Genomic DNA, 72,089 nt, shown 5'->3' on the forward strand with positions numbered 1-72,089 from the left:
CAAAATCATCAAAAACCCTAAAATCCTTTTGGTTCGAAATTTTGAAAAAAATTGATGAAAAGCTTGAATGCATGTAATATAAACAAAAAGGAGGGCCAAAAGAGTCTTACCAGATGTTTAGGAGAAAAACCATTTAAGCTTTGACTCAGAAAAAGATTAAAAAAAAAATTGACTAAGAGGAATCGGGAGAGGGATTGAAGAGGAAGACACAAGAATGAAGAACAAGGCTTAGATTCCTCTTATTTTGTTTTAAAAAATGATTTTGGATTGGTCAGGAGGAATCGAGCCAGGAATCAAAAATATTTTAAAAATAGGTTCAACTGATTGGAAGAAATCGAAGGAGGAATCGAGTCAACCTGAAAGTTTTAGCCTTAAAAACTGAATTTTCGATTGGTTGAAAAACAGGTTCAATCAATCGAATCCTGAAAAATCTGAAAATTTTGAAAACTTGGAAATTTTATATAGAAACATTTATAAAACTAGTTTTACGATATGAAATGCATGTCAATAATTCCAAATGTTTTCAAAAACTCTTTCCCTTCAATCAAATCAACTTTTATCAAGATTCAAAAATTTTCCTCACAAAATTTTTACCCAAAAACCCTAAAAGGTATTATACATTTCAAGAATCACACAATCATATGTACAAAGTTTAACAAAGATTTGCTTGTGGTGTGTGCAACTAGTAGTGTATGAGATATATAAAATGTGATTTGTAGATAGAAATTAAACACAATTTCTACATTAGCAACCACATAAGTTTGAAAGTGACTATCACCTAAAGAGTTACATCATATAACTTCCACATCTCCTTAAAAACACGCTTGCAATCATGTAAAAACAATATTTTTATTCTTTTTCTTTTGATATATATATATATATATATATTTTTTTTTTTTTTGCTTTTCTTTTTTTTTTTTTCTTTTTCTTTTGAATAATCTTTTGATTCTCTTTTGATTTTCACTTCTTTTCACAATTATCACCTCGTTTAATCTTGTTGTGCAAGTGTTACACCTTACCGAGCATGGCTTTTATAATTTGCACACAGATGTTCGTGATTGGTGAGTAACAGTGGTGAGATGGCTACTTATGCCTTTCTCCTAGGATTTTTTAGTCCTTACAATCAAAATAATGTGACTTCAAAATCAAGAGCATGTGTTTAAAAACCATATACAACTCACACAATATAAACACTACATAGCACAAACTAGCAAAGTGCAAAAAATAGCTCGTCAAAGCTAAACAAGGTATAGAGTCATGAAATGAAAATTTCATAGACCAACCTCAATTACACACTTAAAGATATGTAATACACAAACAATTTTTTTTTTTAGTTTATTTTTTTTTTATTAAAAAAAAAACCTTAAAAACATCATAAACAAACCTAGAATGAAATGCATGAATGTAATGCAAATGCAAATCCTAATGAAAAATATTTTGGTCACAAGAGACTGAAAGGATTAGTGCAAGGACTATGTCAGCAGACTCACTAAGACTAAGTCTTTTGCATCCACACTCTCTTAGATGAAAACTTGGAATTGGAGTTTCTAAATGAATTAGACCTAAATTTAGCTCTTGTATTGGCATAAAGGTTAAGAACCTTTACCAATTCATGAATAAATGTCATAAGATCTTGTGTTTTTGGCACAGGCACTTTTTTTTGGTTACTTGCTTTGAAGCTTGCAACTTAAAATAATTTGGGTGTGTATGCCTAGCTCCACCACAAAAATGACAAAACCATTGAGGTTTGTGTTGTGTCTTGCTTCTAAGATGGTTGGGTTTCTTGGGTTTTGACTCACTTAGATCTACCTTAATTCTCCTAGTAGCTTGAATTTCTTCTTTAGGAACCTTAATTTCAAGAGTAGAAATAGATGTAGTAGGAACAAAGTTAGGAGGATGAACAACAGAAGTAGAAACACTCTTTACAAACCCTAACCTTGTCTTACCAAAAAAAGATTTTGGAACATTTAACATATAATCCAGTTTAGATGTAGAAGTCTTATCAAGTTGTTCTCTAGCAACAAATAATTCAAATTCTAAACTTTTAACTTTCTCAATCAAAGACATGTTCTCAATCTTAATAGAGGTTATAAGTTCATTAGCATCAAACAATTTAACCAATAGATTTTTCTTTTTTTGTTCAAGAGTGTATATCTTCTTCAAACATATGCCAACATTCATGGCATCCTTTGCTGCAATCTTTCAAGGTTTATTGTAAATTTCTTGCAAGTTCAGCATTCTCAGAGAGTTCCTTATCAAAAGGGTTCTCAATAACAATTTTAGGCTCACTTACTTCAGCAATAGCAGTGAAGGCCATGAAATTTCGTTCTTGATCACTTTTAGACTCATGATCAGAAACTTCATCATCACTAAGGGTAACAGCCATAACCTTTCCCTTAGATCTCAAGTAAGTAGGACATTGTAACCTAAGGTGACCATAACCTTGACAACCAAAACACTGTTGACCTAAAGAATTGTTAAAGGGTTGAATAACCTTATCTTTTGATTTTTCAGAATTTTGATTTTTGGTTGTTTCATTCTTCTTCACATTCTTAGTGTCAACATTGCTTCGATTTCTTGCCCTTCTGTTATTATTCCTCAAAAAGTTTCTAAAGTTCTTGGCAAGATAAGCTACCTCTATAGAAGATATTTCATCATCAAATCCACTATCATCTACATCATCAACAGATTTTAAAGCCATGGATTTGGATTTGTTGGTTTTCTACATCATCCACATCCTTACTTTCTGTTATAGCAGTGACTTTGAGTCTAAAATCCTCAGTTAAGGATCTAAGAATCTTCCTAACCACTTTAGGTTGATCATATACTCCACCCAAATTAAAAGCAAAGTTCACTATGTCATTCAGTTTGGCATAGAACTCATCAAAAATCTCATCATCAGACATCCTGATATTTTCAAACCAAGACATCAATTGCTGCAGCTTATTAATTTTTACTGCCTTCGTGTCTTCATGCATCGTTTGCAAAATATTTCAGGCAATATGAGCAACCTCTACATTAGAGATCATTTTAAATTCTTCCATAGAAACAACATTGAATATAGCATTCATAACCTTGCTATTAAAGCTTGCTGCTTCCTTTTGTGCAGTGTTCCATTCACTAACAAAAGTGTTAGGTCTCTCCCAACCATTCTTAATAGAGAGCCATACTCTCTCATCTAGAGATTTCAATAAGGCTTTCATCCTAACCTTCCACTAAGCATGGTTATTCCCATCAAAATGGTGAGGAATCACAAGAGAGTGATTGTGTTCCATGATAACAGGGGTCAAGGATCAACTCAAGGTAAACTACCTAAACAAGAGCTAACTTGCTTTGATACCACTTGTTTGTTGGTTTAGACCCTTTAACGCAGATCATTTAACCTAATATATTAGCCAAGTAGTTACTTAGGTTAATTATTCAGATCTAAGTTAAACAATAATAAATCATATATTGCAAAGCAGCGGAAAATAAAGAACACCACGATATGATGATCCAAAAAAACCAATGAACCTAATAGTTTTAAGGTAAAAGCCTAGGGAGGATTTGACCTAGCTATTCTCAAGGTAAAACAAATCCACTATAGAGAATTGAAGTTTTTACAATTAGATTTAACCCTAAATCTATTGCTACTTCCAGTAGTAACTTATTGACACGACCACGTGCAAGTTCCGAATTCACGAACTCATTCTCTCTTGGATTTGCAGCACACAAGCACCCACACTTGTGACTTTGAGATTCCACACAAAGGTTTTAGATCATGACTTGCTGATCTATGCAGCAACTAGATTCCACTAGCACTTGATTTTAGATCTTGTTCTAGTAGATGCTTGTAGAGTTAGAAGTATAAAATCTCTTAGATCTCATAGGATTAATTCACTAGTCTTCCAAGAGTCTTCAAAACCTGGCTAGAGTTTTCCTTTTATACGTAGGAGTGTTAGACTAAAACTCTAAACGTTTTCCCAGGCTTAGGTCTATTTAAAATTATGTAGAAATTATTTTTCTGTGATTTTTGATCGATCGAGCTTCACCATTCGATCAATTGAGCTTCACAGAAAGATAAACATTTTTCTTGCAGTTTGTACATTCTTGAGTTTTGACTTGAACATCTTTGAGCAATGTCTAACACCTATTCTACACATGTTTTTGTTCTCAAGTTGCCAACACATAGAAGTTGAAATTATAAACATTTAATCCTAAATCTTTAGAACATAATAGAGACATCAGAAACAACATCAACTTTAGAGACATTAGAAACATCAGCAACTTTCGAAATCATGCAGCCAGATGGATGTGAAATTAATCTATTATAAGCTATGAATATATTCGTTTCACCACTTTTCCTATAACAAAATAAAAAAATAAAAAAAAAAAAATAAAAAAAAGAACTATATATGCTGGCCAAGCATGTTGGATTTCCATCATCCAATGCCAATAGCCTCACTTCAATTACTAGATAAATCTCGTTTACTAAACAAGCTTGAGATTAATTTCCTACGAAAACAATGAAGGTTGATGCTGAAATTGTCTACTAGGAAACTATCAAACCAGCTTCTCCAACATAATTGCCATGGATTATGCAATCGGATTTATAAATGATGGGGCTACAATTAAATTTTCACTTGCATTCCCAAACATTACACTTCTCCATTCTCAGGATAAATCCAGTTCCTCATAGCACTGTTGGACCAGTTTACCGTCATTCATTTGGCAATACCCACGTATCGTTTACCCTAATATAATCATTGTAGAGACATCGGAAACATCAGCTACTTTCGAAATTATGAAGCCAGATGGATGTGAAATTAATCTATTATAAGCTATGAATTCGTTGACTCTTTCTCTGCAGAACCTCCATATAACTATATATGCCGGCTATGCATGTTGGATTTCCATCATCCAATGCCAATAGCCTCACTTAATTACTAGATAAAACTCGTTTAGTTAACAAGTTTGAAATTAATTTCCTATGAATACAATGAAGGTTGATACTGAAATTATCTCACAGCAAACTATCAAACCAGCTTCTCCAACCCCTGTCCACCTCCGTCATTACACACTGTCTTTAATTGATCAGATTACACCTCAAATATTCATGCCATTTTGTGTTTTTATCCACAAGATCGCCGTGCAAATCTCAGCAACTTAGAACGCTGTGACCGGATTAAGAAATCCTCATCGGAGGTCTTAACACTATTCTACCCACTAGCAGGACGGGTTAAGGTAAATCTTTACATTGATTGCAATGATGAGGGCGTTCTCTATGTGGAATCCAAGGCCAATTGCCAAATTTTCGAATTCCTTGAGAATCCTATCCCAGCTAAGCTCGACAAATTCCTACCCATACAGGCTTTAGCTGTAACGTCCCATTTTTTTTTTTTTTTTTCCTAAATGGTGATGGTCATATTTTTATTTGCAATCACATGCACCTACCCCACTCATTTCTCCACCACACAAATATCACTCATATCTCTCCCTCTTTGGCCGGTCAACTAAGGTCTTCTACTCTTTTCTTTTTCATTTTCTCTCAACACAACACAAACGTTTCTCTCATCCTCTCTCACCGGTGCTCATCCTCCACCATCTACACCATCTTTTCACGTCAAGATCACCTGAAAACTCTTTAGGAATCTCTAAGACATCTTCATCCATTTTATTTAAAGTAAGACTCCTAATCTTTTGATGGGTTTATATGCTTTTGCTTGAGATTATGTTTATCTAAGTTTTAATAATAATACCCATGTAATTTATGAGCATTAGAAGTGATATTTATATGTTTTTATGTATGGGTTTTGGTCTTGGTGGATGTATTTGATGAGTGGATTTATGATTTTTGCAATGATGGTTAGCTAAGTGGTGAAGATTTGGGAGTTTTGGCTTTCTAATGTGAAATAGATGGTGAAAGTTCAAAAACGTGTACAAAAACACTTTTGAATGTTTAGACCCCCAAAAACCAACTTAACCAACACAAGCAATATGTCAAACAACTAGTGTGCGGAAACTTAACATATGCTATAATCTGGAATTGGTTAAACAACTATCTAAGCCATAACAAAATAAACCACAGCAGATAATGTAAAGGCAGAGATAGAGAGGAAGGAAGATGCAAACACAGAGATAACACCAGATATGTTATCGAAGAGGAAACCGAAGACCTCGGCGAAAAACCTCTCCGCCGCCCTCCAAGCGGTAATCAATCCACTAGAAAATACAGTTGGGATACAAGGACAGCAATAGACCCTCCAAGCCTAATCTACCCAATGCACCTAAGCCCTCCAAGCTTCTTGCTCCAACGAGGTTGCGCCGAACCTTTTTCTTTTCTAGCTTTCCGGATTCCGCTACTACACCGTAGCATCAACCAATGAAGATTGGCTCCTTCCTAACTGCTTCCCAGAAATCCAAACGACTGTCTCACAGAGATGATAATGGTGAGAACCAGGTTTGGTATAATGCCTCTCAAGGATTTGACAATGGAGAGGAAGAGAGTGAGGGATTTTGATGAGACTCTAAGGTAGAGATTGTGGGTAAAACAATCTGGTTTTTCTTTAGGGTTTCTCTCTCAAAATTCTCTCTGGAAGCTCTCTTTCAATCGTGGGTTAAAAGGGTATTTATACTGGAGTGAAGAGGAATGCGAAACGTCAGGTTTTTCCAAAACAGGGGTGGCTCGCGGCTTGACTAAGTCGCGAGTTCCAGTCGCGAGTTAACCGTATGGCCAGTTGTCCTGTTTTGTCCTGTAGTGCTCCAGCTAGCATGACTGTTCATCTTCCAGCATGCTTGGCACGTGTGCATCTTCTGGCGGGTTGAAGTCGCGAGTCCACCCGCGAGTCCCAGCCGCGACACTCTGTTTTCTTGCACACTCTTGAGCAATCTTCACACTATCTCACTCACTACCCTTACAACAATCCCACCTAAATACAGGGTTACTAAATGCTGAATTACAAGCAAATTTGGCACGGAATAAAGCCAATTAGATGGTTGAATAAATTCAACCTTACAGATGGCGAATATAATTTTTATTGATTGTTTGGTGCTAGTCAAAGATTTAAATTGTTTGTTTTGAAGGATATTGTGATTTTGGTGTCATGGGTCTCTTGATGATGTTGTGAAAATCTTGTGAAAACTACTCATAAATTATTGAGGTTTTGATGTTAGAGATAATACCTTGAATGATTCATGAGTATAATGGGAGTCTATGCCTCGTAAATGAATTGGTTGAGAAACTATGTAAGTGGAAAATATTATTTGTGAGGCTAAATCTAGGCTTGCCTAATTTAGTGCTTATTTGGCAATTCCTAATGTGTAGCTAGATACAATTTCAAGTTTTATGCTTATTGTGATAAGTTTGCTTGGTATTGTTTAGGTTCTAGCTAATCTTTTTTGGAGCTTAGAGAGTTAGGTTTTTTGCGGGTTGCATGGTAAGTAGCTTTTTAATGGAATTTTTGGAAAATAATTGTGTTGCATAAAGCATTGTTTTTTTTTTTTTTTTTTTGGGGGGGGGGGGGGTGTTAAACACACTTTGAGAAATTGTTTATGGAAACTATGTTTTCCTAGAAAGCTTTATGTTGTAACTTTAATATATGTGATTATTTGTGAAAATGGCATCATATTTGGCAATGCATATGGGAAAATGCATGATTTATTAGCATGGAAAAGATTAGCATCTTTGATTAAATTCTTGAGAATGAATTTTATTTCTTATTGCATTATTTGCAAAATTAAAGATGCTTTGATATTTGGGAAAATTGGTACAAAATCTTCTTGAAGAAATGAGTTTGAAGGCTTTGAGAACATTGTGAATATTTTGGATATTTCAAAAGATTTTGTGAAACTACTTTAAATTGAACTGTGTTTTGATTTCATGTAAACTGTGAGCTTTTTATGTTTTTACCCTTGGGCTGTGACATGTGATTACCCAGCTAGATACTATAGTCTGTGTGAACTTGGTATCTTAGCACTCGTCTTTGTAATGGTTATTAGTTCTGGCTTTGTGTCAACAGAATAGTTCCAGCTTTGTGTCAGCAATGAGTTTTGGCTTTGTGTCGACGATTGTCATGTGGCCTTGGGTTAGATTTTCTGGTTTGGAATGATGTTGTTATTGCTCACAGTGTACATAGTTTTATGTTGAGATATTTTGAGGAATATATAGTATGTAATTTCATGAGAACATCTTGAGAAGCTTTGTGCTGTGTCAATTTATTCATTCTTGTCATACTTTTTTTGGAAATAGTTTTGTAGAAACTATTTGGAAATTCCCAAATTAAAAACATGATTTGTAAATAGTTACCATCATGAAACTTGCATTTCCCCCACCCCTATTAATTATGCTACTTACTAGGTTCTGTCTCATTCCAACATTTTACAAACTTTTTCAGAGTAGGCAACTATCGTTTTGTGACAGCTTTTTGGTGGCTAGCAGTAGTTAGACTAATTGTTGATGGAGGTTGACTTTTGTGATGGAGAGAATTGTTAATGTATAACTTAGAGTAGGCTTGACCCAATTCTTTTGTATTAAATAGTGGTTATGCCTTTATTTCCACTAATGGGACAAGTTGATGATATGTAATTATTTTTTCAGACCTCCATTCTTTTGTGACCAATGGTCATTGTATTTATTGCATAGAGCTCTGACTTACTTCGGGATTGAATTGTCAAAGGGAACAAAATCTATAGGTACCTTTGAGATGTTTTTCTCATACTTTGGACCTTTTTGGGTTTGGGGCATGGCATTAGCCATACAAGTAACCACCTTCAACTATGGGAGGATGGTGATGAGATGCAGAAACATTAAGTAGCAGAACACGTCTACCTCTAGAAAACAAGAAACAAAACATGTTTGCTCCTGAAAATAACCTCGAATCGACAAGGGTTCCTTGAATCCACAAAGGTCCTTGAATCCACAACAAAAAAGGATCTGGAATCCACTAGAGAATAGAGAGACAAAAGTCTGAATTTTATTGATTGCATAATTGTTCAAAAACGTATACAGACTTCGGGGCCTATTTAAGGGCTCCATAAAACTTAACAAACAAGAAAATATATTCTAAAATAACTCCTAATTAATACCAAACCATAATAGGAACCAAATTTGACCTAAAAAGCATTAAATGCGCCTAAAAACAATGAAATAATAACCCTAAACCTAAAATAACGAAAATTACAAATTAAATACCAAAATTAATAAATTACAATAATTAAATTGTAGATTCTGTCCTACATCAAACTCCTCCACTTGAAACAAACTCGTCCTTGAGTTCATTTTTGAAATCTGAAATCTTCCATGCCAAGAGAACAAATACTTTGAATACTTCATCTTCCTCATCTTCTTGCCAAACTTGAAAGTCACCAATTGAGCAACTTGAACTTCTTGTCCCTTGATTTTTATGCAATTGACAATATTCACAAAATAAGAGTCAATAATCAAATCAAATCTTTCCACCTCAATAAAATCAATAAACTTTGTTTCGGTGTCTCCCACCAAAATAATAGGAGCTTGAACGTTGTAATCATCTAACTTGACTTCATTGAGATCGTTGACAACTTCCTCTATAATTTCTACTTTAATGGTTTCTACTATCTTGACCTCAAGATTTTTCTTTATAATAGAGTCTTTATTAATCTCCTCCACACAAGGCCTTCATCAATTTCCTCAGAAATCTCTATATTTTCTTCTTTGACTTCTATATATTCTTCAAGAACAATATTTTCTTCAACATGCAATTCTTCCTTTAATGGTGGAATATTTGGCTCTTCAAAATAATTCAAGTATGAACTTCTTGGCCAATAATAATCTTGTATTGTATATGACAAGATTTCTTCACAATCCAAAGGATAAAATTTGATAGCAAGCATCTTTTTCATCCTTGGCCATGAACGAATTTTGTCTTTACCTTGTTGGATTCTATTAGATTGTGTTCATTCCCACCAATTTAAGGCATACTTACTAAGTTTATACAAAGCAAGTCAAACTTCTTTCTCATAACAAATATTCTCATAGTCAAATAAATCCTCTAGATCAAGTAACCAATCAAGAAAATCTTCTTTTAAAAAATAACCATTAAAACTTGCAATTATTCTATAAGGCCTACATGAAATTTGCTTACCAATAGGTTGCCTGTGAGTTATGTCTCTGCTGCAATTATCCCTATTGTTTCTATTCTTCAACGACACCATCCTAGCATAGATATTTGTGAGTGCTTGTTGTACGTCACGTAATACTTGCTAAATTGGTCGTTGTTGTGGTGGTGGTTATCATCTTGCCGGTTAGCAATTAGACTAAGGTAAGTCAAGGCTCTAATACCAACTAATATCGTGGAAGCTTGAAGAAGCAAAACACGTGTACCTCTAGAAAACAAAAAACAAAACATGTTTGCTACTAAAAATAACCTCAAATCTACAAGAGTTCCTTGAATCTACAAGAAGAAAGGATCTGGAATCCACCAGAAAATAGAAAGACAAAAGTCTGAATTTTATTTATTGAGTAATTGTTCAAAAACGTATACAGACTTAGGGGCCTATTTAAAAGTTCCGTAAAAGTTGACAGACAAGAAAATATATTCTAAAATGACTCCTAATTAATATCAAATTATAACAAGAATCAAATTTGATCTAAAAAGTATTAAATGCACCTAAAAACAATGAAATAATAACACTAAACCTAAAAATAACAAAAATTACAAATTAAATACCAAAATTAATAAATTACAATAATTAAATTGTAGATTCTGTCCTACATCAGATGGTGATTGGTTTGATCTTTAATCACAAGTGGGTTTCTTCTTCTTTCTCAACAGTTGGGCTGCTATTGCTCGTGGAATTAGTGATATACAGATACCACAATTCGAATTTGCCACATTATTCCCACCTAAAACTTTACCTATATTTGATCCAACAAATGGAAAGCACAAAATTGTGATAAAGAGATTTGCCTTTGATGCAACTTCTATAGTCGCTCTTCGAGCCAAATACAGCACAGACAACAACAACATTGCAAACCCACGTCCCTCTTGTGTGGAGGCGTTATCAGCTTTCATACGGAGTCGCTACCTTGCTGCAACACAACCAGAACAAGACCCCAATAAGATTTACGCAGTGTTTCATGCAGCGAACCTACGTAAAAGGTTGGATCCTCCACTATCAGAGCAATATTTTGGAAACATGAGCTTGTCCACAGCCTCTGTAGTCTCATGGAACAATGAGATAGGGTTAGACGGTACTATCATTCGAGAAAGAACCATGTGAAAGAATTCCAAGAGAATGGTGGGCAGATGAAGTTTTTAAAAGAGAACATGGAGAAATTGAAAAAAGGAGAGGGAGTCACCTTGGCCTCACTAGTCTGTGTAGGTTTCCTATATATGAAGCGGATTTTGGGTGGGGAAAGCCTGTATGGCACTACAACAAAGCTGGTTTTTTACAAGGTTCTAAACCCTTAAAAAAGAAGTATTAAAAGCCCTCAAAAAAGATTATTTTCAGGGTCTAGATGACCCTCGATAACCTTTGAAACAAATTTCCACAAAACAGAAATTTGGATGACCTATGTGATCCTTGAAGCAGAAATTTTGACGCCTACATGACTCTTGAAACAAATCTTTTATCTTTACGAAGGATTGACAACCTTCGAAAAATTCAAAAATAAATAAAGCTACTGTAACTTTTTTTTTTAGGGTCTCCTGGCTCTCAAAATAAGGTTTTTCTCTTCTTTTTTTTTTTTAAAAAAAAAACCCACAGCCATGCACATGTACTTCAAAAAACCACATATTATGAAATTTATATTTGATCAAAACACAATTCAATTAGCTTTTCAAATCACTAAATTCTTCATTTTTTACTAGAGAATTTTGAAACTAATAAACATAAAAAAAAAAATATATATATTATGGTCCTAGAAGTAAGGTTGTTCCATTGAGTGGGTGTAATTTTGTTGAATTTTTGGTTTTAGTGTTAAAATATTGACTAGAGGATATTGATAACATGATTTTATATGCAGATTACTTATCAAATCAGCCTTAAAGTGATTTTAACATTAGAGTTTCATTCAAATAACTTCGAATGGCTCTACTCAAAAATCTTATTACAAAATTTTTTGCTTGATCTATTTCTTATTCCTTTCTTGCATGCTTTCGTGGCAGAATAATTGCTAATCTTGATAAGTTTGTGTATGTAATGTGTGATCTTATTAATAGTTAAATATATAAGGGGAAATATATATCTGAACTTCTTTTTATAATATTTGCTGAAAACAATTAATGGTAGAGCATTTTAGTTTAAGTTTCATTTTAGAAAACATTATTGGCGTTGCATTTTTTTTGTTTGACTATCCCTAATATATTTGTGCTTATATTTAAGTGAGATGTTTACTTGATAAATAAAAGTTGACCAATGATATTTATATATATATATATATATATATATATTGTCTGAGATAGAAATCTTACGCTAGCCAAATCTAAATGAATGTGTGTAAAGCTTTTTTCTAGTTACTTGAACACTGACTCTTGCTTCCCCCATTCAACAAAAACTTGTATTTGTGGGTTACCTTCACACCAAAGGAGTGTTTTGGCACCAATGATATTTTAGTATATACGTTAGGGTTTTTTTTTTTTTTTTTTTGTGCAAATAATAAATGCATGAGAGTGGAACCAAATGTTACACAAGCAAAGCCTTCTATTTCATGCTGCACTATACTGATTTGGGACTGACACATGGTAAATTCTAGAAACTTAATGTCTGTTTAGGAACAACTTATTTAGCTTTTTTCTGAAATGGAAAAAGTAAGAAAATTCGGGAAACAAAATGAGATTTTAAAAAGTAGTACATAAAAACTAAAAACTAAAAAAATTGAAATTTAAAAGTTTCACACTTGAGATAATTATAGATATTTTTCATACATGAAGGGTATCTAAAGAGTGTAATTCTATTTTGAATTTTTCAAAATAAATAATTATTGAGTTATGTAATGTTGCATAAATTAATCCTGGGTGTAACTTAAATCTCACCTCATAAATTTCACACTGATTGGATATTATTTATTCTCGAATCCATAAAATCATTTTTTGCATATAATTTTACAATTAAAAATATTTGAAATTAATTTTTTTTTTTTTTTTTATGATGAAATAGTTATTGATCTCTGATCATCTTAATATTTGTATGTACGAAGAGTATAACAAAACAATGTAATTCAAAAGTTGTTTTGTAGAAATATTCCTAAAAAAAAGAAAAGGAATGATGTAACATTAATGTCATAATAAATTAGATCAAATGTAACTTGAATTTATCATTCTTACATAAAGTAAGTCATTGATCAGAAGAATGCAAAATATCTTTACATGTAGGGCTTTCTGTTAAATTGTAAAGTACACCTTTAAAGTTAAAGATTATTTAGATTTTACACTCTCAAATTTGAAAAATTAGATTTTACACCTTGAAGATTGTATCTCTTAGCAAAAGTAACCCTTCAATTACACATTAGACACTAGCATGTCACTTGATGGCCATGTAGATGAGTCCACTAACAGAGGGATTGGCTTTGCTTATAGAGGCAAACTTCAAGGTGTAAAATCCAAATTATGCCAAACTTTAGGAGTGTATTTTGCAATTTATCCAAAGTATTTTGCCTACATAGTATGTTCATGGATGCTATTTTAATCATTTACTATTTGAATGATATATAAAAAATTTAGGGTCAATATTAGGACCAACTCAACACATTTGGAGCCCGATGGTGATACTTCAAATGGGTCATTTATATTTATATATCATTTAAATAATATTTATTTGTAATAGTTTTTTAATTAAACTTTGTTGTGAAATTGTTGTAAAAATACTATGAATATAGCATTTCTTATTAAAATGGAAAAGAATGAAGGAAAGAAGAAAATTATCTTATTTCACACAAGGGAAACTAATTTAAACACATGAAAGATTAAAAACATATTTTGCAAACTAACCAAACTTTTGACCTTATATTGGCTAAAACCATGACTATCTATCCTAGACAGACAGCCTATAACGCAGAATTTTTTACTAATGAAACATACTCCATGACCTCCTTGTCCCCTTCAAATTTAGCCATGTCTTCCTCCATCAAATTAATCCATGCCTCTATTCCATCTCCTGATTTGGTGTCAAAGAAAGTAACTAGATTTTGGTACAACATTTTTGTAGAACCTCCCCAAATAGGCTTCCCCCACCCGAAATCCGCTTCATATATAGGAAACCTGCACAAGCTGGTGAAGGCAAACGCAACCACCTCTCCTTTGTTTGCTTTTTCAGTGACCTCTGCCATAAAATTCAAGTGTCCGTCACTTTCCAGGAGTTTTTTGACATAATCTAGGTCGACTTTCTTTATCGAGTCTCTCATTGGGAGAATAATGCTGGAAAACCCATCATCCTCAGTTTCATTAGGGACTACAAACACTGTGGATTGGCTAATATTTCCAAAACAATTTTCTGGAAGTGGTGGATCCAACCTCGTACGCATGTTCACTGTTTGAAACACCGGGTAGAGCTTACTGGTGTCTTTTTCAGGTTGAGTAGCAGCAATGAAACGACTGTGTATGAAAGCCGATAAGGCTTCGACACGTGTAGGACGTGGGTATTCAATTTCTGTGTTGCTGCTAGTGTATTTGTCTCTAATAGCAGCTATAGCAGAAGTATCAAACACAAATCTCTTTATCACTAGCTTTTCTTTTATCATCCCCATATTTTGATTGAAGCCAGAGATAGTTACTGGTGGGAAGAGCTTAGCTGCTGCATCGAACTGAGGAGACACTATGATGCTACCACCACGAGCAACAGCAGCCCAGTTGTTGATAAACAAGAAGAATGATGAAGCATCTCCTATGACGTGATATAATTCTAGGCCAATCACGATCCCTCCACAATTGAAGGAGGTAACTTGTACAGCTGCAAGTACATCTTTTATATTGTCCAATTCATATGGTAGGAATTTGTTGTGCTCACCAGGGTTTGGATTCTCAAGAAACTCAGAAAGGTTGCATTTGGCCACTGCTTCGACGTAGTGTATGCCTTCATCGTTGCATTCGATATAAAAATTGTCCTTAATCCGTCCAGCTAGCGGGTAGAAATGTGTTAAGGCCTCGGATAAGGATTTCTTAATCCTTTCAATTTGTTCAAGACTGTTGAGATTAGAATTGGTGTCTTTGGGATAGAATAGAACCCAAGGCATGTAAAATTGAGGTGAAACTTGATCAAGAAAGGAGAGTTGGTAATTGCGGAGGTGATCAGGTGTAGGAGACGAAGGTTTGATGGTCTCCTTGGAGACAACTTCGACTTCAATGGTCATGGTTATGTATTCAGTAAGTGAATACAAGATTGATGGAAAACAACCATGCTTATAAGAGCAATATATATAGAGTTAAGAGAGTTTGTTCATAAAGTCAATGAGTTCAAGGAATGAATGATACAATGTTGCACAATGTAATTATTCATCTTATGAAATACAACATGTATCCATGTGAACACTTCCCATGTGCGAATCGCGGGTTGTATTAACTCATGTATAGCTGTGGTTGCGGACATTGCCAAATTCAACGTTGTTTAATTTTTTTTTTCTTACTTGTTAAAATGATTAATGATTATATATAATTACTTATGAAGCGCGAGTGCAATTGAAGAAATAAAGAATGAAAATAAAATGGTTAATGGCCTTCGCCTATGGGTCAACAGATTTTTTATATTCGCAGTAAGTAGTAGTGGCTGATATATTGTAGTTCAAAAATCTTTTGTATAAGAGTGATTATGAATCTATGACGTACGAGTAACTTAATTATATAAATTAAAAATATAAAAAGGAAAGAAATAAAGAAGGCAAAGTGGTACCTCTCACCCCAACTAATTCAACGAGGGATTAATTAGTTGTGACTTGTGAGTTGTGACATAACTGTGCTGGCTTTGTGATTTTTTATTCTTTAAAGGTGATAACATTTTAATTTATGATGTTGAATTCATAATCAAAAAATTGGTATGGAATTCCAGCCAATTGTTGGAAAATTGATTATATATATATATATATATATGTGTGTGTGTGTGTTATCTACCCCATAAAAATTATCATCTTCGAGGAATGATACATATAACACATCAAGTTGTCTATGTGGTATGTTGGATTGTGTGTGTTTAGATTATGAAGGTGTGGTATAAATGTGTTTTGTTTTTCACATTATAATATATTTAATTCATTCAGGTTATATATAATTGATTTCAAAATAATTCAATTAAGATTAGTCTTTCTCAACTCTCAAGTGTAAGACCGAGCTTTGTCAAATTCATAACTAATATGAATGCATCAGTTTAATGAATATTATGATTTTGTAGAAGTATCATGAATGCTGTGTAGAATTAACGTGTATTAATGGATAAGATTGAAATAATATAATTCATGCAATAAGCTGAGGATGTGGTTCCAGCAGCCCAGATGCTTACATCTTTTTGAGAAAAAAGTAGTCATTTTAGGAATTTATTTGAAAATTACTTAAAACCATGGGACTTCTAACTCACTCTCCACATAAGTTTCCAAAAATGAAAGTTTATAATCTGCACGCTACACAAGCTACGACAAAATTGTACTTATCAATGTTACATTATTTGATAAAATCGTTATAGATGCAATTTAATAAATTCATATGCAAACATATATAATTTGATTCGCTGTGAGGGTGCATGGAGAACAATGCATCACTGTACATTTTTTTTATTATAGTTTCATGCATCTCTATTATGTTTACACCACCGGTCATGTTAATAGCCAAATGAATTTGTGACTTTGGTGAAATAGTTACCTACGCGGCCTTGACCTTTTTTCTTAAGCTGCAAATTCTATTATGTTGAAGGCCAACGGTTAAGAGTTGGTGAACCGTGAAAGATTGCAAAAGAATGTTTTAAAATTTCGCTGTGTTATTTGTATCACACGAATACAGTAGGATAGTTTTAGATGAATATTCCTACGGAATCTAACTCCATTAAATATAAAATTTAGGCAAAAATAAAATTATACCTGTTAACTTTCCCCAATTCTTATTAAATCATTCTTGTCATAGCATATTATTATTATTAAAAATGAAACTTGCATTTCCCCCATCCCCATTAATTATGCTACTTACTGAACTCCGTCTCATTCCATTATTTTATAAAATTTTCAAAGTAGGCAATAATCTTTGAGACAACTCTTTGGTGACTAACAGTAGTTAGACTAACTACTAATGGAGGTTGAACTTTTGTAATGGAGATATTAGATAATGTAGATCTTAAAACAGGCTTGACTCATACTTTATAGTGGTTGTGACGTTATTCCCACTGATAGGACAAATTGATGATATGTAATTATTTATTCAGACCTTTTTTCTTTTATGGCTAATGGTCCTTATAATTAATGCTTAGAGCTCTGACTTACTTTGAGAATATATTCAATGGAATTATTATGATAATTCTTGATGTTGATACTTGATATGATTTATGTGGATTAAATTGTCAAAAAGGAAAAACCTATAGGTACTTTGAGACGTCTTTCTCATGCTTTGGACCCTTTGGGGTTCGGGGCGTAACATTAACTCTTTGTATTTACAGATTTCCTACCATAACATTTATCCTATCTCACATGTTCATACTGTCCCTATAGATAGGTGTGCATTCCTTTATGCTCTTGTTATTGATGATTCTATGTGTTTTCCCTCTATGCTTATTCAAATCACTGTTGATATCTATAGGAGTACGAGTAAAGCTAAAAAATTGTTCTTTCCTATGTACATATATAGGATTTTGAGGTTTCTAGGGTTGTCAAATTTTCCTCCCTTATTAGAGTTAGTTCACATCACTGCTCCTATAGGAGCCACCTTTCTTAGATAGCGATAGGCCCAGATGAACAATGCTGAACCAAGCACTAGGACTTTAAAGAGATCACGAGGTGAAGCTTCTACTACATCTCCTGCCTCTGGTGCTATGCCTACTGCTAAGGAGACTTTTGTGGATCTAATTGCTGCTATGGATCCTTCTGGTGGTGCTGATGATGTTGATCCTATTGTTACCCCTCCTTTCTTGCTTCGTGCCACGATGGAGTCTTTCATGACTACTCAAGCAACTCATGGAAAGCTTTTGGATGAGTTGTTAACTTAGGTTACTGCCTTAAAAGCTGATTTTGTCGACTATAGGAGTGCGTTTCCGCCTCTTCCACCCTCTAATAATTGATGTTGTTGTTGCCTTTGGTAATTCGTAACAAAAAGAGGGAGTAGGTTTTAGGGCTTTTTATACTTAAGAGGAGTAGATTTTTTGTACTTAGGAGGAGTTTCATGTATTTTCTTTGGTTTTGATGTTTATATTTCCTTTTATCTTTATATGTCATAATTTATATTTGTTCAGTGTTTTTGTTCTTGTTTCACAAACATTGATGTGGTTATTAATTATGATATTATTGATGATAAGGTTATTCATTATGATATTACTATCTCTCTTTATATGTTTTGTGAATTAAAGATCGGATTTTTACTTTGATTTTGGTACTATATCTTCCGCACATGTGTTTATGGTTTTGTTTTTAGTGTTTCAGGAATTTACAGATTAATTCTTTCAACAGCTATTGTCTATACTAGCAACTAATAGTTAGTAGTTGTGTTAGAATTGTATTAGGGCAATATCTTGTATTTGGGCTAGTATTTAACTTAAGCATTTCATTATGTATGTGTGTTTTGTCACGGATTGCCAAAGGAGAAGATTATTAGGTTCTAAAGATTTATGATTAAATATTTAGAATCATATTTTAAATGTGTTAGCAAACCGAGAACAAAACATGTCTAGTCTATGTATTAAGCAATGCTTAACAATATAGGTTTCAAGCTTCAAGTTTAGCTAACTGCAGAAAAAGGGAGTTAATTTCAGTTAAGCTCGACTGATCTAGAAATTAACTTGATCGATTGAGAATCGTAGATATCAGATTCTGCAGAAGTTTTAAACAAGGCCCAAGCCCGTAAAAACATTTAGGGCTTCATTCTAATTAATTAACATATAAAAGAGAAACCCTAGCTACGTTTTTCAGACTTTTGGAAGATTTGTGTGTTACTCTTTGTGAGATTTGAGAGGTTTTGTTCATTCTAACTACACAAGAATTTACTGGTGTAAGATCTACAATCAAGTGGTGGTAGAACCTAGCTGCTGCTACAAGATCATTACTGCTGGTGATCTGAAATCTTTGAGTGGGATCTCAAAGTCACAAGTAAGAGTGCTTGTGTTGCTGTAAATCCGAGAGGAGTCTGTGGAATTGGAGATTGCATGTGGTCGTGTCAGTAAGTTACTACATGAGGTAGCAATAGATTTAGGGTTAAATCTTTTGTAAAAATTTCAATTCTCTTATAGTAGATTTATTTTACCTTGAGGATAGATAAGTCAAATCATTCACAGGTTTTACCTTGAAACGGTTTGTTTCGTCCGTTTTCCTAAGTCATCATATCGTGGTGTTATTTACTTTTCTGCATTTGTGCATGATATGATATATGTTTGTTTAACCTAAATCTGAATAATAAACCTAATAAATAACTTAGTTAATTAATTAAGTTAAACAATCTAATTTAAGGGGTCTAAATGAACAAACAAAATTTATTTCAATGGGATGTTTATTGTCGCTTATTAAGAATATGGATTCCTTCGTGAGGAATAGTGTTCCTAAGACGCTACGTGCAATACCCAACATACGAAGGTATTGACATACAATATCTCACTCCAGTATACATTAAAGTAACATACATTAATTTCACCTTTTTTTTTTTTTTTTTTGGCTGAAACACATTAATTTCACATTTGAGTTCACATTCCTCTCAAAATTGATATTTATTACATATAGCAGTCGTGACATCATTAATTTGTTCATGTGATAGTTATTTAGAGAAAAAAAAATTCATAGTGGTTAATTTTTCATCATGATTGATATGGTGGAGACTTCTGTAATTAAATACCTAATTTCATCACCGACCACCAACTATAGTTCATGAGTTTACAAGGAATTGTGATTTTTATTTCCTATATGTGACTCTTATTTCTATACCTAAATCACATTCAATGCATCTCATGAACTAACATAATGTCTAATGATAATTTAATTATCATATAATAAAACATTTTTAGAGATTAAATAACGTGATACGAATTGGATTTTAAGTCACAATACCCAACAAGTTTACCTAGCTCGGTTTTGAGATATGGAAACGTTGAGGCCATTCTTTTATATTCGTGGCTACAAAATTCAATCTCATGATTTGCTCCGTATTGCCCACTTAGACCCCATGGTCCACAAAATGTCTACATCACGAGCTTAGTTCATAACTCTCATTCTTATGCATCATAAATATGGCTCAAGACCCCTATTTCTTTTGCTTCGCATATAGGGCTCAATGCCCTTACTTTTTTACTTCACAAAATAAGACTCAGGAGTCATGACCCCCTTCTTCTTCTTCTTCTTCTTCTTCTTCTTCTTCTTCTTCATTTTTTTTTTTTTTTCTTTTGAGAATCATGAGAAGAATAGTAGTTAATATAATATAGTTGAGCTCATTCCAATTGAGTTAGGTCTTTTGGGTTAAGTGTGTCTTTATATATTTTATTAACCACTCAAAAAGACACCCCAATATGTTTATCTCCCTAGCTTCTTCTGGGTATTCAAAGATATCTAAATAGCCTTATTTCTTAGAATTGTTTTTTTTAAAAATAATAAAAGAAAAGAAGACAAAGTTCTTGCCCATGTGGAATATGCAAAAACAAGTTACAATACTGTTGAACTTGAAATTACTTCAACTGCTCAATGTAGGTTAGTTCATTGTTTGATATGAGTTACTTTACTTTTACAATACTGTATTGCTTCACTATTACCTAGCTATTGTTTTATCGCTCTTCTCACTCTATTTTAAACCTATATTCATGCCCTACTTGGTAGATTGCATAAGGTAACATTAGGGTTGATTTAGCCACGAGAGAGAGAGAGATCACACAAAAAAAGTTTCAAACCCTAAATCTCTCTCGTTCACCGTCGTACTAGAATTCAAGAAGTAAATCCAAATACGTTATCTTTGGAGATTTGTTATCAAGGTTGAAGTCAAGATTTTTTTCCAGTGTTGCTATTGCAGGGTAAAGCTTTAAGAGGTATAGAGTTCATATTTTTGGGTTGGCAAACCATGATCAAATGTAATCTATTTATAGTGTTTTTGGTGAGTCTTAAGTTTGTTAATTAAATGTGTATTTTATAGTTCAAGATAAAGACCCAAGTCCAGCTTAAGAAAGACTAAAGTTCAGTGCAGGAAAAACAAAGTTTCCCTAATTTTTATTGCAAACTTGATCAAATTGAAATTTTTTATTGTATTTCAACAACTAGTTTGATCGATTGAGATTCACGAATCAGCAAAAATCTAAAACGCAAAAAAAGCTCATAACTTGTCATTTCAAGCCCAATTCGTGATCCATTTGTTGCGCTATTTAAAGGCCATCATAAGCCATCCTTATAGAGGCTTTTTTGAGAGACAAATTACTGTTTGTGCGGCTAGGGTTTGTATGACCATGTTTCTCTTAATCTCACAATACTAGCGACATTTAAGTAGATCTAAGCCTCCATCTATTCAACCTGTGAGAGTTCGAGAGCATATAGAGAAAATTAAAACAATGTTGCTGCTGCCATAATATTTGTAGATCTATATGAAGCCATGGAGCAAACAAGCAATCTAGTCTACAACAATTGTTGGTCTAAACCTTCAAGTGGACTTCTTGGAGCCACAAACAAGAAAGTTTATGTGCAATCAGTTAGCTAAAATTGGTGATTATAATCTTTGGGAGTCGATCTTAGAGTCACAAATAAGAGAGTTCATGTGCAACAATCCATAATAAAAGAATCTATGGATTTGGAGCTATATGCATACTACATGAGGTAGCAGTAGATTTAGGATAGGATATCCCCAATCACATTCTCCAAGATGATCTTGAGGACGCCACCAAAGATATAATTTGCACCAGCGCCACTATATCACTGCAAGCCAATATATGAAGGACTGACTTCATTTTCCCCTAGATGTTATTGCGAAAGAACATTACCATATCATTTGGCTCCACTTTTTAAAAATCCCTTGTCTTGCTCTAGGTGACCGTTCATTCCTGATTATTCACAATGTAAAACTAAAACACTGAGAGAAACACCTCCCCCGCCCAAAAAAAAATCAGATGTACAAAAAGAGGAGAGATTGGAAATTTGCAATAACACTTACGTGAATATCATGGAAATCATTTATAACACAAAAGTAAGAGCAATATTACAACCACAAACTATTTATAATAATTTTAGAAACTGATTTTTCATATAGACTCATTATTGCTATAACTTTTTTACTTTCCAATAACCCTTTACAACATCAACAATTTGTAAATTGTTTTTTAAAAAAGTGTGTAACTCTAGTTTTTTTTTTTTTTTTTTTTTTGAGAAACGTGTAACTCTAGTTATTTTCCAAAAATAACTACCTGGATGCATAATCTCCATTCCCTTCTATAGAAAGAAAATCCCAGATATAAATACAAAAAGGATATAGAATTGGCAAATTATGGATTACTGGGACAAAGTATTAAATGGGTTGAAGCATCACCACCATTTATTGCTAATAGTATACAGTTGAATGTAAATTCAAAATAAAGCAATACAAACTATTGTATCTCATAATAATAAAAAATACTTTAAGTATTACTGTTTACTCGCAAAAAAAAAAAAAAAAAAGTTTACCACACATTGGTGTTGTGTGTCTAATGTCTGCTGTTTATAATCCCAGTCTATAACTACAAATGTTAGGCCCATTTGTAGTTATATTCTGGGTATGTAATGTATTATAAATCGGGTTTAAAATACTTATATTACTATTTTCATATGTATTTTAATAAGTATTACTGTTTATTAAAAAAAAAAAAAAACTTCAAAGAGAGATTCTATCTTTTAATATTAAAAAAAATTAACAAAAGAAGACGAAAAAAAATTCAAAGAAAGAGAGATCCTACCCAGTCATGTGAAAGCCGCAATGAAGTAAGAGTTTTTTTTTTTTTTTTTTTTTTTTTTTTTTAAATTAACAAAAAAAAAAAAAAAAAAAACCTTCATTGATAGAGAGATCAAGTGGAAGTGGTGGTGAAGTCTAGAGATTCAAACCCGAAGTTTGGTCTTTTATGCTTCACAGCTACATTGGCCAAATTTTGTGATTGGTTGGGACAAAAAACCCGAATAAGTATCATAAGTTAACTTTGAAGATAAACGATAGAGTATAAGTATTAAAAGTTAATAACAGTTTTTCCTCGAAAGAAGTTAAGAACAATTAAAAATTAAAAATTTATGAGTAAAGCAATTAAAAAATTTTATTTGTAAATAAAGTAGTTTTATAGGAGTTAAAATGTGGGAGAGTGAAATTCAAACTTGTAACATGTATCTGCATTTCGGTTTAAACTTTAAATTAAACTAGTCACTAGTCCATGCGATGCACGGGAAAGCTATTGATAACTTCCCTAATATGAAAAAAAAATCAATATCATGGTGTAATTTATATACCAAACCAATAAAATCTATCACTTGCATGATAATAAAATCTATCACACATGCACTGAGAAATCGTGATAACCAAGAGCTTGAAATCATATTTAAAATATATATAACTGATATAAGTACTATCCAATACAATTAATTACACAAATATAGTTTTCATACTCATTCAATCAAATATCTTTCATAAATTATATTAATCATTCTTGATGTCCAAGATGTATCTAAATACTAACATTGCCAGTAAACAAAGATGCTAGACCTTAATGGAATTGAAAAGGCAACATAATGCCGATTTACACCATTGCTAAAATCATCACTTTCCATTATTGAGAGAGAGAGAGAGAGAGAGAGAGAGAGGTGGCTGTTGTGTTGCATCTCTTAAGAAGAATCTACCCTTTACATTTTTTTTTTTGATGTAATCAACCCATAACAAAATAGATGTACCATGTTCAAAGCATGTACATTTGGGAGATTAAAAGTAAAGGAAAATGAACCCATCTAAAGTTTTTTGCTCTTCCTCTTGATGTTGACTTTTCCAGCATCATCTAGAATTAAATTTATATACTCCTCAAAACCCTGTAAGGCATAAAAATTAACTTTTGAACAAATTTACATGTATTCACTTAAAATTGTGAAAGATGCTAAAAATTAGGTTGATATCAGCCTTTTAACCAAAATTCAACATTTTAATGATGCACATCATTAGCAATTTTGCCATTGTTAGTTGCAACATATATCTTTTTATTTGTGACAAATATGGTGCAATTTTGGCCATTAAATTTTAATCAAAAGCCATGATTAGAAATACTCATCATAAATGTGATTAAAAAACTGAAGCAGTAAATTACAACCCTCTGCATGGTTTTTTGTTTTTTTTTTTTTAAAAGACTATCCTTAACATTTTATCTTCAAAACATTAAAATAGGGAATGCTGCAAAAATTTGGAATGATTTACCTATATATAGCTTAACCATACTTACTACTCCATATAATTCAAATCAAGACGTTTGATTTTCTCCCCTCATCACTCAAACAGATTATCAACTAAAATTTTAAGAATTGCATTACATGCAAAACCCAGAAAAGCCCAACATTGAAAAGGACAAAATCAATAATTAAAAGTCTCTAAAAATCATTACCACCATCATGCAATATACAATACAGCCACTTTTAATAAGCACTATGAGAAGCAAATATACAACAAAATACCTAATCTACAAAAATCTATAAAACTAAATCAAATAGCTGTTACTTATCTAACTCTCTCACGGGAACCTCTATTTTTAATAAGATCATCAAGTGACATATCCAATTTAGTAGCCATAAAATCAATAGCCAAAGAAATAGTCTTTGAGAGAAAATTATTTTGTTTTCTTTAGGATAATCTCTTATGGGGTTTCTACGATTTTGATTAGCTTTATTGTTTTAGACTTGAATTTTCCTTCAATTCTTTATTTCTTATTGTTACCTAGCATTGGATGGATTACTCATTTATTGCTTAAAAGCAGCTTTTGATTTCAACTTCATATTTCTTACATAAACAGAAGTTACAGGACGTTCCCATGGAAGTTATTGATTGAAGTGTAATGTGTGTGTGTGTGTATACTGCCAATACACAAAGAAATGGAAGGCAACAACACAAATCACTTCACTACCATTTCATTAATATTGAAGTTTCAAGGAAATCATCACAGTAACAAATCAGCGTGAACTGGACAGACCAATTTCATTACTGATTCATGTGCCTGTTAAAGTCTATTTATTAACCATGGTGGACCATACATCCCATTCACCTCAAGATTTTTAATGAGATTCCACCCATCTACGGTAGGTTATTCTAGGAGTCTTCCAATATATATCAAAAAGACAGTTTTATTTATGATCACAATTAAGCTCTTTATGATACATGATGCACAAATTATTCTAGATAGTGACAATAATAAGTTCTTAATTTATTTTGTTCACAATAAAATAATACAAACATGTGTAACATGTTTACCTTGATGAAAAGATTGTATCTTTGACCCCAACTTGGATATTCTTGATGCAGCCTAGTATTGGGAATTCAGCAATTCCCAAGGTCTCAGCCCTATGTAAGCCAAGAAAACATGATGTGAAATTAGCTGTAATGTAGATATGGTCATATACACCTTAACCTCAACACTATATAAAATTGTAACAAAAGAAACAAATAAATGATTTTTAAAAAAAAATAAACAGAACAAAGCAATACAAAGTTAAGACTAATATAACCAAAGTGAAGACTATGAAATTTTGCATCAATGATGAGAAAGTTAAATATTTCAATTACATCGATAAGATAAGGAAAATCAAGAGAGCCCCATTCAAACTATATATATGCTAGTGTTAGTACAGCCTCACATGTGGAGCATTTTCACTCATATATAGAGAACAACTTTAACATTGATAGTGTAAAGAAGTAGAGTCACTGAAACATTTACCATTTGAAAGAAATAGATATCGGCAAACAAAGAATAGATGAAAAAAATATCTTCAGAAACTAAGTAGGATTAAAAAATGAAAATTATTACTAAATTGCTCCAGACATACAAAGTTCTTAAACAATTCAAGCCATATAGGTCCCAAGTTCAAGTGAAACAATTATTTTTGGCATTTTTGGGAAGTAACAATGGGGAAAGAAATACCCTTTCTTTATCTCAGATTTAGGCTTCTTATAAACTTCCTTTTCCTCTTTTTCTAACAAAGACAACACCACCTTAACAAAAACAGTTCCCATGAATAAAAATTCCTAAACAAATCTAAATATCCCCATAAGCAGAGCACTCAACAATAGGAGTGTAGGACTGCTATATTAATAGGAAGTATTTTCCTCAAAGTGAAAGCTTATCTGAAAAAATTCAGTGAACCCTTCACATTGAAGTTAAGATTCAAAATAACTTTCAGTAAGGATGGAAAGTTTTCTATTAGATTTTTTTTCCTTGTACTTCCTAAGTGATGGAAAGTTTGGTTTAGGCATTTTTACAAATGCTTTGGGGAGCAAATAACATAGTCACCAACCAAAATCTTCAACTTGTAGTACAACTTTAAACAAAATACAAATGTATAAATAGTTACTAAGTATTTAACATCTAACCACTGTAATTTATCACACACACAATGAAGTATACAAAAAATTTCCAATACCAAGAGCAATATAAACAAAGAGAAAGTAAGAAAAACACAGAAAATGACACTCACAATGTGGTTCATGTGGGCGTGAGAGATGCAAAAGAAGTCTTGCTGTATCGCCTGCTAGGGACAATGACCAATATTGAAAGCCAAATTAGGAGTATGCAAACTTATGCAGGTTTTGTGGCATGCAATTGATAGATCCTTCACCAGTAACTTAGTTTTGGCTAACCAAAGCACCACAAATTTCCACATCTTCTCTTCCTGCCCTTACAGATGAAAAGTAGCTATTCGTAATTATGAGGTTGTATCACAGGAACAACATACTCTCCAATGATAAGTAAATGGTGTTATTCAATTTTCTCTCTAGAAAGACTTTAGGTTTGAATTCCTATAATCCATTTATTGTAAACCCCAAAAAAAGGAAAGAACAGTTTAGGCATCTAAGATTGGTTCAAACATTGCGTGAATGTGTGCCTAACATGAACAAAGGTCTTCTTCAATAACTAATAAAATAAAAGTAATAAACCCTCCCTAGAAAACGATTTAAGAAGATGATGCTAAAATCATTAAATCAACAAATTTGGTCAACCAACAAAGTTAGCAGCTTCAACTAAACTTGAACAAATCAAACCTAAAAAATAAGAGAGCCATATTGATACAACACTGAGGCCAATATTCATTCATAATTCATTTACTAACCAAAAACAAAAACAAAAAAAACAAAAAAACAAATTAAGAAAATTAAGATTAATAAAGACAGATTTTCAGGGGTTAACCCACCATGACACCAACAAAGTCAGAATCGCCTTTGAAAAGGCTCGCACGACAGAATCTTCTTAACTTTCCCATCATTTTCTTGTGTTTCACTCCCATATAGTCTAAGCCAAGCTTCAATAATTCCTATTTAATTTTTTAAAAAAAAATTTAACACCAATAACCTAGAGGTTAGAGGTCAGTTCGTGTTTTGTGTTTTTCAGGGAAAAGATGGAGGATGAGAGAGAGTTGAAGAAGAAGCAGATATCTTCGATTTTGCACGGGTTCAACCTTAATTTACCAATTATCCAAATACCTAAATTAAAGAAAATCAAACCAAATCCAAGTACCTAAATCTAAGATAGCAAAAATTAAATCATAAAATACCTGCATTGGTAGTGGCTTTGGCGATATATGACGGTGGCGGCCGGAGGCTGGCACTTTTTGCCACTGAAGGAGTGAGAGAGTGACCATGGGCTATGGTTTAGGGATTCTGAGAATTGAGAGAAGCAGAGAGAACAGCAAAGAAGAAAGAGTATTCGGTCTCTCTGGAGCCTAAAATAAAAAGAAAAATAAAATAGTGAGAGAACGCAGAGCATCGGGTTGGGGATTCTGAGAATTGAGAGAAGCAGAGAGAACGGAAAAGGAGAAAGAGTATTCGGTCTCTCTGGAGCCTAAAATAAAAAGAAAAATATAATAGTGAGAGAACGCAGAGCATCGGGTAGGGTTTTAAAAAAATTTTATTATTATTTATTTATTTTTTTAATATTGTGCTGATGTGGAAATTTGTGGGAGTTTCAAAAGTTTCGGTTATATATATATATATATATAGAGAGAGAGATTCCACCTAGATATAAGAAGTTCAAATTACCTTTATACCCTCATTTATTTATTTCTTTGAATTAAATATCAAGGATGTTAAAGAGAATTGAAAAGTTGGTAACTAATTTTCTAAATCCTCTTAATAATAATAATAATAATAATAATAATAATAATAATAATAATAATAACAGCTCTCAAGAAATCAAATGATAATGGAAGAATAATACTAAATAAATAAATATATAATAAATGTTTTCCATCAATTTAGTAACAGCCACAAAAAAGCTTTTTAGCAACATTTTAGCGAGAGATTTTTTTTTCTTTTTTCTTTTTTTCTTTTTTAAGTGCTTATCAGTTATCACATATAAGGATCAAAGACAAGGCTAAACCTAAACGCCGCAAGACCACAACAACAACTTTAAAAAATAATAAAATTAATAGGGAGATCTCATAAAAGAAAATAATACACGCGCGTTATACACCCCTAAAGCCACAATAATCTTAGAGAGAGAGAGAGAGAGATGAAGAGACCATACCTCCAAATTTTGGAGTCACCAACAGACCCAAGGAGGAAAGGGTTAGCATTAAGAGAGACAAAGAGAACTCGACTAAGAGAATTATTTGGTAAAACTTTTTTTTGGGGGGGGGGGGGGGGGGGGGTGTGGGGGGGGTAACCCCTATAGCATTATGTTTTTTGCTATAGACCGGGTAAGTGATCTATTTGTTTGTAATTTGGGTTTGCCTAAATGTTTTACTTATCCGGATTTTTGAATTTTTTTCTAGCGTTTTAGTTTATCTAAAGGATTATCTTGGTGTTCCTAGAGTAACCGGGCAAAAGGAATGGTTAGATAGGTTTTTTTTTTTTTTTTTTTTGAGTTTCATGGGTCAATTTGTAAAGCTTTTTGGGGGAGGGGGGGCAAGAATAGATATTAAGGGTCAAAATCTTAAATTCTGTATAAATATATATACTAAAATATATTTTTTCAAAAACTGGGATGGGGCCATGCTCCCCTCCCCCGCCCTAGTTTTTTATCACTCTCTTTTTGAACTACTCACCTATTCTCTTTCTCTCTCTATCCCTAACGAAGACAAGTCCTCGATTTATAGACTAAGGGAGGTGTTGGTTTATTACAAATGTTACATGCCTATTGGTCATGACTACATGATAAAATCAAGTTTAATCAAATATTACATGCCTTATTTTTTATTGTTTCCTATGCAATTGGGGACAATTATTTGCTATATACTTTTTTTTTTTTTTTTGAGAAATATTAATTTCTATATACTTTTTTTTAGATAGAATTTTTACTTTAACATAATCTAATCTAAGGGAGGTGTTGGTTTATTACAAATGTTACATGCCTATTGGTCATGACTACATGATAAAATCAAGTTTAATCAAATATTACATGCCTTATTTTTTATTGTTTCCTATGCAATTGGGGACAATTATTTGCTATATACTTTTTTTTTTTTTTTTTGAGAAATATTAATTTCTATATACTTTTTTTTAGATATAATTTTTACTTTAACATAATCTAATCTAAGTGTATATATGGGTGAAATTTCTTCCTGAAAAATTGAATCTCGACCCTTGCCCCCAATACCCACAAGTATTTATACTTATGAAGTGACCATTGCACCGAAGATGCGCGGTGGTTTAATTGCTATATACTTGAATTGTTGAAACGATTAAATCTTAATTGATTAATAATTGGCACAACCATGTAAAATTGATTAATTCATTCATCATTAACAACCTGATCGAAATAACCCAACAACTATAATTAATGTAATCTTTTTCTACAACACATTACACACTTATTTTTTCTTTCTATTTCTTCCTTTAGCCTCATTAACAAATATATTACACACATACTTAAAATATCAAGGGATAAAAAGAGTATTTTATTTCACTTCCCCTACCCTAGAAGGGAAATCTAAAAACCACACAATAAACATAAAAAAAAAAAAAAAAAAATTGCAAATACAGATAGTAGGCCAGTTTTTGCCCTGATCATGATTATCAATCCAACTCAGTCGCACAGAAACTTTAACTGATGAAACATATGCCTGAAGCTCCTTGTCGGCTTCAAATTTATCCATGGCTTCCTCCCCCAAGTTAAACCAAATCTCTATTCCATTCCCTGATTTGGTATCAAAGAAGCCAACTAGATTTTTGTACAACCATTTGGCTGAGGTTACCCATGCAGGCTCCCCCCACCCAAAATCTGTGTCATATGTAGGGAATCTGCACAAACTGGTGAAGGTCAAGTAAACCATCTCTCCTTTAAAAAAGTTTTCCATGTTCTCTTTCATAAAACTCGTCTGCCCACCGTGCTCTGAGTATTTTGACATAATTCATGTCCACTTGTCTTATGGCATCTCTTACGGGAACAACAATGCCTTGAAACCCAACCTCAGTGTCCCAAGGGAGTACAGCCACTGCGGGCACACTCATGTTTCCAAAATAATCCTCTGAAAGGGGTGGATCCAACCTTGTACGCAGGTTTGCTATATGAAATGCTACGTATACCTTATTGGGGTCATGTTCTGGTTGGGTTGTTGCAAGGAAGCGACTCCATATGAAAGTTGGTAAGGCCTCCATGCGAGATGGACGTGGGTTTTCAATGTTCTTGTTGTTGGTGCGATCTGCTATAGCAGATGCGTCGAACACAAATCTCTTTAACACAATATTGTTATCTTTTATAATTTGATTAGGGCTAAGTGAAGTTTCTGGAGGGAAAAACGTGGCAGATTCGAATCGTGGAATTGCTATGTCAGTATAACCACGAGCAATAGCAGCCCAACTTCTGAGGAACATGAAGAATGAGCAAGCATCTGAAACCTTGTGATCGAAGACTGTACCGATCACCATTCCACCACAATTGAAGGAGGTGACTTGGACTGCAATGGCTATTCCATTGACACCGTCCAGTTCAAACGGAAGGAATTTGTTGAACTGATTTGGGATTGGATCCTCGAGGAATTCAGACAGTTTGCGACTAGCCTTGGCTTCCACATAGTGAACGCCTTCATCGTTGCAATCAACGTAAAGCTTTTCCTTAACCCGTCCCGCTAGCGGGTAGAATCGTGTTAAGACCTTTGATAATGATTCCTTCAGCCTTTCATGATGTTCTATGTTGCTGAGATTAGCACTGGCATCATGAGGGTAAAAGAGAACAAAGGGCGTAAAAATTTGAGGTGTAATTTGATCAATGAAAGAGAGTGTGTAATGGCGGAGGTGTTCAGGGGTTGGCGAAGAGGGTTTGATGGTGTCTGTGGATATAATTTGGATATCAAACTTCATTGTTTATGTAGTTACTAAGGCTATAGTGGACCTAAGTGGTTGTTGGCATACGATGATGGAAAAAGCCACCATGAGAACCACAGTTATATATAGAGTTGCTGTTGAGAAACAGTCAAAAGAACTCACAGCTTGTACTATATCTCATGTCTCACAGCTTGTACTATATCTCATATCTATATCAGAACAAGAATCAAGCAAGAAAAACATTAATTTTTTTTCGTTTTGTTAGTTATGGTTGCTGCATAGCTTTCAGGGTTGTGGATCTTTCTTGATGTTTGCTTATTTTATTGATTATGAAAGGTACAGGATTCGAATATTGGCAAAAAGAAAACGACACGTCTAAGTGGAGTGCCCTTCCATACTACTACTACAAAGCAAAGTCAACTTGGAATAGGTTTAGGCAATTATTGGTGAACATAAATATCCTTGGATTGGAATTGTTGTATGGGAGTTGCAAATGGAAATTTGATTGTAGCCCTGTCATATGAAATCGATTGTGTGATACCGAAAAGAGAAATAGATTAAATAAATATGCGCAAATTAGTAGATATAATAATAATATTATGGGGATAGTTGTATGTTGTCTTAATTTGAAGGGGTTTTAAGAAAATCAAATTAGGTTAATAACCTCTAGTCAGTTAATAGACTAAACATATTAAGGCAAGTTGGCATAGGGTGTTTTAGGCAGAGCATTATATTCCTTGTTCTGAAAAAAAAAAAAAAAAAAGAGTTTGAGCATTTCTCAAATCTCGAAAGCAAAAAATATGGAAGCTGAATTCTGGTGCAAAGATTAAGTCATCCTTAAAGTAAGAAATCATTTCTAATGTCATATTTCCCACCCCCTCCTTAATTCTAGGGTTTTGGAATTTGGGGAACTTTCAAGATTAGAAGGTTCCAATTGAGTGAGTGTAATTTTATTAAATTGGAAGGATCCAATTTAATTAGTCTTAGAATAATGACTATAGGATATTAATAACATGATTTTTTTTTTTTTTTTTATGGAGATTAGTTATCCACTCAATCGTAAAGTGATTTAAACATTAGAATTTCATTAAAATAATTTCGTATTAGAGTTCTACGTACTAAAAATAATTCGTGGGGAAACTTGATTTAATTCATGAAAAGGAGTTATAAAATATATATATATATATATATATATATATATATATATAGAATGAAATATCTTGTAAATTAGAAAAAAAAAAGAATAAAAAAAAAAAAGGAAAATCCACTTTAAAAGGGAGTCTCATATAGGCACTCTCGTAATTATTACGTGAAATTTTTAGAGTAATCCTTTCCATTTGGTTTAGAAGTAACAAAGTTTTTTTGCGCACATCTCAATTAACCCAAATATACGCATATCTCATTTTCAGAGTAATCCTTTACATTGGAGATAATAATAAGTAATAATTAATCCTATTAAAAAAATGTAATTAACTTTTTTCCTTGGCAACTTATATTTTTCTTAAAATAAAATATTTAATTTGCGAAGTAGTATTTTTTCTTTCCTTACAAATTTTCATTTAATTATTTTAGCTACATCTATTTAACAAAAGAACCAGAATTTCAATCCTTTTTGGAATGTTACCATTTCTTTTATTAAGTTGGTTTTATTTATAAAAAAAAAAAAAAAATCTACATATTCAAAGTTGGATCAAACATGTGTAAAGTTAGTGAAATGAAACAATATATTTAGAAAGTCATATTTGTTTGAGCTGTGTTATAACATCATATATGGACCGGAATGAAATTGCTTACATATTGGGAAACAACTGGATGTACAAAGTAAAATTATTAGACTTTAATGGGAGGTTTTGTACACTTGTTAGACATAGCTTTATGAATAATATCGTTCTCATGTGCCTAACTCATTTGGTTGGGTTGAGATGTGACAGATTTTATATTGTCTAAATTATGGTATAAGATGATCGCCATTCGATTTGGATCTTCATGCAAATCATTGTCTTGAAAGTTACTTCTTTGATTTTCTTCCTCAAGCAGTAGAAGAATTTCATAATCTCACAATAGATTGAACCTCTAGATACATTCTCTTTTTTCAATAAGAGAAATAACATGGTGTTACAAGAGCATTGAAATTGAAAACATCAGTTATTCATAATTGTGAAAAATAGAGTTCGTTATTTGTAAGGTGGAATTGAAATTATGTACTCGTAACTCTCACTTAACTTACAGCTGAGTCAGTCATAAAAATTTAGCCAAACTGAGCCGCATTTCATGCATTTATTTTATTATTAACCGTCAACACAAGTTACACAAGCCATAAGAATAAAACATTTTTACCTTGCACAGTTGCACTTACAGCTTCTGGAATCCACAAATTTTATTCAGCAAATTCTGGTGTTGCTTTCTGGATACGGATCCAAGAAAACAACGGAAGAAAATTTTATGAGAAAAATAAACAAGAAAAAGAGAGGTTGAACTCGAATGTTTCAATCTTTTGGAGGTTATGAACATGTATATCGGAGATAACAATTTGGCCATCGTTATCTTGCTTTAAACGTTTATTTATTTTATTTTTTCAATTTCCATTTTATTATTTAGACAAATATTTTTCCTTATTTATTATGGTTATGCTTCTGACAAGGGAAAGTGCTTTTACCCACACGACAAAAAATGTTTACCTCATACAGCCGGAAAAGAAAAAATAATATGAATTAATTTTAGAAAACAACATTATCTTTTTTCTTTTTCTTTTTTGAGAAATAGAAAACAACACTATCAAATATTATAACGTGTACCGAATCAAAAAGATAGCAAAGCTACAGGGTACAATTCGGCTCAAACCACATGTGCAACTTTGTTCCGGGGCTGGAACAGAGTCATCAACCCAACAACCAAACCAAAGGCTGCCTTCTCAAGCATTCTGCAAATGAATTTATCAAAAATCATATATGTGGTGCAGGGACCATTCATTTGGTTAACCCACAAATGGTATACAATAATTAGGAAATACCATGATCTACAATCAATTAATCATCCAACTCACACACACAAAAAGTCATACTTAATGTATAAAACTCATATTTTTGTAGAATTGAGTCATAGTAGGTAGTTTTATACCAAAATTTTATATTCAAAAAATTGATTTTTAGACTCAAATGGACAATCTACCGCTTTTGATAGAAAACACTTGCCATTGCACCAATACATGCCCAACCCTAACCCCACCCCCCCCCCCCCCCCCCAAAAAAAATAAAGATGGATAAATGTAGCTTTAATTACAAGTATAAAGTTCTTATGGAGTATGGGGGCCAATAGTTGGGGTTCAAGTCTCCAAGAAAAAACTTGATACACATATACACTAAAATTAGGTTAGAATAAAATTTCTATCTTATATAAAAATAAAAATAATATTATAGGGCTAGTGATAAAAGATTTGACAAGTAACAATAAAGAGACTGTTTTAAAACTGTTATGCTGTTAAGGAATTAAGATCGTGTAGAATTTTTAAGCTAACTCTATCTAAAGTTTCTAACATCTTATCCGCTCAATTTAAAATAAATAGTTGTATTTTTCCATGATATCAAAAAATTAATAGATGCTAAATCCAGTATAGGTAATCTTTTTTTTTAAATGTTGAAAACGAGGTAAAATTCAATGCTCACATGCGAGCACAAAAACTCTCCTATTTTTTTGGGTAAAAGTTAATAATTTCCATTTATTATAATTTAGAAATATACATACATATATATATATATATATATATATTTGACTCAAATAAAAATGATAAACTTTAGAGATAAGCTGTAATTGTAATTTCTTTTTTAAACTTGAAAGGGAAAAAAATCCTAAATTTTAGAAATTCTATTTTTAAATTCAAAATAAAATTTGTTATTTGACATTTATAATCTTATTTTTAAATGAAGTAACCATTCATTAATGAATGTATTTTTTAACCACATAAAAGTCTATTTGAAAGAGAGAATTCCTGTTATATATACTATAGATAAGAATTTATGAACTATGTGATGAAATTGACCCAAGAATTCTAAACGAATTTGAATGAAATGAAAGACAAAATTCTAATTTTATAGTACACAAAATTAATATTAAGTAAAATATATACTATACAAACTGTCTAGAACATTAAAAAATAGAATTATATTTATTGAGTCCAACAATATTAATTCACAACCGAAAAAATTGAATTATTTAGAACATCAACATAAATTTTTTCACGTGAATCACAAAAATAAATTCAAGAAAGGAAATATGTGTCGAGATTGTCAGGTATAATGAATAAAATAATTTACTTTTATGATTTTGCAAACAAGAACAGTAGACTGATTTTTCGGGTAAATAAATAAAATAAAACTAATTAAACTCACTGACAAAGTAGACAAAATGAAATACTAAAATCTTATCAAGGCTTTTATTTGACAAATGTCCTTAAGAAAGATTTCCCCCTCTTGTGTGCACAATGAATAGAATTATATATTTCTCTCGCATTGGAGGATTGTATTCATAAAAATGATAATGAAAAAGCAACTAAATGGCTTGAGACACTTTATTTCTAACACATGTACCAGTTAAAAAATGGAGCAAAAGCAAATAGACGATCTCAGCTCGTCTATTTCTACATTTTGGATAGGCATAATTATTAATTAACAGACATGAAATAAAAAATCATTTAATATTGGACGATCTCAGCTCACATACATGCACCAGCACACAGCCCAACCCTAGGCCTAGTGCATGCAATGCACGTATGTGCAGTAGAAGGCCCACTTGAGTAGGTCCTCCCCTTTACACAAATGGTTCGCCACTTGGGCCCCTCAATGGCCCATTTACTTTCTTAAGTGGGTTTTAAGGACTTTTATCACTTCAAGTCTCAACCCAGGTTTAAATAGATATTTTAGAAGGTAATTTCACATTCATTTCTTAAAAATTTTAAGGAAATGATCATGTGATGTTAATCTCTTCATGGTGAAGAATCCAATATAACTCTGATCTGCATCCAACAAATCTCTACTTTGAATTCCACCAAAAAATCTCCAAAACTAAGTCAAATTAGAAATTTGAGACAACTTTTCTAACAAATCTTCACCTTGAGTTACATTCCACAAAACAAGAGACATAAATTGAGTTAACCTCCACGACAATTCTTCCACCTTGGCCAAATTTACCGAGCATAAAATTCATGAAATTCTTCTCTCCACCTTGAAATTCCTCGCTCAGCCAATAAATTCGTAGCACATATTTGAGAATCTTTGGACTAAAATATTAGCATAGAATAACTGAGGCCATAATGGATTGGTATTGATAAGTCACAAGCCTCTTATGGAAATTAGCATATCTTATCCAAGCAAGCCTTTTACACGACCTTACTTATGTGATTCAAAACCTCCGTGGGTATTGCATACTTGTACCAAAGATTCTAGTAGTATATACATTGATTAAAACAACAGAATATAATTTATCTTTTTTTTTTTTTTTTTTACATTCACATCATTACACGAAATTTTTTACATGCACACCATAAACATTTAAAAAAAACACACACACAACTTCACAAATACGAAAGTAAGAAATTTTTTGCTAGTCTATGATTTTCAACCACCAGTCATGCAAAAACTTTCATGCCGATGAAACATATGCCAGAAGCTCCTTGTCGATTTCAAATTTAGCCATGTCTTCCTCATCCAAGTTTATCCATGCCTCTATTCCATTCCCAGACTTGGTGTCTAAGAATGTAACTAGGTTTTTGTAATATAATTTGGCCGAGCCTACCCATACTGGCTCTCCCCACCCAAAATCTGCTTCATATACAGGGAACCTGCACAAACTGGTGAAGGCCAAGTAGACCACCTCTCCTCTAATAAATTTTTCATAGTTCTCCAGAGAAAAAGTCGTTTGGCCACCATTTTCTTTTAGTATTTTAACATAGTTCATGTTAACTTGCTTTATGGCATCTCTTACTGGAACAACAATGCCATCAAATCCAACCTCAGTGTCCCAGGGGAATACAGCAACTGTGTTTGCGCTAATGTTTCCAAAATAATATTCTGAAAGAGGCGGATCCAATCTTGTACGTAAGTTTGCCATAAGAAGTGCTGCGTAAACCTTATTGGGGTCTTTTTCTTGTTGAGTTGCAGCAAGGAAGCGACTCCATATGAAAGTTGATAAGGCCTCCATGCGAGTGGGGCGTGGGTTTTCAATGTTCTTCTTGTTTGCGCTGTATTTGGCTCTAAGATCCGCTATTGCAGGTGCATCAAACACAAATCTCTTTACCACAATCTTTTCCTTTCCTGCACTTGGATAAGCGTAAGTTTTGTTTTCGGGAGGGAAGAACCTTACAGATTCGAATCGAGGAGTCGCTATGTTGCTGCTACTACCATGAGCAGTAGCAGCCCAACTTTTGAGGAAAAAAAAGAAAGAGCAAGCGTCCATAACCTTGTGATCGAAGACCAGACCGACCACCATTCCACCACAATTGAAGAGTGTAACTTGGACCGCTATAGCTAGTCCATTGACAGCATCTAGTTCAAATGGAAGGAACTTATCGAGCTCATCTGGGATTAGATCGTCAAGGAATTCGGAAAGTTTGCATTCGGCCTTGGCTTCCACATAGTGAACGCCTTCATTGTTGCAATCAACGTAAAGCTTTTCCTTAACCCGTCCTGCTAGTGGGTAGAATAGTGTTAAGACCTCCGATAAGGATTTCTTAAGCTGGTCATGGAGTTCTTCATTGCTCAGATTAGCACTGGCATCATGAGGATAAAAGAGAACAAAGGGCATGAAAATTTGAGGCATAATTTGATCAATGAAAGATAGTGTGTAATGGCGGAGGTGATCAGGGGTTGGTGAAGAGGGTTTGATGATGTCTGTGGATACAATTTGGATATCAAACTCCATTGTTCTCGTATAAAGTCAACTAAGCGTGGCTTTACTAATAGTTACTGACTGTGTGAGGCTAAAGTGGTTGTTGGAATTGGAATTCGATGATAGAAAGCCACCATGGTAGGGACAAATATATAGAGGTGTTGTCGAGAAAGAGTCAAAGAATTCACAGCCTTGTGCTAAATCTCACATCAATGTCTGGACACGAATCACTGAATTTGTTCGTTTTATTAAATTTGGTTGCTGAATAAGTTGTTCAACTGCTGATTTTTCTGATGTTACCCTATTGATTATGAAAATTACACGGTCCGAGTATTGCCAAAAGAAAAGTACACGGTTAAGTGGGGTCCCCTTCCTACAAATTCAACATTAATGGTAGACTTAGGCAATCAGATATGGATGAGCATAAAGGTCCACGGATTGGAATATATATATTGTCCTTAGAGCTTCTAGAAATAATCCGTTACTTTCACTCAAAAAAAGAGAAAAGGAAATAATCCATAATTAATATTCAAGGAAATTATAGTGTTGCAACATCCAGATGTGGTTCCTGGAAAAAAAAAAATGTATGTTAGCTCTACCCAAAATTTCCCAACAATTAATCTTAATCTCCTAAACTATGGACATGCATGATTGACACCCAAAAATATAAATTTGAGTTAAACTTTGATGCTGCAGTGTTCAATAACACAAATGCTTCGGGTATTGGGGCAATTATTTGAAATCATAACGAAGAAGTTATGCTGGTTTCATGGAGTTGGTCATTAAGGGATACAATGTTTTTGTAATGAAGTCTATTTTATGTACACGGCCTAATAGGTCCAGACTTAGACATATATATGAGGATGTTCGCCGCTTGGCTGTGGGGCTTCGGGGTCTGTCAGTCAGCTGCGTTAGACGTAGCGCTAACTCCGCTGCCCATTCTTTGGCCCGTTTTGCTTGTCATCTAGATGAGGATTCTGTATGGTTGGAAGAATCACCACCACTTGCTCTTGAGGCCTTGTATTTGGACTCTAATTTTATTAATGAATGAATGATGCTCAATCCATTTTCCAAAAAAAAAAAAAAGTCCTCTGTTCATATGTTTTCGTGTTAAGTATGACATAATTTTGTATTGCAAGACCAAATTAATTAGTCATCTCTCCAAATTAGGTAGGAGGTAGATTGGATTTTTATAAGTAAAACGTAAACAGAAAGGTAAAACCTGGGCGTACACACATTACTAGCCCACGAGTAATACATAGAAAAAAAAACAAACTTGGCTACCCCCATACAAATAAAAGACGAGTAAAAGAAAACAGGGATGTTGGTATCGGTAGCCCCATGCTCAAAGGTTTCCCTAAGTGTCTTAAAGCTTTTAGTATGTCTCTTAATGAACTCTTTTTGACCTGGGACATTCATTGGCTATTTTACAAGGAAAAATGTCTATAGATTTTAAGTTAAACTAGCGGATATCCTGTATTATGCACGGTGCATTTTAAATTATTTTTTAAGAAATTATTTTATAGTCCATGTATATTTAAATTTATAAAATCATCAAATTTAATTGTATTATATGTTATTAGAAAAAAGAAACACAAATTCTTAACACTAGAACACTTAAAAATTTAAATATGTTGCTTGAGTGATTAGCCAAATAAGTAATTATTTTCTTATAACTTTTTTTTTTCTCTTTTTCATTAAATTAATGCTTTTATCTTTTGCTAGAATTTGTTACAATTATTTCTAATGCAACTAAATTTTAGTAAGAAAGTCATATAAATAAAAATAGAAATTCATTATATATAAATAATTAGTGCAACATGTATAAATATTTAATACATGAAGTAAATGTATTTTACTCTGTTGATACTCTTTGTAATTACATAGCATAATCAAATTTTAAAAATAATGCAATTAAAAGCATGAACATAGGACTATTGTGAATCCATAAATATTTAGTTAACTATTCAGTAAAAAAAGATATTTAATTATTTTTGATCAATTCAAGTGCATAATTATATTTTTATATTATTGATGACATGTGTTAATAAATTTTCTTTTATCTTTTCTTGGTTTTGGTTTCAATTGTTGGCAAAGAAACTAAATATGAGAAAAAATTTCATATTTTAAATTGATTAGTTTTTTCTGGATAACAATAAGTATTCCAAATAAATTTATTTTTTCATGTAAATTGTTATTGAAAATAACCATATGAATTTACGTATATAATTTCTAAAAACTAAAGTTTAGTATTTATTGTTAGCACACTCACATACCTACATCAGTGTAGCGTTTCAATCTATTTTGGTCCAGTTTGGCCTATTTGGTTCTATTCAGTCCATTCGTTCCATTTTATCCATTTTACTCCACTTCAGTCCACTTCAATAATAGTTTGGAAGGAGAGGTTTGTATAAAAAAAGTGAGCTACTTCATTGACAATTATATCACATTCTTACTATAATGTTGATAGGTTCTTGGTAAAAATATTTTTCTTATGTTATAAAGTCTTGTAGATTTTTTTAATATAACTAATAGATGTACTAATATCTGCTTGTTCTTCAGGCCACTCAAAACGTATAAAAAATGAGCAAGAAGTACTTGAAATAAATTTTAAACATACATTACATTATTTACAAAATATCTCACCTTATATAATAATTGAACGTAAAATACATTATGTTTTCTTTAAAAAAATTACAAAATTTAAAACACTTTCAAATAACAAAATTAGATAGTTTAATTAGAAAATCTAATATATTTGGAACTAACACTAAAAAGTCTAATATATTAGAAAATAATTACATCATTTTAAGAAATGTTTGGAACTAACACTAATAGGTCTCATCTATTATTTTCATTATTCACTTAACAAAAAAACAAATCGTCATTGTTTTCAGTGTATTGCGCATGTTCGCGATTAGTTTTATATAAATCATAAGTGCTACGCATGTGTTCAGAGACTCTTATTTTTCTTAATTTAAATATAACATTTTTAAGTCATGACCTCAAGTAATTTTCATTTAAGCATAAAATGTGTCCTACTGAAAAGAAATTGGAAAAAGAAAAGAAATATCTTATTCACTCCAAATTAAGCCAACTTATTTTTTGCCGCAGGCCAACTTGTTTGAAACATGTAAAAGATCTTGGACAACACTGAATTGGAATTCATATGCTGCAGAAATCATTACTAACTCCAAGCCAGAGACTGCCTAAAACACACTACAATTTTTTGCCAATGAAACATACGTGAGCACCTCCTTGTCCATTTCAAACTTAACCATGTCTTCCTCCTTCAAGCAAATCCATGCTTCTATTCCATCTCCCGATTTGGTGTCAATGAAAGTAACAATATTATGGTACAGCATTTTAGTCGAACCTACCCAAACAGGTTTCCCCCACCCAAAATCGGCTTCATATATAGGAAACCTACACAAGCTAGTGAAGACCATTGGAACCACCTCTCCTTTGTTTATTTTTTCGGCATTCTCTGTTCTATAGTTGAAGCGCCCATCACTATCCCAAAGTTTTTTGACATAATCCATGCTAACTTTCTTTATAGCGTCTCTCATCAGGAGAACCATGCCGGAAAACCCGTCCTCAGTGTTGTTGGAGACGGCAAAGTTTGTGGGCTGGCTTAGATTTCCGAAACAATTTTGCTGAAGCGGCGGATCCAACCGCCTACGTAGATCCACTGCAAGAATTATTATGTAGACCTTATTGGGGTTTGCTTCAATCTGATCAGTGGCAGCAATGAAACTGTTAGAGATATATTAAACATATTAACCTAATGTAATAGGTTCAAGCCCACTCCTACTTGTACTAGTGATCTAGGGTTTAGTCACCTATATATACTCATGTTAGGGTTTATTGTAACACAGGTTATTGTACTACACTCTTACATAATAAAGATGTAACCCTTAAGGGATTCCTCCGTAGATGTAGGCCGTCAAGGTTGAACTACGTAACCCCCATATTCTCGGTGTCCTAATCTATACTTCCCCTTCCGCATCCACTATAGCATATACAACATGGTATAACACATCACATTGCTACTAATATATTTAACATGATATCAGAGCCAAACTTCGTTCTTGGAATCAAACAAACATCTCTACACAGCAAAGAAGATTCTCACGTACATACCATCATCTGAAGTCACACATGTTTGTCTACTGGATCTAGACTCCACGGCATCTCACAGCCACCATGGTTTTGTGCTGTGTTAAAATCCAACAACCGAGCAAGCCGTGACTCAACTTATCAGATCTATGCAAATCCAAGTTTCGCCTGATGAAACCAACACCACAAACATGCTCCATGACCTCCCGCAACCAAAACCCAGAAATCCAGTCACCCGAAGCCCTGCCACACACCTCCATGCACCTCAGTTGTCTCCAAAAAATCTCCCATGCCCCACCTCAGATTCCTGACTTCCACATTGTCTTCTTATCACACTTGCCACCCTAACGGCCTCCTTGTCCACCGATCTACAGAACTTGAGATTCCAGTCCTCATCCGACCTTACACGCGTCTCCACGCGCCTCCCTAGGTTCTGGCTTCTCCTCCACACGCTAGTGACAATCGCACTCTCCTGTGACGCTCAAAAACTGCTACTGATGTCATCGACGTCACATGATGACGTCATCACTCCACATCAGCAGCCATGCAAGCACGTCCATGTCATTGACACGTCATTGTATGACATCAACATCTTTGCCGTTCGATCTGTGATCCGACTCGGAACCCAGAACCGACCTGGACCATGTATCGATTGACTTTGACCCTGGACCAATTGACTTTGACTTTTTGCGTTGATATTTGACCAAAAGTTAAAATTTCTGAAAAAGCCTATCTTGCTCATTTTTTCACGTAGATTCCAATTTTGGACTCCGTTTCTTAATTTGAAGCTCCAAAATTGGTAAATTGGCATATTCTTCATTGCGGTTTCTTCAAAGGCATCTCCAAGTGATCTTCTCATGCTTATCCAATTTCAAGCCTTCATCGAGCTTCCACCTTGAGTTTAAGGGAGGGTGTTAGAGATATATTAAACATATTAGCCCAATATAATAGGCCCAAGCTCACTCCTGTTTGCACTAGTGGTCTAGGGTTTAGTCGTCTATATATACTCATATTTGGATTCATTGTAACACAGGTTATTGTACTATACTCTTACATAATAAAAATGTAACCCTTAAGGTATTCTTCCATGGATGTAGGTCGTCAAGGTTGAACCACGTAACCCTCGTGTTCTTGGTGTCCTATTATATGCTTCCCCTTCCGCATTCACTCTAGCATATACAACATGACATAATACATCGTTGCTAATAATACATTTTACAGAAACGACTGTATATGAAAGAGGATAAGGCCTCCATGCGTGTGGGACGTGGGTATTGGATATCTTTGTTGCTAGAACTGTATTTGGCTCTGATAGTAGCTACAGCAGAGGCATCGAAGACAATTCTTTTTAACACAGTTTTATTCTTTGACATTCCCATATGTGGATTGAAGGCAGGTAAATGAGTTGCTGGTGGGAATATCGTAGCAGCATCGAGCCAAGGAGACAATATGTTGCTACCACCACGAGCAGTAGCAGCCCAACTGTTGAGGAACAAGAAAAATGATGAAGCATCAGCTACCTTGTGAGATATTTCTAGGCCAATCACTATCCCACCACAGTTGAAGGAGGTGACTTGTACAGCTGCGAGTAAATCATTGACATCGGCCAATTGATATGGGAGGAATTTGTTGTGCTTAGAAAGATTTGGATTCTCAAGAAACTCAGAAAGCTCACATTTGGCCACGGCTTCTACATAGGGTACACCATTGTCGTTGCATTCGACATAAAGACCGTCCTTCACACGTCCTGCTAGCGGGTAGAACTGTGTTAAGGCCTCGGATAAGGATTTCTTAATCCTTTAACGTTGTTCTTGATTGTTGAGATTAAAATTGGTGTCTTTTGGGTAGAATAGAACCCAAGGCATGAAAATTGAGGTAAAACTTGATCAATAAATGAGAGCTGGTAATGGCGGAGGCGGTCAGGAGTAGGGGACGAAGGTTTGATGCTCTCCTTTCGGAGAACTTCGATTTCAACTGTCATCATTTTTTTTAAATTATTATTATTTTTTTTTTATAATCTTGTAAGACTGTAAGTGATACTGGTAATGGCTAGCTGTTGGTATACGAGGATGGAAAACAACCATTTATAGAGTCAATGAATTCAAGGAACTTATTCAAATAAAGGAAATTGCATTTGTATGCAACTCGTTGGTTTTATTCGTTTTATTAATTCATAGTTCTGCCAAGCTGCACGATTTTAACGTTGAAGGTTTTTGGTTTTTAAATTCTTGCTATAATATTAATGTTTATACATAATTAATGAAGCGAGAGTGACATTAAAAGAAACGATGAAGGCAATAATCTATGGCCTTAGAGTCGTCATCTTCATTATCTATGTTTTTTTCTTTTGGATTTAAACCGACAGGATCTTAAGTAGATATACGTTAGGGTAGAAGTTGACAATAATGTTTGCAAACTCACATAGGATTTTTTTTTTTTTTTTTTTTTTTTCTAAAAAGAAAAAGATAAACGAAGATAGAAGAAAGCAAAGAATCAATTGATGAATAAAAGCTACTGCACACATAATGTTAAATACAGAAGAAATCGTGATGTTAAGTTAAAATTTCAGTTATTTTTTCTTGCGTGTGTAACAAAGTGTATATAATAAACATTACTCTTAATTAGTTCATCCGGTTAATTCTTCTTTAACATAACACTAAATGGTTTGTAGCATTAAAATGTATTTTTTTTGGTTTTTTTTTTTTTTTTTTTTTTGGGGTGTGGGGAGGGGGGGGGGGGGGAGTTATAATAATCAAGAAGAAAAAGTGTACAAAAATATTATCCTACTTTTTAAAACTATTAAAGAGACGTCAAATTCTATATGCAAAATTTATTTTGTTTTCATAAAATGAAGTGTATAAGTAATTACATTTGGAAATAAATAAATAAATAATTCTATAATTCCTTTTGGGTTTTTATTTTTTATAAGTATAATTCTTTTTAAGTTAAACTCTAATATTTTGTATGCATAGATACTACCATAGTTTAAAAATTTTATTATTTTAATCATTTCCAAGTTTTGATGAAACTACTTGGAAAAATACTATGAAATTTGATTATATGATAGCTGTAAGCTTTTTAGGTTTTACCTTTGTGTTGTGACATTACTAATTATCCAATCAGATATTGCAGTCTATGTGGCAATCGTGTTTTGGCACTCTACTTTTGTTATGTTTACTGTATCTTTGTTCCCTTGGTTCCATCTATGTTATAGCTAATGAGTTTCGTCTACGTGACGATATTTGAGTAATGTTTGTGTGATAGCAAATGAGTTTCATCTTTGTGACCATTAATGTTTTCTGTCTGTGATGGCTTGTCATGCAGCCTTGGGTTGGATTTTTGTGTTTTGATTTAGTGTTATTTTGCTCACAGTATAAACTGTGTAGTTTCTTTGTTAGTCATGTTGAGAAATTTTGTATTGCATTTTATGAATCATTCTTGTCATATTATCTATGAAAGTGACTGAAATTTAATTGGCAATTCCCAAGTTGTAGTATACTCTGAAAAATGCTCATCATGAAACTTGCATTTTCTTCGCACCTATTATTTATGTTACTTGACTTTGGCACGCGTAAGTTATTTACCTATCATTTTCACATCATATTTTATACCTTGAGTTTAAAGCTTTCTTTATTAGCTGTGAATGGTTCATTTCTGAAATCGAAGCAGTTTGTCGGCAGTGGATGTCTGATGGCCCGAAAAATTTGTTGGAAAAAGGTGCTACTATGCCAAACTTGGAGACTCGCTCTACATAAATGGCTTGGGAGGATTTTTTATTTTTATTTTTATTTTTTTTTTTTTGAGAGAGTTTTAACCTGGCGTCCGCTCTTGATGATAGTTATTTATCATCAAATCGAGACATCAATTGATTTTTGGAACAAACAGGGATTAAATGGTTTGGGAAGATCTTGATTCTATGTTGGATCATTTGTTGTTTAGGACTAATGCATTTTAAATGTACATTTTAGAGGTATATGATTTGTAATATGTATTGTTTGTTAATATTTTATAGACAACTAACTTACATTGTGTAGATTAATTTTATCATAATATATATGCTGGATCATTAATTTGGTGCTTTGTTATGTATTTTGAATATACACTTTTAGAGGTGTATGATTTGTAGTCTATATTATTTGTTGTTAGAGATATATTAGCATATTAGTATAGACCCAAGCCTAATTTTATTTTGTGTGCAAGTCAAGTCTTCTACTTGTACTAGAAGTCTATTAGTCTAAAATTTAGTCTACTATATACACACATGTTATGGTTTATTGTAATATAAGATTTATACTTCAATGGTTTATTGTAATATAAGATTTATACTTCACTCTAATATATTATTGACGTAGTCCTTTAAGGTTTTCTCCATAGATGTAAGCTGTTAGACTGAATCACGTAACTCTTGTGTGTTATTGTATTCTATACTTTATGCTTTCGTTTTCGTATTCATACTAGCATATTCAACATAGTGTATTAATGTTAATATTTAGCTTGGGAATATTTCATTGAACTCTAACATACTTTGTGCAGATTTTAGTATGCTAGCTATATTTATAAAATACGGAAAAATATTGTTAACTTGATGGGAATGGGAAAAACAAAAACAAAAACAAATCTCCTATTGTTTCTCTCGATGGTTTATTTTCTTATGCTTTTGGCATAGTGATTTTAGGGCTTGACATAAGCCCCCATAATCACATGTTACAAAATTTTCCATTTTAAATGGATTAATTTCTTGGCTTACATCAAATAATATAAATGTAAAATTGTATGTATTGTCGCATTATTTAAAATGGGCTTGGTTAACGAATGCTTTTAGGACATTTGGAAATTGATTATTTTAAGAAATTTTTGATACAATTTTTATGGAAATTATAAAAATTTATAAAAAAATAAGTTACTTTTTTAACTTTTCATAAAAATATATTTTTAACTAATGTCCTTAAGACATCCATTAACTTTTTCTATTTAAAATTTTTAAATGATTGTTGGCAATTTGTATATTACCATATTCAGAAAATAATAAAATCTCAACCACCATTCCAAATGAATTGTTCCAATTACACGTGTATTGGAAAAGATCCTGTTCACATGGCAAGCTTAATAATAATAGCATGAGAGTGGAACTTAATCAACATTGACATATCCAAATATAATACTGATCCAAAGAGTGACTGTGACTTTGGGCTAGCTGTACCTAGTACTATTTATTGATGCATTAGTTTTAACCTTATATTTTTAAATGATTCCATTGTCTAATGCATTTGTCTAATTCATGTAATAAATATAAACCATTGAGGACGTGGTTCCGATAGATGACTTGATTTTAGAAAGAAACATAATAGAAGATTCAGATCCCCTAAATAAACAATTAATGTTCAACTTTCTTCCTTCATACCTAAGGTTCAAATTTAATAGGAATTTTATAGTATCAAATATTGAACACGTTTACAAATATATTTGCCGCCATTATGAACAGGTAAAATGGGATTTGACTTTGTCACTAGGGGATATGAGAGTTAGAAATATTTGGAATCATTATGTAGCTTATAACCCAATAGTTCTTTAGTAAATCACACCGAGTTATACATGGTATATGACTTTAACTAACATTAAACTATTTAGATTTATTTTACTGGATATAAATTTTAACAAATTCAGTGTTTTTTCTTTTCCTCTTATATTTATCATGCTTGCAAAATTTCAAAAATGATTGGAGAGATCAATAACTATGTTATCTAGTAAATGATTAATTTTTTTTTTTTTTTTAGTATTTTAAAATTATACATGAAAGATGAGTTTTTAGATCAAATAATAAATAACATCTAATTAATAAAATATTTAATATGCGAGTTAAGAATATAAAGTGTAGTTGCACGATTTTTCTAGTCCAAATCCTACTAATCAGGCCTTGGCCCAAGGTGCAACACACAGTAAATCCTTGTAGAGGATGGGTCAAAGAACTTAGCCTCAGCGAGCTTAGTCTGTCTGATGCATGGACAATGTTATTGCAGAAACAAAAAACACAAGAATGGATGTCTCACAGAAGATTCTATTTCCTGGGCACAGATCATACATTTTTTCATCCCTCTCTATGAGGGACTCCACTACATTATATAGGTCTCTCATTCTTATCTGAACCTTACACTTGTTGATCATCTAAGCCCCCACTTGAGCACCTGTCCTATCAGACACCCTTATCACTCCCTTGTGAGTTGCAGTGGCCAAGGTAGCACTGTTCAGGGGTCTTTTCCTCATTAATGCGGCCAAGAGGGTGGTTGTGATACATTTAATGTGGTGGTGGCAGCTTTCCACGAGATATTTCGGGTTTTATTCTTTTTTATATGCTTGGAGGATGAACTGCAATGGTTGGGGCAAGCTCTTGATCCAGACTTTGTAATGTCCGAGGAGGAGTTACTCCTCGGACAGGTTTCTTTTACCGCAATTGGGCTTAAATAATGTTTGGGCTATGACTTCTCCTCGGACAGGATTCTTCTCGGACGGGCCCGTAGTTTAATTAGCTCATTATTTTGGGCCGGGCCCCACATAAAGAATTTATAATCCAAAAGTAAGATTTTTAAATTTTAATTTGGTAAAAAGTTACTAAATGATGAAACATTATTTAAAATAACATTACTTAATCCTGACCAATATATATATATATATATATACACACATTATTGAAATAAAATAAAGGCTATACATAGGACTATTCATTGATGCATTAGTTTTAACCTCATAGTTTTCAAAGATATGAATTTGTATAATTTATGTGATTAATTATTGAGGGCTTGGTCCCGATAGATGATTTGCTTTAAGACAAGACATGGTATTACTATAGAAGATCTAGATCCTTTTAAAAAAACAAACAAACATTGTTCAACTTCCATCCTTGATACGGTGCATATTTACTAAATTGATATATCTAAAATGAATTTTGTAGTATCATCTGTCAAAACAATTTTGACAATATATTTGCTTTGATATATATAAATAAAGGGAGCCGATTTCATATCGTACCGGTCAGTTCAGCCGAAATATCTCATTTTGGCGACCAAACCGGTATAAGTGACCCTTCCATTTCATACCGGTTTTTATACCGGACTGTTTCGGGTGATTTCGGCCATTTCAGGGCTTTTCGGTCATTCTGGCCGAAATATTGATTTTCGGCCAAATCATTTAAGAACAAGTATTACCTCTTTGAAACTAATTTTTGCTTGCAAAAACCCATTGATCCATGACACTAAGACAACGACGAAGTTTTGGCGAAGCCTACCTCTGCATCATGGCCTTGTTCTGTTAATTTGCATCTCTCATTCTTACCTTTTTTTTTTTTTTTTTTTTTTTTTTTTTTTTGGTCTTCTCCGCTCATGAACACCAGAGACCAAACTTCTTGGTTTCAAGCATTTGGCTTCTCAGTGCAATTTCAAAACGTGTGGGATGTGTTTATTCTTTTTGAAAGTAACGTGTGGTTGTGGTAAAACTAAGGCATTGAATTCTATTCAGAATTCACGTGAGAGTTAGGTGAGATGTTTGACCTTTTACACTTGTTTGAAGTTTTTTTATTTATTTATTTTTAATATAATGATTAGATAATTTAGATTTATTTGTAATAGATTGGGCCATTGTAGAAGGATAAAGATAATGATGAATTGGGCCTAAATATACTTAAAGATATAAGATTTAAATTCAGCAAAAAAAAATATATATATATATATATATAAGATTTTATATGTATAGCGGTAAACTTGAAATGATACACCAGTATTGACCGATACTCGAAATATATCATACTGCTGGTCAAATCGGTATAGCTTCTGGTATGGTATCGACTTTCTTGATATATATATATATATATATATATATAAATTTATATTTATATTTATATATTATTTTTTGAGAAAGTATTTGCTTTGATATTGAATAGGTCAAAAAGGATGTAACTTTAAATATCTGAGATTAAAATCTTTATTCATGGGGATTAGGAGTGTCAGTACTTAGGTTCAAGTGATTAAATGTTGACCAACCATGATAAAAAGTTTTAGTCCTTTTCAATATCAAAACGAAGACCCAAGATCGATTAATATTATTGAGGAAAAAAGAGATTTTGGAATACCAACACCTCCCCGCAATCGATTAATTGATTGAGATTAGTTTTCACAGCTTCTAGATACCCAATTGACTGAACGAGAATCACGGATTTAGTTTTTAATTTGACGTGTTTTACACTAAGTACACATTTGGATTGCATCTCCAAAGAAGCATCTTGTGTCTGGATTTTATTTTATTTTTTTTTTTTTTTTTGAGAGGTCAGTTTTCACGTGATTATGTATTGTTCAATGGGTCCAGTGCACTGTTCATGAAACCCAAAAGTACTTTATTAAAAAAAAAAAATTTAAACTAAGTCCCACAGTACTATTCATATATTTAAAAATTATTTTGCTACAATGTTTTTAGTTTTCAGTTTTCAATTTTCAATTTTCAACAAAATAAACAGTATCCAAACGGACTCTAAGTCGATCGTATATGTGGGTTTTTGTAACTCTGGTTAGAGTTCCTATATAAATGTCCATTATGTACGACTTTTACAAGATAATATAGGCACAAAATCGTATGTTGTTCAAAGAGAAAACCCCAATCTCCATCTATTCAATCTGTGAGTTCAAAAGCAAAGAGAAAAGACATTCTACGGTGTTGCTACTACCATAGTGTAGTTCATGGTTGAAGCCTCATAGTCATCCTAATGTTATTGCGGAAATGAAATCTTCAAGGTATTCATTGGAGTCACAGGCAAAAATTTCGTGTGAAGCAATTCAAAATAGATGAGTCCAACCGAGTTGGAGCTGTGTGTGGTTACATGAATTATTCACTATTGGAGATACCAATTAGCTACCTCCAATGGTATGTTTCAATGTTAAGCGCTTTGATTCTATTAGTGAATTTCTTCTTGGAGTTTCAGAACCTTTGTAGTGTTTTTCCCTTGGATTGTTGTTCTTGAGTTTTCCACTTCATCACCATATTATTATGCACTTTTCTATAGTGCTTTATTATGTTGGGTGACTAATTTACTCGGTGGAATTTAACTGGTAATCAATTTCAATTACATAATTGATTAATTTGTTAAAATTATTAATTCCACTATAAAATCAAACAAATCTAAACTAATCCAACCGAGAGTTAAAAGGAATGGAATTGTTATGGTCATATTTTCTATGTATTGGCTTATCTTTTGACAAAATGCACTTTACATGTAATTGGGTAGATTTAAGATGAGTTTAATATATCAAGATATATGTAACTTTTACATAACAAATGGTATTATTAAAGACATGAAAATTGAACTAAGAAAAAAGTGAAGAAAAGTTGATTCAGTGAAGCTCGACACTAGTCTCGACACTAACTCGATACTAACAACTATCGAGATTTAATGAAGGATTCTCGACACAAGCTCGACACGTTTCCATCTATCGAGCTCTGCGATTTCAGAATTTTCAGATCCGAATTTCGGCTCATGATGACTTGGATTGCTAGGGTTTCGTTCACTAAACCTCCAACCCATATAAAAGCTTTATTTTAAAGTCATCAAAGACATAGAGACTCAATTAGAGAATTTATACACTCTATGAGAAACTACTACGTTCTTGTGCACCTTAGGGTTTTGTATCCAAGTGTTTCTAGATCTTCATTGTGCTTTGAAGTAAAGAACTTTACATCCAACAACAATCAATCAATTGCTGGAAAGTCAGACATGTACTGGGATCCATGCATACAAGAAGAAGTCTCTACAAGAGTAAGTCCAATTGGGGATTGGAGTAAAGGTTCAACTGTAGATTGGTATTTTGATATAGACTAAGGTGGTGGTAAAATTTCTTATACTTGTAACTGCTTATTCTTAATAGTGGATTCTTGGAAGTGATGACCTGAAAATTACCTGGTGGGATTTTTGCCTTGCGAGAAGTTTTCCCCATTCGTCAACAAATCATCGTATTTATTAAATTTTCACTGCACTTAGTTTATTTAGTGATTTTTTGGTGCCTCTATGATTTGCATATAATTTGATCTAATTAATCAACTTGGATAATTTAATTAATTAACCGGGATCAATCTATAACCCAATAGAAATTTATGTAAGTCATAATTAACCCAATAGTCACACACACAAGCATATAAGCTATTATTAATAAAAGAAATAATTTTTTTTTTTTTGAGAAACAAAATGAAATAAAGATATAAACTATTTATTACAGATAACTTTACATATACACACATATGTATATATAAACTATTAATGAAAATAAAATGCTGGTCTAAAGTATTATCACAGAAAATTTGAGTCTCACCATAATTCAAGTCATTAAAAGATTGGTTAATCCACTTGCAAGATAATTTGATGATCAAAGATCCATGTTCTTGCTATGCAGCCTGCAATAAAAATAATCTTTGTGCTCTAACAATCACAGCCTGCCATACATCCATTTTTTTAATATTAACAAATCAAAGTTTAAAATAAATAAATAAAATTAAAACATGACATACTACAGTCCTTGGAGTATAAAAATGAAATACTAACATAGGGACGGACAATTTTTATTTATTGTTAATGTGAGTCTAGTATAGGCTTATATTTCTCTTAAAAAATCATTTGATCAAGCCCTTTGCATGGGTTTGCTCTGCAGTTGTATGATCTTGATTGGAAGGTTTAAACTTGTTGAATTCACGATTTCCAGGTTAGAAATTGTGACTTAAGTTGCTTTTACGGTATATATAAAACTGTGTAAAATAATTTATATATAATAAAAACTACACTGATCGAAATATATTCATTTTCAGTCCCAAAAAAAAAAAAAAGTTCATTTATGCTTCTAATGAACAAATTTATTTCTTTTTCTGTTCATTTTTTACAATGAGACAAACTTAATTATTTCACACCTACATGCAAAAGGAAATCGAAAAACGATAAGATCTTATTCCAATCCAAAGCAAGCTTGACTGAAACATGTAATAGATTAAAAGCAACTGTTCTGCACACAAAGCAACCATGTGAACTTGAAGTCATATTCACTAGAACCATTACTATCTGATCATCTCTAAGTCAGAGACAGCCTAAAGCACAGAATTTTTCGCAAATGAAACATATGGCAGCACCTCCTTGTCCATTTCAAATTTAGCCATGTCTTCCTCCTTCAAGGTAATCCATGCTTCTATTCCATCTCCCGATTTGGTGTCGAAGAAAGTAACAAGATTATGGTACAACAATTTCGTCGAACCTACCCAAACAGGCTTCCCCCACCCAAAATCGGCTTCATATATAGGAAACCTGCACAAGCTGGTGAAGCCAAACGTAACTACCTCTCCTCTGCTTGATTTTTCTGTGTTCTCTGTGATAAAGTTCAAGTGCCCGTCGCTGTCCCGGAGTTTTTTAACATAATCCATGTTGACTGTCCTTATCGCTTCTCTCATAGGGAGAACAGTGCCATTAAAGCCATCCTCAATGTTGTTGGAGACTACAGAGGCTGTGGACTGGCTTAGATTTCCAAAACAATTTTGTGGAAGCGGTGGATCCAACCTCTTACGCAGGTCTACTGCTATAAACATTATGTAAGCCTTATTGGGGTCTGCTTCGGGTTGAGTTGCAGCAATGAAGCGACTATATATGAAAGCAGATAAGGCTTCCACGCGTGTCGGACGTCGGAATTCGATGCTTTTGTTGCCACTACTAAATTTGGCTCGGATAGCTGCTATAGCATTGCCATCAAAGACAATTCTCTTTAACACAATGTTGTTCCTTGACATCCCAATGTTTGGATTGTAGCCAGATAAAGTTGCCGGTGGAAATATCGTAGCAGCATCGAGACGAGGAGACACTATGCTGCTACTTCCACGAGCTGTAGCTGCCCAACTGTTGAGGAACATGAAAAATGATGAAGCATCTGCTACCTTGTGAGATAATTCCAGACCGATCACTATGCCACCGCAGTTGAAGGTGGTAACTTGTACAGCTGCAACTAAATCATTGACATTGTCCAATTGATATGGGAGGAACTTCTTGTGCTCACAAGGGTTTAGATTCTCAAGAAACTCAGAAAGGTTGCATTTGGCCACAGCTTCTACATAGTTTATGCCTTCATCGTTGCATTCGATATAAAGATTTTCCTTCACACGTCCCGCTAGTGGGTAGAATTGTGTTAAGGCCTCGGATAAGGATTTCTTAATCCTTTCACGTTGCTCTAGATTATTGAGTTCAGTGTTGGTGTCTTTGGGGTAGAATAGAACCCAAGGCATGAAAAATTGAGGTGCACTTTGATCAAGAAAGGAGAGAGAGTAATGACGGAGGTGACCAGGAGTACGATAGGAAGGTTTTATTGTTTCCTTGGAGATAACCTTGACTTCGATATCCATGGTTAATTTATCAAACAAACTGTAATGATATAGGCTCCTGTTAGGATGGGGGAATGCAATCATATATAGAGTTGCTGATGGAGTCAATGAATTTAACCATTCAAGGAAGCCGTTTGATAGAGCAGTTTGAGTAGTATTGTTTGTTATTTTTTAAAATACGTGTAGATGAAAAATGTGTAAAAATATGTGTAATATTGTTCAAAAATTGAAAATGAACATTTAAAATGCCTTACTAAACTGGCCCTAATTCTTCTAAAAAATAAATAAATAAATCAAGAAAATATTGAAACAAGATAGCACGTTATGTCATCATTCATTTAAAAGAAATTGAAGTTGTCCGCTACTCATCGGCTTTATTCGTTTTGGACTTTTAGTAATTCACTTCTGGGGACAATGCTAGATTTCAATGTTTGGTGATGTTTTTATCTATAAATATATATATATATATATAGAGAGAGAGAGAGAGAGAGAGAGAGAGAGAAAGGACCATTAATATATGATAATAAATGCATCTATCCCATTAGACAATGACCATTAATTAATGAAACTTTGACATAATTGCAAAATTAGGTGAGGTCAAAGATTAAATGCAAAGAAATCCAAGAATGGTAGGAATACATGCTCTTTCATATATATGAGATCTTTTTTTTCTTTTCTTTTCTTTTTTTTTTTTCTTTTTTTTAAAGATATAAGATATTGATTGACTGCACCTACCATAATGCATGTCGTATTATCAATATTACCATCATCAAGCAAATCAAATTGCATAGTCATAACAAAATCCGCAAAATAGAACAAATAAGAAAATAATGGAGAGGAATTCTTTCAAAATGGCTTTCTTGATCATCCTACTAGCTTTTGCAGCTTGTTACTCTCTCTCTCTCTCTCTCTCAATTTTTGGTTGTTTAAATGATGGTGGCTAATGAAATACTAATGGCAGATTTATCATCATCAATGATGTCAAAAGCTGAAGTAAGTATGATGTTGAAAAAGAAGTGTATCCGTGATATATCAAACTCTAGTGTAAGTCTTATAAACAAAGTTCTCTTAAGGTGTCAAGTTATTGTGTCATACTAATTGATGAATAAGATTGCAGACGAATGGGTCACATAAACCCAAGTGTCATGCTACTAGTTATTATTAGATTATAGGTTACCATATTATACAGACTCAAGTGTTGCATTACTAATCAAATGTCAAATGCTATGCTATAGGCCATCGTGTCAAACAATTTTTTTTTTTTTTGAATTATCAAAAAAATAAAAAAGAGTACAACAATATTATACTCCTAAAATATTATATAATTTTTTGTAAAAATCAGCAACCTAGGTCATTATGTATTGACCAGAGTTATTTAAAGGAACATTATTTCTCTACGGCAAGTAATATAACTATGCCAGCCATGGTGGCTTGGCGTAAATCATCGAATGTTGATAGCCACTTTAGCCTCAATTAGTGGATAAACCACGATTAGTTATGCAGTTTAACAATACTATATATTTAAGAAAATTGTTATAAATATCAAGACCTAAGCTCATTGTATTATCTTAATCAATGTGCAAGTCTTTTATTATCTTATTCAAGTCCTTAGTTATTATCTTTTTATTTATTTATTATTTTTTAAGAGATAATTACAATATACTGCTAACTCTACAGCACGAATCCTTTCACCCAAGACCCCCCAAGTACTTTGTGCATGAGCAGACATATAACAATTCAGCTACAAGGTCTTGGGCTTTATTATTATCTCAATCCTAGTTCATTTTACTTCTATTTTTTCAAAGTTCAACATAGAAAAGATATATGAACAAAACCTACATAAAAGTGTAGAGAAAAAAAAAAAAAAAAAAACAAAAACAAAAACAAAAAAACAAAAAAAAACAAAAACAAAAAAAAAAAAACTAAACAAGAGTATGAAGGGGTCTGCCCCTGACAGAACCCGTTTTTGATTTAACAAATACTTCCCAAAATTAATTAATACTTTGCTTCCATTTTTTATATAAAAAATTAATATTTATTTGTATGTCAGAGTTTGGAAACTTGCTATCAACTTCTACCCCTTGTATCTAATTAAAGATCAGTTGACCCAAAGTTCACGGATTATTGTCTTCATCGTTTATTTTAATGTCACTCTTACTTCATAAATTATATATACACATTAATCATTATAAAAAATACAAAATAAAATAAAAAATAAAAAATCGATAACGTGGAAATCCTGCAGCCTCAGTATCCCCAAGTATGAATAACTAAAACAAATAAGACCAACAAGTTGCCTACATGGGCAATTTCTTTTGGATGAATAACCACAATGTGCAATTTGAAATCACTACTTCCTTGAATTCATGGACTCCACCAGCAACTCAATGTATATTGCTCTTTCTAGCCATGGTTGTTTTCCATCATCCTATTCCTACGTATACTATCAATCATTATCAGTATCAGTTACTAGATAAAATCAAGACAATTAAAGTCAAACTAATCTCCAAGGAGACCACTAAACCTTCATCTCCTAAGCATTATATGGAGGGCTTTGGACTCAAATTAGGAAGAGGCCATTTAAGTTTTTAAAACCTCAAGACACGAGGCTTTGTGTCACTCTCAAAGATAACAATATCTTGTCAATGAAGAATTGAGGTGTGACAAATGATATCAAAGTGAAATCCTAATGACAGGATGGTGTGTAGGTCTCACATGAGGACGTCTGGCCCTTTAGAGGGCATAGATTGTTAGAACCCAAAATGCCAAATTAACTCTTAAGTTGGGTGATGAAATGAGAGAGAGTCAAATCTTGGCTATGTCTAACATTGCCTAAGGGGAGGTCCGGACTAAATCTAGAATCTATCTAGTCAAACCGGTCAAAAACCATTAAAAACCGAAAATCGGTCTTTTTTTCGGTTTTTTGACTGTTTCGGCTTTTAAAATCATGAGAAAGAGGCCATTTAAAACCTTAAAACCTTGAGGGGTTAAACTATATCTCATTCCCAAAGAAGATAATATATTGCCAATGAAGAGTTGGGGCAAGAGAAGTTTAATCTTTTCCAAACACATCAACATTTCTAATGATCATATTATATATTCTCTGCAAATAAAATACTTCTATTAAAAAGATAAAATGGTAAAATTGGAATCTAGGACATGGATCTTAACATAATGTTAGAGAAATTTGCAATTCCTTCATTTGGTATCACAATTATTATTTTTCTATGCCAAGAAGTCCAAAGTGTCCTTTCTATTTCAACATTAACGAAATTGATAAAGGATATTATTTCTTTTTAGAAATATTACACCACCTGCCCTAAGTTAGAAATTATCATACCTAAGACAGGTCCAACTTTTTGTACTCATTTTGGTTTGCATTATTTTTGAATGAGTAGTGTTTGCTAATTGTTGGGAGATTGTCTTCATTGCCTTCAACCGGAGCTTGTTTGTGGGTCACAGCACATGTGCACTTACATGTTCCATTTACACAAAGGGCTAAGCACTTGCATTTGATTTTGAGTTCACATGCAATCAATATCACGGGAACATTTAGTCACAGCATTTGACATTCATGGTAATGATAAACCTGCCATCAGTATTTCATAAGCCACCATCATATAAAAAATCAAATATTGAGAGAGAGAGAGAGAGAGAGATACAAGTTGCGAAAGCAAGTAGGATGACCAAGAAATCCATTTTGGAAGAAGTTGCCTCCATTTTTTTGTTGTTGTTCTAGTCGGGGAGTTTGTTCTGACTATGCAAATTGATTTCCCTGATGATGGTAATCTTTACAGTGTCTGATAGTAATCTTTATAGTGTCTGATAATATGGTCATGTCTTAATATGATAAATGCATTTACTATCATGCATTAATTATTTTTGTATATAAATACTTTTTCTTTTGGTTTTTACTTTTCCATACTTAGAAAATTAAATATACTAAATAATTCAAAATGATTTGATAATAAGACAAATTAAGCATATAAAGATAAATTAAAATGTTTAAAATTTAAAATCAAATTCAAAAAATTAAGACAATAAGAAAAGTTAAGGATATATGGTTAAAATTCGAGTTCAAAGTTCGTAAAATTAGGACACACATACAATACTTGAACTTATATAAAATGAATTTACACATGCATAGTGCATATAATTTATATAAAATGAATTTACATGATTATATTTATTAATTATTTATATTAAAATAATTTAATTGCAATACTAATTACTATAAAAAAAATAAAAAATAAAAAGGTTAGTGGATTTCGAATATTACACTCTTCCTCAAGTTTAGTTGCTTTACCAACAATTAATAAAAGCCATTGTGAGACAAAAGCAAATCTATATATCTAATAATAGGTGAAGTTGAGAGAAATTCAAATTAGAATTTCAAATTAGAGTTCCAATTTTGTGCCATGTGTTCTAAATTATTTATTCTTAAAGAGTTTTCTTTCTTAATTTTAGAATCAAATGTGAGACTACATCATAAATATTCATCCAAGTGAGATATTAAGTACAAAAACCAAAAAGTCTAAAATAAATGAAGTCTAAAAAAAAAAAAAAAAAAAAAGTGCTTCACAATATTTATTTAAAAAAAAAAAACATGGACAATTTATATTTTATACTTAATAATATCCTTACAAAAATTTTTAAAGAGTTAACAAAATATAAAAATGACTACCAATAGTATTTGAATTATATATAGGAATTATATTATGCTTCTTATTGTATATTTTTAAGTGTATTCATGCATATGCATAGGGTTACAAGCTAGTTTTAATAATACATGCACTTGATTATTAAAAAAATAATTAAATACTTGTTAGTTCACTAGAATCATATTTTCCTATATATCTACCAAACACTGTAGTAGTATGAATTTATTTTATATATATCCAAGGAGTATTAATGGAGTGAATGCATTTATTTTCATGCATTAGGATTTATAAATAGTGCACTAATTATTTATATAAATAAATTTCTATTTTTATAAAAAAAAAAAAAAAAATTGATTCGGAATATGAGATTTTTACTCAAATTTAGTAACACACAATAAAAAATATTATGTTTCTAATCACTCAAGCAACAGTTTCACATATTTAATTATTTTAATTTAAAAAATTTGTGTTTCATCTCTCTCTATTTGTTTTCAAGAAAGAAAGTTTCATTTTTAGAATTCACTTTACATAGCCTTCTACCCCACCAAACTTTGTATTTATATAAGGGAAAAAAATTTAAATAACATGCAATCAAGGAATATTAAAAAATAGAAATAACATGCAATCAAGGAAAAATTGTTATCTCAAGTAGGGCAGGAGGTTATGATTAAGGCGGTAGTCCAATCTATTCCGGTCTATTTGATGAGTGTGTTCAAGCTTCCGGTGAGTCTTTGCAAGGATATTGAAGCCATGATTCGAAAGTTTTGGTGGGGTAATGGTGATGCGAAGAAAATTCATTGGGCTAAATGGAGTTCATTATGCTCTTCAAAATCAATTGAAGGTATGGGGTTTCGGGATTTCCAAAAGTTTAATAATGCCGTGTTGGCTAAACAGGTGTGGCATCTTATTCATCATCGTGATTCCCTCCTCTTTAAAGTGTTTAGTGCAAAGTACTTTCCGAATGGTAATATTCTTGAGGCTCCAGTTCATCCTAGATGTTCTTATGCTTGGCGGAGTATTTTACAAGCTCGGGATGTTATTGAGAAAGGGGCAATTTGGAGGGTTGGTAATGGGCAATTGATTGATGTATGGCAACATAGGTGGCTGCCTGATCAAAACCACAGTAAGATCATATCTCCAAAAGCTAGTTCCTCGGTTCAACAGGTTTGTGATTTGTTCCTCCCTAACACAAGAATTTGGGACTCGGGTCGCTTTGCGAGTTGTTTTCTTCCATGGGAGGCTGATATGGTGTGGCAAATTCAAGTTTGTGAGGAGGGGGCTGAAGATACTCTGATTTGGCCTCTGTTTAATGATGGTGAATATAGTGTTAGGAGTGCTTACCGTATGCTTGTCTCTGCTAAAGCTCTTCTCATGCTGAGCTCATCATCTCAAGATAATAATGGTGTGGTTTGGAAGAAAATATGGAAGATTCGGACTCCTAATAAGATCAGGCATTTCATTTGGCGTGCTGCAAAGGACTCATTACCTACAAAGCAAAACTTACAGGCACGACACCTCCCCATTAGTCAGGTGTGTGATGGTTGTGGTGACCACGCAGAGACGACATTGCACAGCCTTTGGCTTTGCAATCATGCTCGCTCGGTATGGATGTCAATCCCGGAGTTTCGTTCATTGGTTCTGAAGAAGTGTCGAACCTTCTTTGAGCTATTGGAGGAGTTGTTTAGTGGTGGGTCGAGTTTCCGAATAGCCTTATTTGCCATGGTGGCTTGGTGCTTATGGCAACGTCGAAATCAGTTACGGGAACGTCAACCTATTTGGCCGTTGCATGAATTGGGTGACAAAGCAAGGGAGCTAGTGGCAGAGTACTGGGATGTGAATTCTCAGGTGTGCGGTGAGCCAAATCCTTGTCCTAGGGTGTGTTGGTCTCCTCCGCCTGAAGACTGCTACAAAGCCAACTTTGATGCTGCTTTTTCCAAAGACTCAGGTTCAGTTGCGATTGGTGTTGTTTGCCTAGATTTTTCTGGGCAAGTCATTGCGGCACTTTGTCAAAATTTGGGTCAAGTCCAGTTGGTTGAGATGGTAGAGGCTTTGGCAGCTCGAAGGGCAAAAAATTTTGCAAAGGAATTGAGCTTGTTTAATATCATTGTTGAAGGTGACTGCCTTAATGTTTAAGGCTTTGCAGCGAGTAGGCCCTTGTAATTTGTTGTTTGGTCATATCATTGATGAGGCTAAGTGTTTGGGCCAGATGTTGAGAGGGTATGTTTCAACATGTTAGCTAGACGGGAAGGGAATAGATTAGCTCATAGTTTAGCTAAAAAAGCAGTTTTATCTGCAGATACTGAGGTATGGGTAGAAGCTTTACCTGAAGAGGTAGCTAATATTTTTCAGTCAGATCTGTCCTGAGTTTTTGGTTGTTTTTTCTTTGTAGTTGTTTCGTTAATAAAATCGTCACTTACCTTTTTCTCAAAAAAAAAAAAAATAATAGAAATAACTCTAGGCTTAAGTTGGAAGAACATAAATTAATTATTTTTCTAATCACTCCAACAACACGTTCAACTTTTTAAGTATTTTAATGTTAACAATGTTAGGGTTATGTATGTATTGGCAAATCCGAGTCTAAGTGCACTTTTACTATACTTGAGTTTGACACTTCATTTGTTTTGAAGTAAAATATTTTTTGGAAAATGTTTTACCAATTTCGCTTGCTTATTTGTAGGTAAAATGTGGTCAAAGTTGTAAAATATTTTACCTTTAAAAATTTGGTAAAACATTTTGCAAAATCAGACAATGGCTTTCCTCACCTCATATGGTGGTTAGGTCATTTATCCGGTTGGATGGTAGTTGGTGCCGATGGTTGGAGCCGTTGTTTTGACAATCAGTGTCAATGGTCTGGTGGTCGAAGTTGTCACTTCAACAACCTGTGCTAGGTGTTAATGGCCGAAGATGTAGCTTCAACGACCAGTGCTGGTGGTTAAGTTAGTGGAGACACGATTCCAGCGACTGATGCTGGAGGTTAAAGGACAAAAGCCATTATTGTGACCACTAGTGCTGGCAGCCTAGTCACCTGAGAAAAAGTTTATAGTTTCAACCACTAATGGTGATTCGGTCGTTGGACCTCTGGAACCAACAATTGAGTCATTGCTTTTGTTTGTTTGCTTGAAAAAGTTTATTCGTTAGACCAAATACCTGAAAATATTTTACTAAAAATTTTTTAACTGTAAAATGTATTACGTTTGAAAATTTTTTACTTCTAAACAAATAGAATGAAGTTTGTACTTAAAGTCTACAAGTGGTATTAAATGAAGACAAACCAAAACAGTTCAAGTATTGCTCAAATCTGTGCTGCAACTATTGTCTTGATAGTAGCCGATCTATCAAGGTTAATTACTATACCTTGACACCCAATTAATAGTAGACAATCAATTGATCTAAGATTATGTATAATTCTAGATTTTGTATTAGATGATGTGGCAAACTTGGGACTCATGCACTAGAGTTTTAGGATAACTTGATTGTGTTTTTAAAGAGCCATCATCATACACTCACAAACACGCATTATTCAAGGGCGGCTTGATGCATTTGGGGGTCTAAGAAGAAAACTGAAACTATGACCTTTTATATATTTAAATATGGCTTTTAAAAAAATTAAATATTACTTAAACTCTATTATCTTGTTTTAGAATTAAAATTATTACTAATTAACAAGAGACACGTAGATTTTTTTTTTTTTTAAAGAAAGTCTATAGATACAAAAATTTAACAATTTTTCACACTTGTTGATATGATAGATTGATAGTGGTAAGTAAAAGAATGATGTTAGTAATGGACCTAGGTGAGAACTAGTAAAACTTTGCCAACTCAATTATTGTGAAAAATGTTGTGATTTTTTTTTTTTTTTTTTTTTTTGTGTATTGCTCTTTTTTTCTTTTTCTTTTTCTGAGAAGTGCTGCATTCACAATATTTTTCACAACAAATCATAGGTGTTAAGTTGTTACCAGTTCTAATTTGAACCCATTATTAAAATTATTTTTTTGCCATAAAAAACAGCCTATAACAAACCGCTACTTAGGATTTGTTGTAAAATTCTTGTGAAAAATATTGTGAGCATAGCATTTCTCCCTTTTTTTTTTCTTGTTTTTCCTTTGAATTTTTTATTTATTTAATGGCTAATATTTGTGCTTAATTAAAATAAAATTTGGGTCATTTTTCTATTTGGAGCTTTAGGCGACCACATCAACTACTTATAGCATGGAGCCGACACTAGCATTATTGAGAAGTCACTGTAACCTTGTGCGCCTTAGGGTTTTGTGCCAAGATACTTCTGTTTCTACCATTGCAACATGTTGCTAAGAACTTTGCATCCATCATTTACATCAATCAAAAGTTGTGGTAGGAAGTGAGTCACGTTGATAGGAGATTAGTGCAAATGTACGTTTGCTCTGTTGATAAGAGATCTGTGCTAACCAAAGAACTCTACTATCAATCTTGTCAGTAGGTTTGTTGTAGTTATTCGGGCTTGGGTAGTCTCTATACTTGTAGCCTCTTTTATTGTTTAGTAGATTTTTAAGGAGTGGTGACCAACACAATCACTTGGTAAGGTTTTGACTGCGAAGATTTTTCCAATCATGACCATATCGCTTGTCAAGCATACTTTTCTATTGCTTGAAGTCGATTGGTTGATTGCATTTGGGTAAATTACAGCACAATAAACAGTTTGTGTTTCCTCTCCTTCTAATGACATGTAATATAATTGAGGTCAATTTCCTATACATACATGGACCATAAGATAATTTCTTTCAAAATAATTTTACTTTGGGGTCTAAATATTGTGTCAGGTTATTATTAGCATTTCTCATGTTATATGGAAGGAAAATGTTATAGACACAAACTATTTTATAAACTTTTTTAGAAACAAGTGATATAGAGTTGTTATTAGTAAGTAAAAAAATAGTATTAGTAGTAAACCTATATGAAAACCAATAAAAATTTGTCATATCAATAACTTGTGCCGAGAGTATTACTCAAACAAGAATTGTCCTTTTGATGAGAATTGTCACATCAATAAATTGTAGCGGCTATTAGAGCCAAATATAGTAGTAGTAACAAAAATATTGAATACCCACGTCCCACATGCGTTGAAGCCTTATCTGCTTTCATATATAGTTGCTTCATTGTTACTACTCAATCTGCACCTTAAAGCAGACCCCAGTATGCTCTACAAAATGTTTATACACTGTGGACCTGCGTAAGAGGTTGGATCCAGCGCTTCTGCAAAATTGTTTCGAAAATCTAAGCCAGTCTATACTGTGTGGTCTCCAACAATAATGAGGATGGGTTTAATGGCATTATAGCCTCTGTTCTATGGTCTTCAAAGAAGAAGAAAAAGCCCAGCCCAGTCCTCAAAGGCCAAAAAATCATTGGGGAACCCGAGAAAAGAACTGGGCCAAGATACCTGGGGATTGCCAGGTGCCTAGGATCCTCGGGACATGTAGCAAAGCTAGGTTGGGATTGAGACAATTCAAGAGTGCATACCAAGAAACACAAAGAACAAGAATAGGTATGTCCCTATCAACCACATAATGATGTAGAAAGGGGATTAGAGGGCTTGGGAACCAACAATTCATGGACAAAGGGCTGGTACCTCGGGGAACCCAGAAAGAAGAACCATGAAGGAAGGTGGTTGGGAAACTTTCAACCTAGCAGAAACGAATCAGTTCACCTGGGAAAAATGACAAAAGGGAAAGAAGCCAAAAGTTGGGTCTGAAAAAATGGAATCTAGAAGCCTTGGAGAAGGAAAGAACAAAAACCAGCCTTCTAGGACCCCCCCAGAATGGGAAAGTCAGCAAGAGGCCTTTTGAAGAAGGAACCTCAAAAGAAGAAAATAATGAGGAATAAGGAAAAGACTAGCCACCAATGTTGCTGGCATAACATTGGTTCTAGTACCCAAAGGACCAAATGGAGAGAATTAGTGGTACCCCAGAAACCCTAGGATGGACTATAAAGGGGAAGCAGCCAGCAATGAAAGGCATTCAGCAACAATGAATTAAAGTAAAAATCATTGAGAAAATTATATTAGAATTCAAAAAAAAGAGAGAAAAATAAGGGAAATACCGTTCGGTATCCTTAAACAGCCGCTAGAGAACACACTTGGATTTTAAAGGATTCAAACTTTGCAAATCTTAGAGGCCTAAAGAGCCATCTAAGTCTATGATTTTTGAACTTATTTGGACCTTGTAACATGTCATAGTGTGCATAGTGTATTACACAATCAAGAAAGTAATAAAGTATTTTGCATTATTCTAAGATCCTTAACGCTTTATTTAATGTTCCTTCTTGATCAATTTCATTCATTTACTGTTTCTTGCTGATCAATGCATATATTTCTTGTTTGTTAGTATGTATGTGTTGTAGGATTCGTGCTCTGTACACCACCTGGTTCGAAATCAGCCCAATTTAGCTGCGGTGAACCAAGCCCAGTTCCTTAAAACAATAAGTCTTGGGCCTAGGATCCTTATTTCTACATGGGCCTATGTGCTAAAAAAAAATAATAACCCACACAAACCCTAATCACATAGTGGGCTTAATGAGCAATTGGGCTTAATTAAAATTTTGTAGACCCGTGTTTCGATTGGTTGAGCTTGTCTCTTGATCGGTTGAACCTGGCATGTTTCTGAATTCTTCTTTCTCCAGCTTGTATGTTCTTGTATTCTGACTTGTAACACCTTAAGTAATGTCTAATAAATCCTATAGACTCTAAGATCTATATTTAGACAAGTTTGTACTCACGGTTTGCCAGTTGTTCTAAACTTTTAAAACCTAACAATTGCAATAGAGTAAAAGCTTGGTAGAGCCCATAATTTGTAAAACCTCTTCCTTAAAGCCATTTTCCTTCACTAATTCAATTCGTTATAAGAAAATTCACCAATATTTTTCTTACAAATTTTAAGATTTTGAATTAAAATAATTAATGAATTTATATATAGAAATAGTTGAATCTCTAATGTAATTGTGCAACAAGTTGCCAATCTGTTGGGACAGCCTAGAATTTTGACCATCTTTACCGTTCATAGTATATAACTCAATCTCTCTATTGCATTATGAACATGTAATAACGGATTTTTTTTTGAATGATAAGAATTGAGAAGGTCACGAATCCCACAACTCTCTCTTGGATAAACAATCATCCCACTTTTTAATTACTTGAGTAGGACTTTTGCTTGGCAATTTCTTTTGCATGAAAATTAAATGACATTAATGAGTACAAAGAAGGTGACATATTTTAATATGAAAATCCAATTGGAGTATTAAATTCCTTATTTGTGGAATTTTCCTTCAATGGAGGCTTGATAATATCACAAAAGATCGATGTTCATGACAACGCTCGGCTCTTTTCAGGAAAAAAATATGGATGATACTGCACTCTGCACTAAAAAATTTTGTAAAATAGTTTTTTAACTTAATATTTTTCCTCAGAATATATTGAGTAAGGATAAAAAAACATGGTAGGAATTGTTGTTCTTTCCTTATATAGCATCATAAAATTAATGTGACCTAGATTTTCTCACAATTCATAAAGCTTATATGAATAATGCTACAGGCACAAACTATTTTACAACATTTTTACAAAATGTTGATGTAACCAATCTTTTATTGGTTTTCATCTAGTTCCACCATTAATGTCACATTTTCATTTACCAATAATTACTTACCACATCAACAGTTTATAAAATTTTGTGTAAATTTTTTTGTATTTCTAGCATTATTCAAGCCTATATAATCCCAACCATTGCAAATCAATTCTCCCACCCTGTTTTTATCAAAAACACAAAAATTTACACTCTCAAAACTGAAGGATGGAAGACGGTGTACAACAAAACTTTTTTAGAACCAGTGATTGCAATAATAGGTGGTATGTGGTTCTGGAAGGTGTACTTCTACAAGAATTTTTTTTTCAACGGCTATATCGTGGAGTTATGAGTTCCATATATCATAATAAAATCTTTCTTTTTCCTTTTCACTTATATTTTGCAAGAATAATAAAAGTTTATGTTATCTCACTTTCTCTTGCTGGTTTCTATTTCATTTTGTTTGTGAGGTCATGTATGGGTTTTGGGTATCTTGAGGAAATGTATCTTTTATATATATATATATATATATATATATATATATATATATATTTCTGTTATATTTTGTCTTAAATCAAGTCTTCTATCAGGACCACATCCTCAATAATTAATCACGTAAAATATACAAACTTATATCTTTGGAAACTATAAGTTAAAAACTAGAGATTAAATTCTATAAAGACTTGGTGTAAATTTTTTGGTTTACACCCTTCAATAAGGACATGCCACATCATCATATTTACTAAAATATAAATATATTTATTCATACAGGATAACATCTCAATAAATACAATATTTCAGGTTTTAAATAAACAGCTGATGTGGTATTATTAGATGTGATAGAATGTATTAAGTTTTAAGTAAAAAACTGATGTGATAATCTCTTATTGGATGATGTAACACATGAGTTTGGCACCCTATTCTTACCAAATTCAAATTCAAAAAAGCTAATGCTTCAATGAATAGTGCTATGTATAGCCTTTATTTCAATAATATATATATTAGATTAGTTTACGACAAAATGTAACTCTAAAAAATGTTTCACTATTTAATAACTTTTTAATAGATTAAATTTTAAAAATCCTATCGTTGGATTAATTATATGTTCTTAACCTGCATGTCGGATTATTTTACCAGTTAGATGCTATTTATATGATTCAACATTAATTAAAGGCATACTAGGTATAACTTAAAAAGAAAAAAAAGAAAAAGTTTAACTTAAATCCAACCATATATATTCGGTGCATTAACGAAAGAACTATTGGTTATTATAAGCTACATAATCATTCCAATATATCAATCAACTCTCAAATCAACAAGTGCCAAAGTCAAATCCCATTTGAACTATATATTCAAAATGGAAGCCAATATATTTTTCTAAAAGTGTTCAATACATGATACTATAAAATTCCTATTGGACATATCAAACAAGTAAATTTGAACATTAGGTATGAAGGAAGAAAGCTGAACATTGTTTATTTAGGGGATCTGAATCTTCTATTATGTTTCTTTCTAAAATCAAGTGTCCAAGGGTCCATAGCTCAGTGATAGAGCATTTGACTGCAGATCAGTTCGAACCCGGTTGGGCCCTCTTGCTAATGATTTCTTTTTCCAATTTTATTTTATTTCTATCAAAAAAAAAAAAAAGTCATCTATCGGCACCACGTCCTCAATAACTTATTACATGAATTAGACAAATGCATTAGACAAATGCTAATCATTTAAAAATATAAGGTTAAAACTAATGCATCAATACATAGTACTTGGTTGTTGGTGTCACGCCCCAAACCCAAAAGGGTCCAAAGCATGAGGGAAGAACCATTAAAAGCGAGAACGTAGGAGTTTTTGTTTTTTTGTTTTATTTTTTTTTTGTTTGTTTCTTCCATTTGATAAAATAAATAAATATATTAATCTCTCCACAATACAAGTCAAAGCTCTATGACACATTTACAAGCAATACAAACTACAATCATGTGACTCCAAATGCACTTAACAATCCAACGTTCCAAATAAAATAAACACAAAGCCACAATCCCTTCTAGAATACACAACATCAATATTGGCACAAATCTAAAGCTAACAAACCTCAAGTATCCAACCTCCAATAGAAATAGCTATGGCCTCGAATAATTTAGTAAACTGAGCACCAACAATTTATGGCACAAATCTCCCACTTAGCATAGTACTCCAGTCACCACCAATAACTAAGCTCCGTGCCCGATGTATAGCTAATTTATCTGTAAAACTGTTGGAGAGTAGAATGAGCTAAAGCCCAATAAGTAGCATAATTAATAGGGGTGGGGGAAATGCAAGTTTCATGATTATAAACAGTTTGCAAAACATGTTTTAATTTGGGAAATTGCTAACTGAATACTGCAAGATCATTTTTTGTAATAATGTAACAAGAATGATTAAATGATGAAATACAAAGTTTCTCAAAATAATACCATGAAATTATATATAAAATTGTGATTTACAAATTTGTATTTTGTTGGCTTTTATTCCGTGCCAAATTTGATTGTAATTATTTTCAATCTTGTGTACCCTGTATTTATTGTGGGATTTAATTGTAAGGGTTGTGTGCTAGAGAGAGAGAGTGTGAAGACTCAAGCAAGTGAAGCTAGAAGACTTCTCGCGGGTGTCTCATGACTAAGCTTCCCGCAAAGTAAAGTATGTGCCTTGCACATGACTGGAATGTGAAGAGTCTGTACAGATGGAGACAGCTGTGTCTCGCGAGTATCTCGCGGGTAAGGCCTTCCCGCCAGACACCCGCGAGACATTCTGTTCTACCAGTCTGTACTATCTGATACACACTTTCTATACCCTCACTATACATACCCATATTACCCACAAATGTGAAGAAGAGCTTCTGAGAGAAAACCCTAGCTAAAACACTTGAGAGTTAGAAATTGTTTTACCAACAATTCTCTACACATTTGTTTGTGGAATTTCCTCATCTCCTACATCTCCGTTTCCATACCATTGAGAGGTCAATAGCCCAAACACTTACCACACCTTTTGAGAGTGTCCAGTGAGGTTTTGGTGCTACTGGGACACATTAGAAGAAGCCAAGGATGGCAAATGCAACATGGAGCTTGTTGCGGGATCCGGAGAGCTAGACAAGACACGGTTTTGAGAAGCCTTGTTGGAGTAGGAGCTTGGAGGGTTTAGGTACAGAGGATAGATTAGGTTTGGAGGATCTCTTGCTTACCCATGTATCCCAACTGATTGTCTAGTGGATCGATTTCCGCTTGGAGGGCGGCGGAGAGGTTTTTCGCCGAATTCTTCGGTTTCCTCTTCGATAACACGTCTCGGTGTTATCTGTGTTTGCATCTCTCTTCCCTACTCTTGTTCATTTCATTTTACTGCTGTGTTGCTTTAAATATGAATTAGAGTAGCTCTCTTGTTTGTTTTCTTGCGTTTACACTATTCCGCACTTAGTATTAAGTTAGTGTAAAATCAATCAAGCCGTAATTTGAATTGGGGGTCTAAACAAGCTCTTGTGTTTTCACACATTTCGAACTTTCACTATATATTATAATCTGTGAGCACTAACAATATAATTTCCAAAGCCATAAAATCTAACATACGGTAATTTCATCACAAATCTACCATACTACCACATAGACCGGTCAGGGGATCCACCCATTCACAACTGGCATGATATTGTCCTCTCTGGTATGTAGACTCTTGGCCCCATGGACAACAGCCTTACCCATACCCTTAAGATTTTTCTCTCCCCCCATGGGCAGCAGAGAGAGTGCGTCAAATAGGACCTCTCTTGCATGTGGTCTCTTGACCCCATGGGCAGCAGCCTCACCCACACACAATCAAGGAACCTCTTCCCCCCATGGGCAGCAGGGAAGAACGTGTCATCCAAAGTGAAAGGGTACTGACCAGGATTTAATTCCATTGTCACAAAGACTACGGAAACCAAATCGGGTGATCACAAGGAAATCACACATGGCATGGTGTTAAAACCACATAGACTCACAAGTTACATTACTTTGAAACACATAGTTCATATCCCGGTAATTTCAGAAAACCTTAAATAATCTAATTTCTACAATGTTTGTAAGGTTTTCAACTTCATTCTTGTCAAGAGATTTTCTATCAATTTCTCAAATAATATAAGACAAGATAAGCATCTTTAAAATTTTCAATATACCATAAAATCAATGATTTTCTTATCAAAGATTAAATAAAAGATGCTCATTTTTCCATATCAACAATTCATGCATTTCCCCAAATGCAATACCAAATATGATGCATTTCCATATATAATGATATATAATAGGGTCACAACACAATACTTTTAAGAAAACATATATCCATATATAATTTTCCAAAATGTGTTTAACCCAAAAACAGCATTTATAAAACATGGTTATTTTCCAAAAATCCCATTAAAAAGCTACTTACCTTGGAAGTTCAACCAATTTTACCTCAACCGGACACCACAAAATCAACTAATCCAGTCACTAGGTCCATCACCAAGAATATCAGAACCTAGAAACAGAATGATCAAACCTATCAATAACAAGGTCTTTCGCAAAGTACCATCACACTTATCTCCATAAATCTTAACAATACCCTAAAATCAAACCAAAGGCCCTAAAGTCTAGCTTGCCCGTCCTAAGACAAGTACCCTTCCCAAGCAAGAACCAAACAAGCATCCAAGGAACTCATAGTGCTGACACAACCAAAACATTTTAAATTCACTACCACAAAAAACGTTCATCATAAATCTCTTTAAGTACTAAATAATATATTTAAGCCAAGATAAGATCAACCGAGGTTTGGGATTAATTCCACAATTTCTCAGCGTTTTAGTCATGCTTTCAGATTTAGTACATAACAGGGCAGCCATTTGTAAAAATTGTTTGGTCAATGAATAGTTATCCGATTAA

General features: G+C 33.1%; 3 protein-coding genes, 1 long non-coding RNA gene and 3 pseudogenes across 4 annotated transcripts; 2 read left to right on the forward strand and 5 right to left on the reverse strand.

Moving 5' to 3' along the window:
- Window positions 1–5,498: 5,498 nt before the first annotated feature.
- Window positions 5,499–8,645, forward strand: LOC126718291 (uncharacterized). The gene is made up of 2 exons (XR_007652885.1): window positions 5,499–5,662; window positions 8,373–8,645. It is a non-coding gene; the product is annotated as an uncharacterized LOC126718291 (long non-coding RNA).
- A 2,090-nt stretch (window positions 8,646–10,735) lies between these two features.
- Window positions 10,736–11,443, forward strand: LOC126719746 (stemmadenine O-acetyltransferase-like; annotated as a pseudogene).
- Window positions 11,444–13,859: 2,416 nt separating this feature from the next.
- On the reverse strand, window positions 13,860–15,437 carry LOC126718292 (stemmadenine O-acetyltransferase-like). The gene has a single exon (XM_050420409.1). It carries the CDS (start codon window positions 15,302–15,304, stop codon window positions 14,003–14,005), a length of 1,302 nt encoding a protein of 433 aa, XP_050276366.1. The 5' UTR covers window positions 15,305–15,437; the 3' UTR covers window positions 13,860–14,002.
- Window positions 15,438–30,091: 14,654 nt separating this feature from the next.
- On the reverse strand, window positions 30,092–31,670 carry LOC126716417 (stemmadenine O-acetyltransferase-like; annotated as a pseudogene).
- Window positions 31,671–37,002: 5,332 nt separating this feature from the next.
- LOC126718293 (stemmadenine O-acetyltransferase-like) lies at window positions 37,003–38,633 on the reverse strand. Its single transcript, XM_050420410.1, has one exon. The coding sequence runs from the start codon at window positions 38,463–38,465 to the stop codon at window positions 37,188–37,190; it is 1,278 nt and encodes a 425-aa protein (XP_050276367.1). The 5' UTR covers window positions 38,466–38,633; the 3' UTR covers window positions 37,003–37,187.
- Window positions 38,634–41,641: 3,008 nt separating this feature from the next.
- On the reverse strand, window positions 41,642–44,535 carry LOC126719747 (stemmadenine O-acetyltransferase-like; annotated as a pseudogene).
- Window positions 44,536–53,500: 8,965 nt separating this feature from the next.
- Window positions 53,501–55,035, reverse strand: LOC126718294 (stemmadenine O-acetyltransferase-like). The gene has a single exon (XM_050420411.1). It carries the CDS (start codon window positions 55,014–55,016, stop codon window positions 53,658–53,660), a length of 1,359 nt encoding a protein of 452 aa, XP_050276368.1. The 5' UTR covers window positions 55,017–55,035; the 3' UTR covers window positions 53,501–53,657.
- Between the last annotated feature and the right edge of the window lie 17,054 nt (window positions 55,036–72,089).

The sequence above is a fragment of the Quercus robur genome, chromosome 3, assembly GCF_932294415.1.
Source record: "Quercus robur chromosome 3, dhQueRobu3.1, whole genome shotgun sequence".
In the NCBI taxonomy this organism is placed as follows: domain Eukaryota; kingdom Viridiplantae; phylum Streptophyta; class Magnoliopsida; order Fagales; family Fagaceae; genus Quercus; species Quercus robur.

What these genes read in the sequence shown, in the direction of transcription:
- LOC126718292 (XM_050420409.1), bottom strand. Translation starts at nt 15,304, where the DNA reads ATGACCATTGAAGTCGAAGTTGTCTCCAAGGAGACCATCAAACCTTCG.
- LOC126718293 (XM_050420410.1), bottom strand. Translation starts at nt 38,465, where the DNA reads ATGGAGTTTGATATCCAAATTGTATCCACAGACATCATCAAACCCTCT.
- LOC126718294 (XM_050420411.1), bottom strand. Translation starts at nt 55,016, where the DNA reads ATGATTGCATTCCCCCATCCTAACAGGAGCCTATATCATTACAGTTTG.